Here is a 72,089-nt window from a genome sequence, read left to right on the forward strand (position 1 = left end):
GCTTCGTTTGCCAACAAAATAAAGCTAAAACAATTAAGACACTAGGTCTATTACAAACTTATCCATTCCAAGCCAATGTTGGGAGGAGGTTTCAATGAATTTATCATAGGTTTACCCAAGTCTGAGGGAAAGAGTGTCATCATGGTGGTAGTTGACAGACTTACCAAGTATGCACACTTCTGTGCATTATCACATCCATTTAAAGCCAATACAATTTCTACTGCATTTATGGAAACAATTCAAAAGCTACATGGAAATCCAAAGATTATTGTAAGTGATAGAGATCCCATTTTTCCTGGAAATTTTTGGACATAATTATTTTCTTGTCTTGGTGCTTAGTTAGCTCAGAGCTCATCTTATCATCCTCAATCTGATCGGCAAACTAAGATAGTAAACAAATGTTTGGAAGGATATATTCGTTGCGTTGTATCTGATAAATAGATGCAATGGGTCAAATGGTTACCTCTGGATAAATGGTGGTATAACACTTCCTTCCATACTACAAAAAAATGACCCCATTTATGGAACTTTATGGATATTAGCAACCATCCATCACATCATATTTAAGAGAAAATTCTAAGGTTCAAGCAGTGGCACATTACATCGAGCATCAACAACAAGTTCTCCAGCTCTTAAAGGATAACCTCATGTTGGCATAGAATAGAAAGAAACAACAAGTAGATCAACATCACAGTGAAAGAAGGTTTGATGTAGGTGACTGGGTATTCCTATGGCTACAACCATATAAACAAATGTCCCTCAAGCAAGCTAAGAAGGATAATAAATTATCACCAAAGTATTATGGTCCGTACAAGGTGTTGCAAAAGATTGGTACTATGGAATACAAATTGGAGCTTCCTGCAGCTTCTCAAGTGCACACAGTTTTCCATGTTTCAAGTTTAAAGAAGGTTATAGGCGACAAGCTCCCAGTTCAAACAATATTCCTAGAACTTGATGAGGAAGGAAAAATTATATTGGAACCGGAAACAGACATAGAAACAAGAACTCGACAGCTACGAAATCCATCCATTTCAGAGTATCTCATCAAGTTGAAGAACTTATCCGCTGAAGATTCCACATGAGAGGATGAGAATTTTATACAGAAGTATCTAAAACTACTCAAGCGTTGAGGACAACACTTTTTAGAAGGAGAGGGGCATGTTAGGTCCCTATAATACTAGTGATGCCCCCATTACTATTGTATTTTTATCCCTTATTAATATTTTTATGCCCCTATTGTCCCTATATTGTTATTACTGTGCCCCATAGAATCTCTCTATTGTTATTTTTGTGCCTTTATATTATTATTTTTAGGTCGGCTTGGTTATATTGTGACCCCTTAGACTCTTATATATAGAAAAGAGGTTTTATCATTTGAGTCATCCAAGAATTGTTCATTTGTGTAATGTAAAAGAGGTTTCCCCCTTGAAGAGGCTGAATTCTAGGACATTCAACTATCTTTTCTATCTTTTTGTGAGTTGGTTTCATAACATTAACATTAAAATCATAATCAAACTCATTAATATTAATATTATGATTAATTATAAAATTAACATTTATATTAATATTTATATTAATATAATATAAATATTCACACATTATTAAAATTAATATGGTAACATTAATATTAATGCAAAACTTGATATATTAATGCTAGCATTAATATGTCAGAATTAATATTAATATGTTAATATTAATCGCAATGTTAACATATTAATAATAACATATATCAACCCACTTCAACCCTTCATGTAATATCAACATTAGCACTATTGTTAATGTAATATCAACTATCACAAACTATTATAAACTAATGTAACAACAAGACTACTATTAATATTATGATTCATATTAACAATTAAGAAAATAATATTAATATTGATAATTAACATTAATATTAATAAATCACATACTAATGTTGTCTTAACATATTATTAGCATTAGTATCTTGAAATGTTAATGTTAACATATTCTTGAACATAACATATTAATATTAGTAATAATTATTAACATTAACATTGCTAATTCATATAGTAATGTTATTTATAACATATAACATATTAATATTAGTAATAATTATTAACATTAACATTGCTAATTCATATAGTAATGTTATTTATAACATATTGTTAGCATTAGTATGTTAATTTTAACATTATGATAATATGAATATTAGAATTAATTTTAGCATTAATATATTAATATTAATATTAACATTTATATTACGATCAAATTTACTATCATAAACTATAATCATCGAATTGACTCCACATATGTCGATCATTATGTTGAATAACCGCATTTATTAATATGGTTGATTTATGAATATTAGTGATATTATCACTTTTATATGCCAAACGGTGTATGAAAATGATGTTGATTGAAATATATCAATCACATTAGTAAATGCAATTGTGTTAATATATGGAATACCAAGACTTCAAAATATATTCTTCATTGATTTCAGACTTTTGTGGTTCATATTGTTATTCACAATGTATTTTGGATTAAACGTTTCGAACCATCTAATGTGGTTCATCCTCATGACAAAGATGAAAAGACAGATCTAGCATTAAGTATAAATAGCAGAGATGCATCAATTTCAAAATATAAATGTTAGAAAATAAGATTAATAAAATATATATTTTTTTAAGTTAAAAATTAACGTTAGGAAATAAAATGGTAAAAAAAATCCAATAATAATTTTAAAAACAAATCGTTAACTATGAAAAAATAAATTAAAAAAATTAAAAATAATTTGAAAAATATAATATTATAAAAGGCTAATATAAAGAAAACAAGCAAACCATTATGAAAAAAAAACCTAAAAAATAGATGACATATAAAAGGAATGAACATTATGTAATAAGTAAATATTATATATATATATATATATATATATATATATATATATATATAGATAGGTTCAATAATTTTAAAATCCTTATTATGCACATCTAAATATCTTAAACCTATAGTTAGGACAAAAAAAAATTGAAAAAGAGAGACTATTATGAAGATAGGAAAAGTAACCAACACTTAAGAAATGGCGACCCTACCTAATGGGAAGACACTTCAAGGTAAAAACGGATGATGATAGCCTTAAATACCTTTTAGAACAAAGGTTATCCTCTAAAGAACAACAAAAATGGGTCACAAAGATGTTGGGTTATGACTTTGAGATCATCTACGAAAAAGGGAAGCAAAATGTTATGGCAGATGCACTCTGAAGAAAGGATGACGATGTGAAAGCATTGTTGTGCACCATTTCTATTATCCAACTAGATTGGATAAACGAAGCAAGGGAAGAATGGAAGAATGACAAAGAAGTGTGGGAACTTATTCAAAAGTTACAATAATATTCCAGTACATCTGATACATTTAGCTAGAAAAATGATTCGTTATGGTACAAAGATTGCTTATACCTCTCTAGGAATTCCCAACTCAAACAAAAGATTCTTCTGGAATTGCACGCTTCTCTGTTAGGAGGGCACTCGGGATAGTTAAAAACATACCACAGGGTTAAGAAGGAATTTTTTTTTGGATGGCCTTAAATTAGATATTCAAAAGTTTGTGGTAGAATGTTTGGTTTGCCAGCAAAATAAACCTGAAACAATTAAGACACTAGGTCTATTACAACCTTTATCCATTCCAAGCCAACATTGGGAGGAGGTTTCAATGGATTTTATCACAGGTTTACCCAACTCTGAGGGAAAGAGTGTTATCATGGTGGTAGTTGATAGACTTACCAAGTATGCACACTTTTGTGCATTATCACATCCATTTAAAGCCAGTGCAGTTTCTACTGCATTTGTGGAAACAATTCAAAAGCTACATGGAAATCCAAAGATTATTGTAAGTGATAGAGATCCCATTTTTACTGGAAATTTTTGGACATAATTATTTTCTTATCTTGGTACTCAGTTAGCTCATAGCTCATCTTATCATCCTCAATCTGATGGAGAAACTGAGATAGTAAACAAATGTTTCGAAGGATATCTTCGTTGCTTTGTATCTGATAAACAGAAACAATGGGTCAAATGGTTACCTCTGGCTGAATGGTGGTATAACACTTCCTTCCATACTGCAACAAAAATGACCCCATTTATGGCACTTTATGGATATCATCCACCATCCATCACATCATATTTAAGAGAAAATTCTAAGGTTCAAGCAGTGGTACATCACATTGAGCATCAACAACAAGTTCTCCAACTCTTAAAGGATAACCTCATGTTGGCACATAATAGAATGAAACAACAAGCACATCAACATCACAGCGAAAGAAGGACAATAAATTATCACCAAAGTATTATGGTCCGTACAAGGTGTTGCAAAAGATTGGTACTATGGCATACAAATTGGAGCTTCCTGTAGCTTCTCGATTGCACCCAGTTTTCCATGTTTCATGTTTAAAGAAGGTTATAGGCAACAAGCTCCCGCTTCAAACAATATTGCGAGAACTTGACAAGGAAGGAAAAATTATATTAGAACCGGAAGCAGTCATAGAAACAAGAACTCGATAGCTACAAAATCGATCCATTTCGGAATATCTCAACAAGTGGAAGAACTTATCCGCTGAAGATTCCACATGGAACGATGAGAATTTTATACAGAAGTATCCAGAACTAGTCAAGCGTAGAGGACAACACTTTTTTGAAGGAGAGGGGCATGTTAGGTCCCTATAATACTAGTGATGCCCCCATTATTATTGTATTTGTATCCCTTATTAATATTGTTGTGCCCCTATTGTCCCCAGATTGTTATATTGTGCCCCATAGAATCCCTCTATTTTTATTTTTGTGCCTTTATATTATTATTTTTAGGTCGGCTTGGTTATATTGTGACCCCTTAGACTCCTATATATAGAAAGGAGGTTTTATCATTTGAATCATCCAAGAATTGTTCATTTGTGTAATGTAAAAGAGGTTTCCCCCTCAAAGAGGCTGAATTCTAAGGCGTTCAACTATCTTTTCTATTTTTTTTGAGTTGTTTCATAACATTAACATTAAAATCATAATCAAACTCATTAATATTAATATTATGATTAATTATAAAATTAACATTTATATTAATATTTGTATTAATATAATATAAATATTCACATATTATTAAAATTAATATGGTAACATTAATATTAATGCTAAACTTGATATAATAATGCTAACATTAATATGTCAACATTATATTAATATGTTAATATTAATTGCAATGTTAACATATTAATAATAACATATATCAAACCCACTTCAACCCTTCATGTAATATCAACATTAGCACTATTGCTAATGTAATATCAACTATCACAAATTATTATAAAGTCATGTAACAACGAGACTACTATTAATATTATGACTCATATTAACAATTAAAAAAATAATATTAATATTGATAATTAACATTAATATTAATAAATCACGTACTAATATTTATCTTAACATATTATTAACATTCGTATCTTGTAATATTAATGTTAACATATTCTTGAAGACAACATATTAATATTAGTAATAATTATTATTATTAACATTGCTAATTCATATATTAATGTTATTTATAACATATTGTTAGCATTAGTATGTTAATTTTAACATTATCATAATATGAATATTAAAATTAATTTTAGCATTAATATATTAATATTAATATTAACATTAATATTATGATCAAATTTACCATAGTAAACTATAGTCACCGAATTGACTCCATACATGTCGGTCGTCATGTTGAATAACCACATTTATTAATGTGGTTGATTTATGAATATTAGTGACATTATCACTTTTATATGCCAATTGGTGTATGAAAATGATGTCGATTGAAATATATCAATCACATTAGTAAATGCAATTGTGCTAATATATGGAATACCAAGACTTAAAAATATATTCTTCATTGATTTCAGACTTTTGTGATTCATATTGTTATTCACAATGTATTTTGGATTAATCACATCGACATTTATAGGTCAACATTTTGAACCATCTAATGTGGTTCGTCCTCATGACAAAGATGAAAAGACAGATCTAACATTAAGTTTAAATAGCATAAATGCATCAATTTCAGAATATAAATGTTAGAAAATAAGATTAATAAAATATATATATTTTTTAGGTTAAAGATGAACGTTAGGAAATAGAATGGTAAAAAAAATTCAATAATAATTTAAAAAAAAAATCGTTAGCTATAAAAAAATAGATCCAAAAATTTAAAAATAATTTGAAAAATATAATATTATAAAAGGCTAATATTAAGAAAACAAACAAACCATTATGAAGAAAACCTAAAAAATATATGACATATAAAATGAATGAACACTATATATATATATATATATGTTCAATAATTTTCAAATCCTTATTATGCACATCTAAATATCCTAAACATATAGTTAAGACAGAAAAAATTGAAAAAGAGAGACTATCATGAAGATAGGAAAAGAAGCTAGCACTTACTTATTTCCTACTATCATCGTTGTTAAGATTCTTCATCTTATTTTCAACTTCAATGGCTGCCCGTAACTTTCTATGGTAAAAGTGATCAATCCTTGTGATGACCTAAGAATTCTCAATGCAAACATGGTTCTTCTTATTCTTTGCATGGTCAGCTATAACTGAGGAGTAGGAACGCATGTGTTTAATGTTTGTTGCATGCTTTTAAATCTTCTAATTAATGGAGCGACCAATTTCCCCAATATAGAGAATCCCACAGAAGCAAGGGATTGAATAAACCCCTTTCATGTCTTTACGGTCAATAGTGTCCTTAACGGAACTAATACAACTTTTTATGATATTAAGGGGCTTGAAGGTAGCTAAGAATTTATGCCTTTTAAGAATATGAGCAATCTTAGCAGTGGCCCCATCAATGAAAGGAAGATGAACATTGATAAATGGATCATTGCAAGTTTCTTTAATCCTAGGTCCATTACTACCACTTTGATAAGCTCTAAGACCTTGATGTTTTTTATAGCCATTATTCTTAACTACCAAAAGATGGGTTTTTTCATCTTCAAGATGATTAACACCAGAAATTGTTATAACATGGGCAACTAGAGTGTTGACAAATCCATTTTTTTGCACCAGGAAATGGTGAGAAATGGCATGAAGAGAGTGTTCCATGTGAGATTTTTTTATGAAAAAATATCCTTTTTGTAAAAGAAGCTCACACAAAACAATATCTTCATGCAAATTCTCACCATCTCTCAGTACAAAAATTTGGAGTTCTTAACACTCAAGCCACCTGTGCTATAATAATTTCTTATGTTAATCACTTGGAAGATGAAAAATCTCATATTTTTGAAGTTTGTAAGAATAATGGCTATAGAAAACATCAAGGTATCCGAACTTTTTAAAGAGTGAGTAATGGACCTATGATTAAAAAAGGCTGCAATCATCTGGTTTCCAATGTTCATCTTCCTTTCATCCATGGGGCTACTGATAAGATTTCTCATATTCTTAAAAATATTAGAGTATTAGCTACCTCCAAGACCCTTAATACCATCAGAAGCTTCCTTAGTTCTTTGAAGGATACAGTTAACCCTAAAGACATGAAAGAGATTTTTTCAATCCCTTGCTCCTGTGGGAATCCCTACATTGCTGAAACTAGTCACTCCATTAATTAGAGGATTCAATAGCATGCATGGGAAATTTAACAAAGGTGTTCCTGCTCCTCAGCTATATCTTAACATCTAGATAATATGAAGCACCATGTTTGGATTGAGGATTCCAGGGTCATTTCTAGGATTGATCACTTTCGTCATAGAAAGTTAAGGGAGACCATTAAAATTGAAAAGTAGGAGAGGAATATTAACAGAGGTGATGGTTGAAAATTAAGAATTGGATCTCTTCCCTATCTTTATGATTGTCTTTATTTTTCTCTTTTTTTTTACCTAACTATATGTTTAAGATATTAAGATATGAATAATAAAGGTTTGAAAATTATTGACTCCTTTTTCTTTGTGATGGTCTCTCTTTTTCTCTCTTTCTTTACCTAACTATATGTTTAACATATTAGGATATACATAATAAAGATTTGAAAATTATTGACTCCTTTTTAATATATATGTTTTTTTTATATATTTATTTATTAAATAATGGTCATTCCTTTAATCTGTTTTATATTTTCTAGGTTCTTTTCATAATATTTTTCTCCCTAATATTAACCTTTTATAATGTTATATTTTACAAATTTATTTATTTATTCACTTTAAAAAAAATATATTTCTTCATAAAAAATTATTTGTTTTTAATATTATTATTGGATATTGTTTTACCATTCTCTTTCTTTAGGTTCATTTCTAAATTAAAAAATATATATTTTTTATTAATTTTATTTTCTAATATTTATATCTTAGAAAAACTTATGCATCTCTGCTATTTATACATAATAGTAATTTTGTTTTGAATATTTGTTTTTCATTTTTGTATTCGAAAATAGACATACAACTATCATATAATTAATTCCAAAAACATTGTCAATAATATATTCATCCAGACAAAAAAAAGTAAGATACTACACAAGTTAATAATGAAAATATATTCTTTAGCCGCATATCACATATAGGAGATGAAATTACAGCAAGAAAATTAATGGATATTTTTTTGGTTTTTTATTATCGTTTTCATTGTTCGTTTCATTATTCATTATCCACTGCAGTTGATTCATTATAAAAGCACGGAAGATTGGATGGACAGAGGATTGAATCAGGCAGCTACAAGGATCATTTTCTCTCATTCACTTCTCCATCTTTACAATTCGCAATATTAGCATATCTCCACTGCTTGGGTGGACATTTCGAATTTGCCCAAATGCAGGTGACTAGAAAAGTGTCCAGTCATATAGTGGGACAATGTCGTAGCTCTTATTTGTCAATGATGTGAAGACATTATGTGTAGAAAATAGCTACTTCGGAGTTCCCGCGCAAAACAAAACACAATTCAAATACATGTAATTTTCGGAATTCTTTTAATCTTCAGAGTATTTCTCTAATTTTAAATCCAATAATAGATCTTAGCGAGGTAAAAAAGAAAACCATGATAGACACATTACACGATAACACTAATGCTCTTCTGAAAACGACGTACTTTGTGTAGTCAATATGGTCTATAAAACATAATGAAAGACCTTTAAGAAAAAAATCAATGTCTAGAGTTTGAGAAACGAATTCACTCCAAACAATTATAAATTCTTTTAAATTTTAAATTCAAACTCTTCAATCCATTATCCTAATCATTCACTTGAAGTATGCTAATTTTAATGGGTTTAATGCTTAACAAGCCAAACAAAAGGAAAAAAATTCTAACTAAATCTAGGTCTTTAAAGTTTAACAGTGCTGTGTCACCAAAACAAGCATTTATAGGAAATTATAGGAAAGAATGTTTGATGGCCGGAAATGCTAACCATTGGATGTGCGACAAAAAAAATTAACAGAGTAAACTCAAAATGCATGTAAACCGATAAAAATAACCAATACAACACATGCATGGGTCCCTGGAATATGCTGTTAGAGAAGAATTCAGAAACTAAGAGAACTCATCACAACATATCATAGAAAATATATATATTCACACGGCTCAAAAACTTAATACAAAATAATAATCTTGTTCAAGAATAACAAGTGAAAATGTCTCACTAACTTCTTTTTTTTTCGTAATTCAACTTAAAAAACACTATTAAACTAAAACTAAGTTTGGCCAGGTTTAGTTTAAACTATTAAGCAAAATAGAATATCTAAGAAGGAAAGGTAGGGATCTATGTTGTCCTCCTTCATATCTAAGAAAGAAAGATAAAGATCTATGTTTTCCTCCTTAATCTCTTTTGATTTCATATACTAGAATATCTAAGAAGGAAAGATAGGGATCTATGTTGTCCTCTTTCATATCTAAGAAAGAAAGAAAGATAGGGATCTATGTTGTTTTCCTTAATCTCTTTTGATTTAATATACTGAGTTTTAGGTCCAGGTACAGATATTGACTTTTAGGCCTAGCTACTTGAATTCTAATTAATGGAGATAATTTTGTTGATTTCCTTAACTAACGGCAAGAATGTTTTAAAACAAATTTTAGTTGTTTTTAGTGCGATTGTTTGGAGTTTCTCATGGGGTACTCGAATAGGGGTGAAAATTTTGTGCAGAAATATTGATTTGTGTTATTTAAACTAGTCTTTTCACTGTATATATATGTATTCAGCACCCTCAAAAACCCCTAGGGCACTTCTATTGTGCAGGGGTTACCCATCAAACTTGTGATTTCAATGAATTCATGCCAGATTTTAGAGAAATTATACCTGAAAAATGAGCTAGAAAAATTTCCAAAACTTCCAAAAATCACAGTGAAAACAACTCTAAATCTTTATATTGACCCATTTTGCCATTAGGGTTGCCACCGACTACAAGAAGGCTAGAGAGGTATTTATGAATCTTATGAATATTCGAAGTACTCCAAGTGCCAAAGTTGGATTAACTTACGTGGAACCTTATATTATCCCTTGGAGGAATTGCAAGCAACTCCAAATCTTTATATTGACCCATTTTGACGTTAGGGTTGCCACCAACTACAGGGAGGCTAGAGAGGTATTTATGAATCTTATGAATATTCGAAGTACTCCAAGTGCCAAAGTTGGATTAACTTACGTGGAACCTTATATTATACCTTGGAGGAATTGCAAGAATTCTTCTGTGGCTAACATCCTTTGATCATAAGAAATTCTTGTACCTGCAAACCGGCCCCTCAATAAATGCTTCTAACGAATATTTATAAAGAGAAAATTTTTCCATAATTACGTTTATTATACTCATTTCAGGCTATTGTTATCATAAAAATCGTAAGAATTTTCGGTTCAAAACTGACGATAAAAATATTGAAGCAAAGTGGTTAAAGGTACCACACCCAACAAAATGAAGGCCTAAATTCACAACCTAGCAAGTGAAGAAAAAATAACCATTGCAGTGGGACATCTATAATGTTAGTCCAGGCAAAGACGAAGCTCCCGGCGCACATTGTCACGACGAATAAAGCGGCAAACGATGAGGCTTACGAGTGTGTCATGCTAAAAGAAGACACCGAGGGGTTTTTTGTCAAAAGCCTTCGCACGTCTCTTCTGTATAAAATAAGAAATTTAAAACGCTATATCCCCAACTTCAAACTGGCATTCAGACATTTCTTCATCCATTACAACGGGCGAATAGTTATCAACGGCGTCGAGAAGAGCCTGCAACTGAGAGATCATGATTTGGAACCATCTCGCCCGGTGCTCGATCGATTCTGAAACCCTTCAACTAGCGGGCTGTAGTACCGAGTGGGTTACTTGGAAGGAAAGAAACGCTTCCATGGTGGGAAATTTAGGAATGAGTTCAGGATTGAAGTGCAATGGTGCTGTGTGGAAGTAATGAATGAGTCGAAACCTTACAATTACATTCACAGGTATCCTTGCAATGCCCGTAATAGGTTCACTATCAACTACTATTGTCACTGTAGCTATTCAAATATTTGTCACTAATTTATTTCGTCACATATTTCGAACGTGTTGAAAACTTTCGTAAATATCGTTAGCTTGATGTAGATTATTACAACCCGCCAAATTTCAACAACGTAAAACAATGTCCAGCTTAGATAGCCATAAGACAACCTACATGGTTGTCATTTAGAATGAGATTTCTTCGCAAATTACATCGTTTCTTTATAAATAAAAGTGAAAAGAAAAGATATGGTTAAGAAAAGAAAATATATTGTTAAAGTATTTTTATGGTTAAGAAAAGAAGAGATATTGTTAAAGTATTTTTAAATATTAAGTTATCTTTTCAATTTCCCACCTTATTTACGAGCTATTTTTGAAATAACTATAATTCACCCGTGCCTAAAAAAAATTAAAAAATAAAAAATCCATATAAATAAATAAAAAAACTCTCGTTTCTCGGGAATGTAGTCAAAGAAAGTATCGCTCATAATGTATGAACCATGGTCATCATTCCTCGATGCGAAATATGATGGGTTCGTTGAAAGGCTAACGATGAAGTAGTTTTCTTCACTGATTTGCTCTTCTTTAGTGCAGTTTGTATTGGAAATATGGTTATAGTTGATATTAGATTCAAAGTCGCTCAGAAATGAGAAAGTGTAAATCGAGATGAACCAATTTTGAGAAAATTATTATAAATTTTATGTTTTTGAGATAGTTCAGTCCAAAATTCAAGATTGATGGTTACCATCATAGGTATTGTTATTATTATACATTTAATTATTCATAATTTATTTTTTATGTTTTTATTTAAATTAATATTTTTTAATCAATTTTTAATATATTTTTATTAAATTTATATTAGTAAATTATAAATTGTATTTTTTTTCATAAAAATATGTGATTTCTAACAAAAACATTCTCATATAAATAGGTAGTTGGATGAAGGAAATTATTGTAATTTAAAATCTTTCTTGTGTCTCTCAATACTTATATACTCTTAGATACCGCATAACTCTATAAATACAAAATATATTGATTTACATTTTACAATTTAAAAACCACCTTAATGAATAGACATGGTAAGATTTTGGTCAACAAGTTGAGGCTACCATGACTACAAGTCTTGCAATTTTCCACCAGCAAAGCCTAGTAGAATGAAATAATGAACACATGAGAAAATCTAAGAGAAATGGGCCAAAACAATGAAAGGGTGGAAGCATATCAATGAGGAATTAGACTGATGGAGTTTTGAAAATATGTTAAGGACAAATTTGATAATATCATTATAAAAGAGAGTAACAATATCATCAATCCTCACTATACATTTCTTGTTGTGATTTAGAAGAAGCTTGGGAAGATTTATACTTAGACAAATGTTAGTTTTAAGAAAATAGCTACTATTAGTTTCAATGTAATGTCTCTTCTCAACAATATGAATAGAATATTGTTAATGAAGGGAAAAAACTAGGTGGTGCTTTCCACTTTTCAATATGAATTTTTTTATAGTTATATGATTCCCCTTCAAATCAATTTTTTTATAGCTATATGGATTATTTGTTTCTTTCCATGGTTCTATTTATTTGGATCCACATGGATGTGGTGAGTAATTCGAGCACAATAGTCAATGATTAGACAATACCAGTTGTCATGAGTTAAAATGGAAATGAACACTTGGACATGGAATTTGAGTTTATGGATGAACTTTTTGGTTTGCTTTAACATTGAGGTCAACATTTCTACATAGGACTTTAATTTCTTGGACTACATTAATATTGTGGTCAACACTCATACATGACGTCATGATTTATATGCAAATCATTGCATATATTGTAAACATTGAGAAAAATACTTCTCAAAGAGAATTGAAATATTGATATCTCCAATAAATATAATAGTGTCCTATGTTCTTATTAGTAAAAATAAAAAAAAATATAATAGATATTTAATGCAATGTTTGAAAATATTAATTATTATTATTATTATATAAGATAACATTCATTATTAAATATGATATGGCCTTATTAAATAAGGATCACTATAATTCGCCAATTGGGGTCATGTCTCTGGGTCAATGTGTCGTGGGGACTATCGAGAATCTTTTTAATTGGCTTTTTGTTGTGGTGTTTTTTGTTCTCCGTGTCCCGGTACCTAATGCCAAATGCTTTTTCTATGTGCGTCGTAATAAACCCATCGAGCTCTACCTTACAAGATGAGCTATCGTGGTGGGGTCCTCCTAGCACCAATATAATTGGATGTTGCTTTTGCGCTGTTGCTTTTGCGCTGTGAGTGGTGACATGTCCCAACACTTTTCTTTCTCGCTCCTTCCTTAGATGCTCCTTTTATAAGTCATTGGGATGGGTTCTTAGGGATTATTTGTCTTGCAGGGTCTGCCCAACACCATTTTGATTAGCTACCTCTCTATCAACCTGCCAACGTGTCCCTACAAACTCCTCCCAACTCTTTCCCATTGCGCCTTTTGTTAACCATCAAGGTCATAGTTGTGACACATTTCAGGTGTCCAAAAACCTTGAATCTACCTACCACGTGTCCTTGCTGATGTCACCATTTGACAGTGTCTCAGGAAATTACAAGTTGCCACCTATATTTCCGGACGAGAGAGAAAAGGTCCTATGAGGCTTTTTTTCTGACCATTTCCTTTGTTAATTAATTAAATAATTTATTTATTTATTTATTTTTATTTTTCTTTTTCTGAAAACCTTCGTGCTCAAGCCTCTAGTCTCTGGCACCACTCCTGAGCAGATTTTGGTTTTTGGGGGGGTTCCCTCGGAGTAGATCTCCATCGTTAATATGTGTAATCAATTATGAAGGAAACCAATTATGTTACCACAAATCCCATTTAACAAACTATTTTCATTGCCCCCCACAAATTTGGCACGTAGCCCTGTGCATTCCTACGTTCCATTCCTTTGTGCCCTCTAAATAAACTTTTGGGATAACCGTCACTGGTTCATGCCATTAAAGTGGGGGCCTATGCTCATTTCCGACTCGTCCACATTATGCTACTATGTCCCGATGCCCTTCTCCCAGTTCAATCCTTTTGTGCGTAAAAAGGTTTGCTTCGGGGTGAACTTGTCGGTGTATGACCGTCAAGATGGTGTCATCCTGCTGCTTTGGCTGCAATGAAAATTCTTTCCGCTGCAAACATGTCTTCCATGTCTGCCTGGAGCTCTCGCTTAGAGGCTCTGACATCATTCTCACTACCCTTTGGCAACGTGACAAACTTGGCTACGCTCCAAAGCTCCTCCAAATTCCTTTTAACTTTGCTATTTGACTTTAGGGGGATAGAGCTTTGACTAGATCTATATTTAAATCCAAGAGTTGATTTTGGGACTTCTATATAGCATTGGAAATCTCTTTCAGAGCTCTATCCATCTAGTTGACTTGCACCTACGCCTGAGGAGATCTTTTGCTCCAAAATTGGCTCTAAAATCTCTACAAACTATGATTGTCTTTGTCTTTTCTTTTCCTATGCAGATCTTTGAGTACATTAAAGAGAATCTGTGAGTACGTTAAAGATATTCAAGCGTTGTTCGATTTATTAAAATATTTGTGGATATAAGATCCTACAATAGGGGTTTAGGTGAGGGAATTAGCGATCTAAACTAAATTAGTTCATAATCCCTTTTGTATTAAACTTGTGTGAGATCAATGAAACCGAGAAGAGAGTGTGCAGACGTGTGTGTGAGAAAGGAGAGGATCAAGAGGCTTGAGGAAGCAAAATATGGGTTCAATGCCAAGAAAGGGCCATGCAATGTAAATCTTGCTACAAGGGCCTATGTAAATTTGTTTTTTTCTTTTAATTAATAAGAGGAAGGAGGCTTTATGTTCAAGTGTCACAAGTGGATCTGTGTGCGAGAGGGGAGTAATATTTTCTTTTAATAATTCGTCTTTCTGCAATGTTTATGTCAAGAATACATACACTATAACACATGCAATCTATATATCTATATATATATATATATATATATTAGAAAATAATGGTTCCGAAATTATTTCTGGACAGGGCGAAGAGAAGCATATAATATATAACATGTATATATGAGACCTATTGCAGGATGGTTTCTTGAGAAGGAATAGTAGAGGCCTATAGGATTTCATAAGGCTGAATGTGTTGTAACACCCTCGTCCCACATATATTGAAGCAACTAGCTATTCAGTGTAAACATGTGACGAGAGGCCACTATGATATGATTCGACCTCCTAAGTCACATTAAAGAAGTGGAACCAACAGAAACACACCGTAATGATATTCAACATCAGCTACAAGACCCTGAGGAACCAATTCAGTACTTTAGAGATCTTCGCCTTGGTTCCCACTAAACTTTTGGGCAACTTATGCCTTAGTCACTCTCATGCTATAGGCATGACAGCATCCAAAACCAAAAGTCACTCTCATAGGCTTGTCTTCAAGTTACCAAAGACTAAATTTGTCAGTGCTATGCCAATGACCCCGGGATTTAAACCACTTTTTCATGCCCGAAGACCAATTCACTTCGCAGAATTTAACCATCTCTTGAGAATAGTACAATAAAATGGAATTTACAGTATTAAAGAAAATACTTGTTTAATACCTTGATTGGAACCCTACTAGTCATGATAGGCATTTCGTCACACATAACATGAATATGTAATCTACAGGTGTAAATAATAGTTATGGGCATAGCAGTCTCATACTTAGCTGAGAATCACAAAGAACCATTGATGCCTCAGTACATCAACTCCCATTACATCCATTAGGTCATAGATACATTGATCATTCAATTAAAAGTAAAATATTAATGAAATCCATGTAGGGTTATTGCCATAAAAAAATACATAACCAACATAATAGCAGCAGAAATACTCATGAAAGTATAGCCATATTGACCAAATATAATCCATCAAAATTCTCATTGAAATACAAGGAGAAATAACCTTTCATTAACGATGCAAAATCTAAACCTCGGATGTGAATTCCATATTCCACCTAACCGTATAATGGTTGATCCAAATCACTATTTACCCATTCACCCTCGTGCCCTATTCGAAGCATGAACGTGGAATATCATAGAACACATCACTCAAAACTCATAAAGGGCTTCAAGAGGCCTTCCACCTAAAACTATCAAATAGCGATTCCACCTCAAAGTAGGAAATCACAAAACCATCATCATATTGGTCTCCATCTAAGCCTTCCAGGCCTTCCAGAGCATTTGTTCCAACCAAGGCTTCTAGGATTAGTAACTCAACCCATAGTTGTTGCTGGGCTTCCAAAGTGTTTGTCCAACTAGGGCTTCCAGGACTAGTAACTCAACCCACCAAGGGCTTCTAGAATGTTTGTCCAACCAAGGCTTCCAGAACAAGTAACTCAACCCAAGTTGTTATGGGGCTTCCAAAGTGTTTTTCCAACTAGGGCTTCTAGGAACTAATAACTCAACCCAAGCTAAGGAACCATGAGAACCAACCAAAAATAAATAATGAGATTAAACCCACAATGACCATGGATATCTAGGAAATGACAATGTTAGGCAATCCATTGTCAATCCAGGCAATCGTCTGTGCTAATGATAGATCATGACCATGAATCCCCATGCATATGCCATGCATGCCAAAACTAGTTAAGAAAACATACATGCAACTCAATATCTACAAGCAAATATGATGTAGTTGCTGATCCTGATGCCATGTTGTGCCTTCCTACTCTTCCTTTATATTAATTTTAGGTATGTTCTATGCTTAGAGCAATTTATTTCAATTCTCACAATTAGCTCAATATCTTTTCCAGATTAGCAATCACATCAGTGTTAAAGTAAACCGCAAATAGAACATAAACATAAATCGTAGAAGACAAGCCAAGACAAGAGGACACAAGATGTGGCGCTAGCCAGGGACAAACCCCAATGTGGGGAAACCCTTAATCAATTCTTCTTATATGTTCTACAATAGTTCAGCAGAGAGAGAGAGAGAGAGAGAGAGAGTACAATTACAACAAAATTCAACACTTTGACTTATCTAGATAAGAGCATAGATCATCTCTAAGAGGATGATACATGAGATCAGTTGAAGACATGTTGCTTCAACTGATTCTCCAAGGTGACTCCTTCACTTATTGTTGTGTTGCATTTCATGATCATGCTGCACCTCACCGCGCTGCACCATGTTTCACCCATCATCATTATGTCACATCTCATCACACTTCATTAATCATGAATGTACCCATCACTGTACTGCATTATGTGCCATTATTGCACCATGTTTCCATAATGACCTATGTGCTGGCTGCACCTTGCTTGCTTATTATCCCTTGCTTGCTTGTTGTCCCTAGCATGCTTGTTGCCCTTAGTATGCTTTTTGTTGCATGCTAGTTGTCCTGCTAGTTGTAACATTGCATGCTTGGTGTATTTGCTGCTAAGTAGCATACAACTATCCCAATGTTAGTTAGTTGTCCCTTACATGTTGCTCTCCTTCGGAGATAGATGCTTCTACTGTTCCAACAGTTCCTAACAGTTTTAGTAGTTCCGGCTGCTCCTGGTAGTTCCAGCAGTTCCCTGTAGTTCCGGCAGTTCCGACAGTTTCAGTTGTTCCCAGCAGTTCTCAGTAATTATGGCAGTTCCAGCTATTCCCAACAGTTCTGGCAATTTTCGGCAGTTCCGGCAATTCTGGTTTGTTCTCAGTAGTTCTGAAAGTTTTGCCAGTTCTGGTAGTTCCCAACAGTTTCCAGCAGTTCCGGTTGTTCCCGACAGTCCCGACAGTTCTGGCAGTTCCGGAAATTCCTGGCTGTCCCGACTGTCCCGATTGCTCTGGCAATTTCGGCAATTTTGACTATTCCAACTATTCTAACTATTCTGGCTATCTTGGCTATTCCCGATTGTTCTAGCTGTTCCCGACTATTCCCGACAGTTCCAGTAGTTCCGGCAGTTCTCGGGAGTTATCGGTAGTCCTCGACAGTTCTGGTAGTTCTGACAATTCCCGGCTATTCCTGGTAGTTCTGGCATTTCCTGGTAGTTCGGGCTTCTGCCCTTTAGATTAGGGCAGTGTTATCCCTGGAGATATCTACTCCTACTAAAACCCAAAGACAAGTAGAGAGGAAGAGATCCCAAGTGTGTTGAAATGACTTGAAGGCCACTATTTATACTAAAACGTTGAGCACAAGTGGGGTTTATTTGGTTGCTGGCCGACCCTGACGAATTGTCCCATAACACAAATAAATTCATATCTCCATAAATACTTATCAGAATTGGATTATCTTTAGATCCATCCTATACCTCTCGATGAGAGGGATCGAATAAAAATATCAGCTTCCATTAATAAGATGACCCACATGGAGTTTGGCCCTAGTTTCCAATTTTAACACTTTACCTTCTTGCTCCAAGAATCCAAATATGCCATACCCACCAAGAGTGCTCCAAGGAAAATCTAAATCTCCAAGAGGATAAGAGAGAGAGAATAAGGAGAGAGCTCCAAAACTAAACTCACAAAAGATCACCAACTAATCCTCATAAGCCTTTTTATGAATGAGGCCTCTATTTTCTTCATTTCCATTATTTTCCTTCAATTTCCTCCTCACATGCAACATTTTACCTTTCACCTCTCTTTTCCCCTAATTTCCCTTATTTTCATAAATAAATGTGCCAAAAATGCCATTTTTCCTTTCCACAGCCTTAGCCATGTCCTTTTCTAATTTCCTTAGCCATAACCAATCACAAGTGATCCCCATCACTAGGATTTTTTTCCCAACATTCATCTTGGACTAAGTGTCACATCAACTGCGGTTATTATTTTGCATTTATTTACTTTTATTACATTGATTTTTTCCCAACGTTGTTACATAACCCTCCTCCTTGGGGGGACACCATCCTTGGTGTTTAAAAACACTTATAACCACAAAAATGTTGTAAGAAAAATATACTTTCGATGGAGGTTTATAACCTAGCTCAATGCAGTATTTACAATGATCAACCTGCTGAGAAGAAAACCATCGTGAAATATAACAACATAACATCATCATGAGATTACACCCATACCACTCATTGGAGCTTTATAACATATCTCATAATAGTATTTACATCCATATACATGTACATAAACCATCATCATAAAAACTATACCAAAACATATACCACAAACCACACCAAAACACCAAGCCAAAAATGCTTTTCCTCAACTAGAAAACAAGGAACGATACATGGCCTGCATCTGGTTCGCCATCTCCCATGTAGCTTCATTAGACCCAAAGTGCTTCCACTGCACCTTAACTTTCTCGATTGTTCAGTTCCGAAGCATGAGAACCTTTTTTTGCAATATACACTGAGGCTCTGACTGGACTTCTCCATCTCGTTCCACTTGCAATACAGAATAGTCAATCACATGTTCAACATATTTAACATACTTCTTAAGCAATGACACATGGAAAACATCATGGAATTTCACTGTTGGAGGCAATGTAAGTCAATAGGCTACTAGCCCAATTGTCTCAACAATACTGAAGGGTCAACAAACCATGGTGCCAGCTTGGTACATGATCCAATCCACAAGGAGCTCTTCCTCGGTTTGATGCACGAGTACACATTTTTCCCAACATGTAACTCCTTGAATACCATGTTTCGATCTGCATAGATTTTCTACCTATCCTGCGATGCCTTTAGATTCTTTTTTATAACCTGCATTTCCTATTCCATGTATGCTAACATGTTTGGTCCAATAAACACCCTATTAACTAGATCAATCCAACTGATGCGATTGTTACAACTCCGTTCATACAATGACTCAAAAGAACTCATTATGAAAGGTTCATGATACCGATTTTTGTATGCGAACTCTACCAATGGAAGGTACTCTTACCACATTCATTGTTGATGCATCACATACATACTTAACATGTCCTCCAATATTCTATTTACCCTCTCTATTTTTTCATCTATCTATGGATGATAAGTGGTACTTAAGGCCAACTCCATGCCCAAGCCTACAAATAACTCATTCCAACACTTGTAAGTGAATTTCGCATCCCTGTCTGACATAATCTTCTTCAGAACAACATGCAATCTGACCACATTTTAGATGAATAGTTGTGCTGCATTGCTAGCTGAAAATGTAGATTTCACCCGAATGAAATGCGAAACCTTTGTCAATCTGTCCACAATAACCATTATGGAATCATGTTGTCTCACTGTCTTTGGAAAACTTGTAATGAATTCCATGGAAATGACTTCCCATTTCCACTCTGGGATTGCGATCGACTATAGTAGTCCACGTGGATGATTACATTATGATTTCACACACAGAAAATCAAAACACCTAACTACAAAGTTTGCCACATCCCTCTTTAAATTCAGCCAATGGTAAAATCTCTTCACTGTTGTGAGTGTCTTATGATAACCTGGGTAACCTGAGTATGATTCCACATGAAAATTTCTCAAGATCACCTTCATCATCTTATTGCTATCTGACAGATATATACTGTCTGTGAATTTGACCAATCCATATGCTGTAAGACAAAAATACGTATCCTATGAACCTGCAGATATAGCACTACCTGTACTTGTATCTGTACCTGTACCACTACCTGTACCTGTACCATCACTTGTACCTATACCATCAATTGTACATGTACCTATACCTATACCTGTACCATCACTTGTACCTGTACCTATACTTGTACCACTACCTATTCCTGTGCCAGTACTCTGCTATAATCTATGCATAATATCCACATATCTGACATCCTACTAACCTGATCGCAAGATCCTATCCTGTAGATCTGTCCCATAGGAGTTCATAGCTTCTAAGTGATTTACCTGTATCTGTCTACTAAGAGTAGTTGCCACTTAGTTCTGTTTACCTTTAATATACTTAATCTCAAAATAAAACTCATTGATCATATCCAACCACCGAGCCAGCCTACCATTCAAATTCGGTTGGTCAAGTAGATATGGTAAACCACTATGATCACTCATTAAGGTGAACCTCTTTCCCACAAGATAGTGTCTCCACATATTCAATGCATGTATAATTGTTACCAACTCAATATCATGTGTGGCATATTTCTACTCATGCTCATCTAACATCTGCAACTCGTAGCATACCATTTGTCCATCCTACATAAGGACTCCACCAAGTCCTCTCTTGCAATAATTTGTGCATACTACAAACTCTTTGTCTCAGTCTACAATCTTTAGCATTGGTGCATGTGTCAACAACTACTTGAGCTAGTCAAAGCTACCCTCACACTCTTCTGTCCATCCAAACTTCCTACCTTTCCTCAACAATGATGTGATAGGATAAGAAATATGTGAGAATTTCCTAATGAACCTCCTATAGTAGCCTCCCAAACCCATGAAGGATCTCACGTCATCCACATTCTTAGGAGCTACCCACTCCATGATGGATCTTATCTTTTATAGATCAACTCCAATTCCTTCCTTGGAGATAACATGCCCCAAGTAATGTATCTCAATCTGAAGGAAACTGCACTTGTTGAGATTAGCATACAACTGATGCTCTCTCAACAACATCAACACATTTCTAAATATTTGGCATGCTCTTCCTCATTTTTACAATATATCAACATATCATTAATGAACACAATAATAAACTTATCCAAATATGGACGCAACACACTATTCATCAAGCACATAAATATAGTTGGAGAATTAGTTAAGCCAAATGGAACGAAAACCAACCCATAATGCTCATACCTGGCCCTGAATGTGGTCTTGTAAATATCCTCCTCTTTGATGCATACCTAATAATATCAAGATCTCATGTCGATCTTAGAGAACACCACTGCTCCCTTCAGCTGATTGAACAAGTCATGAATCCTTGACAATGGGTACCTGTTCTTCATGGTTACTTTGTTCAACTGCCGGTAGTCAATGCATAATCTGAGAGTACCATCTTTCTTCTTTGCAAACATAACTAGTGCACCCCAAGGTGATGCACTTTGCCAAATGTACCCCTTGTCCAACATTTCCTTCAACTGCAAATTTAACTCAACCAACTTAGGTTTTCTCATCCTGTAAAGTTTTCTTGATTCTGGAGCTACCTCTGGCACTAACTCAATAGAAAAATGTACCTCCTTGTGAGGTGGAAACTCTGTAATTTCCTCAGGAAATAGATCCTTGAATTGTAGCAAAACTGGACACCTGCTCAACACATATGCATCTTCAACTTCCTTACCCTTATCACTACAAATTTGCACTGAAAATAACTTACACTCCTTCATGAGACTATGCTTTGATTGAAAAGATCTCACCATCCTAACTGATCTAGCTTTCTTTTTACCCTATAAGTATCTTGGTTCTCCATTCTTATCAACACACTCAATGATTTTGTCATAATAGTCTACCTTCATTCTATGAAGATACAACCAATCCATGCCAAACAAGATATTGTATGATCCCAATGGAAATACATTCAAATGTGTTGCGGTAGGCATACCATTCAAATCAAATGCACAAGCTCTTACACAATGATGAACTCGCTTCTTTGTACCTGTAGTGAAATTCACTAACCAAGACTCTACATGCAATTCCTTACTCAAACCACACTTATCCACCATGTTAGGACTAACATAGCTATAATTAGATCCAGGGTCAATCAAAATATAAATAACTTGATCACAAAGCTTATCGTCCATTTCAATGATAGATGTGTGATGATCATCCTATTTGTTATCCAATGCTGCAAAGATACGTGGAATATTTTGAGCAACATCCCCAAGAGTCTATGCCTCCTATGCACTTTATATCTAAGGTCTATGAACCTGATTCTGTAGACAATCTCTTGCGTAATGATCCTTGCCATAAATCCAACTCTCTATAGGCTTCTAGCCTGTTTCCTTATTTTGTTCTTCCAATCGGAATATTTTTCCTCTATCCGATGCATTTAACTTCTTAAGTGGTGCAACTTTCTCTTTTTTACCTTTATCTCGTGGCCTTGCTCACTTCTTGTCCCATTTTACTTTGTTCTTTGCATTACGTCTCTAGTCTAGCTTAATCTCAGTTCTGCGCTTCGATTGTTCATAGAAATTCCTTAGCTTATGAATAGCCTCCTCCAATGATCTAGGCTCATCGAACTCAATCATGTATTTAAATGCAATCGATGACCCATTAATGAACCTCTAAATCTTGGCCTTTTCCTCTGTGAGATAAGAAACATACCTCAACAACTCCAAGAATATTCTAGTGTAATCACCATGTGTCATGGAACCAATCTTTATCTCATAAAATTCTTTCACCCTGTCATCAAAGTATCTTTTTTACAAATAATTCTTCTTGAATAGCCGCTCATACTCACTCCAACTCAAATCCTCCTCATTAATGCATATGATATTGTTCATATCTTCCCACCAAATGCCTTCTTTACCTTTCAGACTGAATGTAGCCACTCTAGCTTTCATGTTCTCTGAATAGTCATGTAATATGAATAATTTCCTCATGCCAAGCCACCATGCCTCTGCATCATGTGGTTTCTTCATCTCTCCATCAAATGTTGGTGGCTTTTCTTTCTTAAATGCATCTGGAAAATATCCCCTATCACTCTTGTAAGGATGATAACGATGATGATCATGATGCCTATCTGAATTAGAACTAGAATAATATATGTGTCTATCCCCCCTCCTATCCGGAGTTTCCAACTATTTGTTGTCCCTAATTGTGTCATCTCTATCTGACCTGTGACTACCATGCGACCGACTACTATATGCCCCATTAGTTCTACCCTCTTACTCATAGCGGATCCAACATTATCCCTATTGTGGAAAATCTGACAAACTCTAAAGCATCACTGTATTTACCTCTGCTTGTTTCTCATGTGCCTGCATGATTATGTCATTATCTACCTTACAACTACTTATTTCTTCCTTTAAGTTTCTATGTGTCACTACCAAATTGGAAGAGTTCCCAACACCATACTACTCTTCGGATTCATAGGGAGATTCTTTGTAGTCAACCATCCTGCTAGCCATTTGATATTTCTTCATGCAAGGTATATCATGTCACCTAAGCCAAATCACAATAAAATGACGTACCTTAGCATAGCTTGAGGAGGATACCTTGTCTGCAAGATCAACAAATCAGCGAGATACATGTATAAAATAATCACTACAGTATAGGGAAACATAATACATAAGCACATTACCATGAAATCGTCATTCTAGCTAGGGTCCAGTCATCAATGGATGACCTTAACAAAAACACACACCACAACCTCATGCACAACAACAACCACTGCATTACTGTACTCTTGACCACATGCAAACATGAACATGCATAAGCAATACGTAACCAACTACACATATGCATAAGTACATATGATCAAATGTGAGTGAATGATACTTGAAATCAAACCTGCAATAATGATACATGCAACCAAGCATACAAGAATGTAACCAAACATGCAAGAACGTAACTAATAATACTACGATGATACATGTAAGAGACATAAATTGACATGTAACCAGTCATACACTCACATTGATGCATTCCACAATAAAAACCTCAAATTTAAGATGATGACATCACTACAACCATGATCAACATTATGCAAATGCAACAATGACATGGAATGCAAGGGTGAGTGACAGAAATGCAATTAACATGCATGCATGAACAACACATAACCCACTCAGTTCGTGGGGTGAACCATGCACTAATAGCACTCTGTAACACCCTCCTCCCACATCTACCCAAGCTACCGACCAGCAGGGGTAAACATGCCACTTTATGCCACTATGATATGATTCGACCTCGTAAGTCACATTAAGGAAGTGGAAGTGATGGAAACACACCATACAAACATTCAACATTAGCTATAGGACACTCAAGAACCAATCCAATACTTTAGATATCTTCCCTTTCATACCACTGAACTTTTGTACAACTTAAGCCTCAGTCGCTCTCATGCTATAGGCATGAAAAAGTTCAAAAACCCAAACTCATTCTCATAGGCTTGCCTGCCAGTGACCAAAGACTAAATTTTTCAGTTTTATGCCAGTGACCCTCAGATTTAATGCACTTTTTCAGGCGCAGAGCCCAGGTCGCTGCCCATAATTTAACCATCTCTCCCGAATATTAAAATAACATGTAATTAACATTATTAAAGAAAATACTTGTTTAAGACCTTGACTGGACCCCTACTAGCCATGACAGGTATTTCGTCAAACATATTGTGAATATGTAATCTACAGGTGTAAATAAAAGTTCTGAGTAGAGGGGTATCATACTTAGTTGAGAATCACTAAGAACCATTGATGCCTCAATACATCAACTACCATTCCATCCATTAGGTCATATATACATTGATCATTTAATTACATTTAAAAACATGATGGAAGCCATACATGGCTACTATCATAAAACACATACATAACCAACTTAATAGGGGAAGAAATAATCATGAAGTACAACTATATAGACCACATACAATCCATCAAAATTCTCATATAAATACAAGGAGAAATAACCTTTCATTAATGATGAAAAATCCAAACCCAAGATGGGATTTCCATGTTCCACCCAACTGTAGAATGGCTGAGCCAAATATCTCTTTAGCCATTCACCCATGTGCCATATTCCAAGCAGGAATGTGGGAACTCATAGAACACATTAATCAAAAATCATTCAGGGCTTCCAGAGGTCATCCACATCAACCCATCAAACATTGATTCCACCTCATGGTCGAACATCATAAAACCATTAGCAGATTGGTCTCTATCCAAGCCTTCCATTTCTTCCATAACATTTATTCCAACTAAGGCTTCCATGACTAGTAACCCAACCCACAACTATCGTCGAGCTTCCAGAGCATTTTTCCAACCAAGGCTTCTAGGACTAGCAACTCAACAACCTAAGGGCTTCCAGAGCGTTTGTCTAACCAAGGCTTCCAAGACTAGTAACTCAACCCAACCTGTTACAGGGCTTCCAGAGCATTTGTTCAACGAAGGCTTCCAAGAACTAATAACTCAACCCATGCTAAGGAAACATGAGAGCCAAACAAAAGCAAGTAATGAAAGTAAACCCAAGATTGCCATGGCTATCGAGGAAATGACAAGGCTAGGAAATCCACTGTCAATCGAGACAATCCTTGATTCCAATGACAGATCATGACCAAGAATCCACATACATATGCCATGTATGCCAAAACTAGTGAATAAAAAATACATACAACTCGATACCTGCAAGAAAATCTAATGTAGTTTATGATCTTGATGCCCTCTCGCACTTTCTTTGTCTTCCTTTTCCTCCTTGCTCCAAGAATCCAAGTATGCCACAACCACCAAGATTTCTCCAAGAAAATTGTAAGTGTCTATAAGTATTAGACAGAGAGAGAATAAGGAGTGAGCTCCAAAACTGAACTGACGAAAGGTTACCAACTAATCCCGAGAAACCTTTTTATGAATGAGGCTTCTATTTTATTCATTTTCAATTATTTTCCTTCGATTTCCTCCTCACATGAAACCTATGACCTTTCACCTCCCTTTTCTCCTAATTTCAATTATTTTCATAAATAAATGTGTCAAAACATCCATTTTTCCTTTCCAACTCCTTATCAATTTCCTTTGTAAATTTCCTTAACCATAACCAATCACAAGTGTTCTCCATCACTATGATTTTTCCCAGCATTGAGCTTGTAATAAGTGTCCCATCAACCATGGTTATTCTTTTGCCTTTATTTAATTTTATTACATGTAATTTTGGCTAGGGCCATTACATACATACAAAGAGATGGTGTTTCAAAACTTAACCAAATTTTGGTTATTTCACAATCCTCATCAATTGACAACATCAGGAGGTAGAATCTGACAAAGCCCGGAGATGTAATTGATAGTTTTATGCTAGAGATATTACACTAGAAGGACAAATAAAGTGCTTAGAAAGAAGACTGGGTTGTCATGGAATTATTGTCCTACCTGAAGGTTCTATGATGGTTGTTTCAGTAAAAGTATTTCTTATCAAGTCAGGATAAAAATAGTGGTCAGAGTCATAAAGAAAAAGAGTAAGTGGAACCTACCATTAAGTTTTATGTTGTGAATTATTTTAATTGATTAGTTGGCTTATGTCGAACCAAAGTGGGCCAACCCAAAGGTCTCATAACTTGGAGTTTTTTATTAACTCTCCTTTGCAATGTGCTAGATCATTATGAGTGGGTAGACATGGCATGTGAAGAAGCATAACAATAAGGGAAAGACAAGTGGTTTATGGGAACACATCCCTTTATGCCATCTTGGAAGTGAAGTGCTAGAGGGAGCTATGAGCATGTCGAAAGAAAGGGATATAATGACATAGATTTGGTCTCACGTGGAAAGGCAGAGAACGAGCGCTAATAAGAAACATGGGAGTGGGGCTATTTGACGTCTCCATTGTCTCGGAAGATATCAGTTGTGCTCAAGTTACAAAAGAGTTGAGATCTAGGTTATCTAGAAATGTTGTATGAAAGACCTTTCCTTTTGTAGCGTTACCAAAACTTTTGACTCTAGTGGCTAATACAAAGGCTCAGTCATGGTGGTTCTGCTTATAGTTTGGGTCGCGCATATTCACGTATATTTAGAGATATTTTGGATATGTTATAGCCAAGATCTTAAATCTGGTGGTTTTTTTGGAATTTATACACCCCTTGTGACTCCAACTTATATTTAAACAAAAATTGAAAAGGGATTTTATCTCCCTAAACCTAGGATTAAAAGAATCTTCTTCTGAGTAGAAATTAGGCGCTATGGGTTTATGGAAATAGGGCTTCTAAGAGGCTCAAAATTTGGCCTACATCATAAAACATAAATACAACACATACAAAAATCAAAATCATTGAAATGAAATTCCCCATTTTTTTAAAACTTTGCCTGTAACACACCGTGATACAAAAAGAAGGCCTAATTTGTTGTTCTAGACAAGAACGATACTCAAGACTATAGATATATAAATTAAAATAATTGAAATTGTATTCCCTAATCTGTTTTTGAAAATTTCCATATAGGACTCTCTCATTAAAAAAACAATTTCATAAGTTGGTGTTCTCAAAGGGAAGGCTTACCTTTACCAATAGCAACCACATGTGACATTGACATAATACCATTTGAAAAAACCATGGGTTGTGAAAATAGTGAGTCAAACTATTCCTTATGGATAAATTAACTATTTTATTTCAATAATTTTTTATTTTTTTATGTTAGTTTACTTTATATTATTATTTCCTGTTTTATTATTTTACTTTTATGTAATTGAGCTTAGAGGCGCTCTACACCCCAATATAGAGTAGATGTGTAGGTGTAACATAACTACGTAAACAATTCTAAATGTCAGCTTAATTAAAAAAAATATGTGTTAAAAGTGATCGGCTATGACTGCAAACATCAAAATGTTGGCTAAATTAATAATAAAAAGTTAAAGTAATACAAATAATAGAATTCAATTTATTATATACAGCATGCCCAAAAATCAAAACTTATTTCACAACCAAATTATTTTATAACAATATGACAAGATTCCTAAGCATGCTTATTCACCCCCACTTTACCGTGGATATTATTAACATGTAAAAATTAGGCTTTATTACAATACCATGGGCCAATACCATGACTTATCAATTCCACATGCCCAAAAAATATATCTTACTTCACAATGAAAATGTTTTATAACAATACAAAATATTCTTATCCATGGATATTCATCCCCACTTTACCATGAATATTATTATTTTGTAAATAGGCTTTGTTACAATATCATGGGTCAATACCATGGCTTATCAATACTACATGCCCAAAAGACATAACTTATTTCATAATAAAAAAAATTATAACAATATGAGAAGATTCTTAATCATGGATATTCACCTCCACTTTTCCATTGATACTATGAACTTGTGAATAGGTTTTGTTACAATACCATGGGCTAATACCATGGCTTATCAATGGCACATGCAAAAAAATCATAAGTTATTTCACAATCAATTTTTTTTATAACAATATGACAATATTTTTAACCATTGTTACTCACCCCCACGTTACCATGGATATTATTAACTTGTTAATAGGCCTTGTTACAATACCATGGGCCAATACCATGACTTATCAATACCACATGCCCAAAAACCATAAGTTATCCTACAAGAAAAATATTTTAATTTGATTTAATTTATAACATTTTTTTAATCGAAGCTAATAGGAAAAATGTTATAATTAGTTTTGATATATATCTAAACCCTCTATACTCATGACTACTAAAAATATTTCGATAGAATTATATTAAGGTTTTAATAAAATTGAAAATGAGGATACTTTTATAGTTAAAGATGTGAAATCTATATAATACAAATAGTATTAGTAAGAACCAACATAGATCCATCTTAACTAAGAATCCAAAGCATGACAAGAAGTAAAGTGAAGGGAAGAGAGTGGGAGAGGTATAGAGGGAGGAGGAGAGAAAGCGGGAGATAGTGACAAAGTTGGAGGGTGCCTAGAGAGAGAGAAAGAGAAATAGAGAGTGATGGGGGAGATAGGGGGAGGGACGTGGGAGAGAGAGAGGAGGGGACAGAGAGAAGGAGAGAGGGAGAGTGAGAAAGAGAAAAAGAGAGTAAGGGGGAGGAAATAACAAAGACATGAAGATATATAGGTGGAGAGAGAGTGGGAGTGACAAGGGAGAGATGGAGAGAGAGTGAAGGAGAGAGGAGAGGAGGAAAGAGAGAGAAGAGGAGGGGAGAGAGATAGGGGGAGAAGGGAAAGAGAGAGAGGGAGGCATAAGGATGGACGGGAGAAAGAGAAGGGGAGAGGGAGGGCGACAATGATAGAGTTGGAGAGAGAGAGAGAGAGAGAGAGAGAGAGAGAGAGATGGGGGGGAGAAAGAGGGAGGTGGGAGAGAAAGGGAGAGAGGACGCAAGAGATAGGGGAGAGAGATGGAGTTAGAGGGGGAGAGAGGGAAGGAAGAAGAAACACACAAAAGGAGAAAGGTAGAGAGAGAGAGAGAGAGAGAGAGACAAGGGAGCGATGGAGAGAGAGTGAGGGAGAGAGGAGAGCAGGAGGGAAGAGAGAGAGGCGAATATGAAGAGGGATGGAGATAGACAGAGATAGATATGGAGAGAGTGTGTGTATGTTTTGGGGATGAGATAGAGACAGAGAATAAAAAAGAGACACATAGATACAAATATAGATATTGTATAGTATTATATAGCCATCCTAGATCCATCTTAACCCTGATCATCCAGAGGGATCCAATCTCTCGAGATGCAAACCTTTCCTAAAGTTTTGCACTCAAAAAGGAGGTTTGCACCTTGAGAGATTGGATCCCTCTTGGCGCTTGATAGATCCAAGTCAAGATGGATCTAGGCTGGTTATAGCCAATCAACATGTTTTATTAATAATTATAATTATTATCTTTTTTTAATTTAATTTATTAGATTTAAATTTGATATTGGTTTTATCTAATTTTGGCCCAATCCAAATGTTAAAATTTACAACATCTTTCCCATACTAAGCTAGAAAGTTTTAATTTTATTTTTATTTTTAATTTTGTTTAATTTCAATCAATCAAAATATTTAGCATTTGTTCCCAACTAAATTGGAGACCATCTCTAATTAAAAAAATTTATATAAATATATCTAAGTATTTAATTTCTTTTCCTATCTCAATTCACCTTAAAATTTATATATCCAAGAAAAATAAAAATATCACCATATTAGATCTTAAAAAAATTCTCATTCAAATTAACTCACGGAAAAAATCTACTTCAACAAATAAATTCACATTAATAATTTATTTATTCATGAGAACTAGAAATATCTCTATAGAAACACTCTGAAAAACTGCATTTAAAAACCCCAAAGATATTTTCTTCTATCTTCTTCAATTCCCTTCAAATAACATTTTATATGATTTTATACGAAATTTAAATAAAATTTAAAATGTATTATTATCTTAATGTTATTTAAAATAATTTTCATATTTTTTTTAACCCCGAACCCTAATTTTACAAATAAACAAAACTTATAGCCATGGGGACATTCATATACGCTACTATCCATGTTCCCAATAGTCCTGGATTCCAAAATTTCCTGTTGTGAACATACCGACTCTCATATGAAAAACACATTCTCTATGTCAATAAGCTAAACGTTCTAAGTCAACAGTAGGCAATCCCGTATTATTGACGCGAGACGCCCATCCCATCAAAATGCCAGCGACAGTTGCACAGCATCCGTTTGATGATGTTATAAAACGAGCCTGGTCTTATTGTATAATGCTGAATATATTTTATTGTTAATAAATTCTGTGAAGACAACGATCGCCATGTCTGCATAGGGACATCGTGGTTCCCTCACTTCCTAAAAGGATATTCTTTTTGTTTGACTTTACTGCAATACCTGAATATATCGAATCATGGATATTAGAACTATTTTCTTATAACTAGGAACATATATCCTTTTTGGGTAGGAATCTGTCTTCGCTTAACGCACGCAGGAAGCAACTGAGCGCAGTAACTCAATTTAAGCAACGTGGGGGTGTCACAAGTTCTATGACAAAGCAAAGCATCTGATTTTCACGGCTTCGGCTTTTCTGATTCGTTTGCCGGCGTTTCAAAATGTTTCTTTATCTTCTCAATCTTCCGCTGATGTAACCTCGTTGAAAACTGATCTGCTGCTAACTGTACACTTACCTAATTAATTACGCGAGCTGTGGCGTTGCAAGCATGGGAAAAACCAATAAGCATCGACTAAGTCAATCCCCGAATGTGCGGCTTTTGAGTTCTAAGTGAATTTCTGCAAGTGCGGCATTTGAGTTCTAATATTTTGACCTTTCCATTGTATATTAATTAGATACTCCATAGAGCGCACTGCTGAAAGCTCTATTTTATTTTACTTCAAAACAAGAAGTATCATGAGAAAGGCCAGGCATTTCGCAATATCTTTAAAATTGGTTTTTTAATGTCAGCGAGTTAGAAATAATAAATTCCATTTTCACTCTCTGGATATTGCTGCTTCATTCGCATTTCATAGTTTTATTCAACATCATATGGTTTTATTTCTATATATTTAAAATTGATTAATTACTAAATAGATTAATTTTAGTAACTAATTTGTTAAGGGTCTATAGATATTGAATGTATGAAAATGGGAAAAAAAATTACACCATTTAATTCCATTACATTTTTTTTTATAGATCCATGATTAAAACTTGAAATGAATCTTATACAGGTTATATATATATATATATATATACTCCATTTTTATTATTTATAATGTTGTAATTTAACGAGACTGTTTTTTACCCTGAAAATTATGAGAATTCCTATTATATTTTGAAAAAATCCCACAAAGATTTTTGTAAATCCAAGTAAAAGTTGTTAGATTTCATAATTTTAGGTGCCTTAGAAGTTTTTCATGGTGCTGAATCCATTTCCACCATCAAAAACATTATTTAAACAATGCGTCTACAAGATTTTTTGAATTTTTCTTTTCATTCTGACTACTTTTGGTCGTCCCGACAATTCCTCCCCCTCGCAGATGACTCCATTTTTAATTGTATAAATAGTTTCAACTTGTAAATTACACTTTTGACACAAATGGATTATCTGTCGTGAAGTTACCTTGGAGACACTTGTATTATGTAGACTACATAGCGTAAACATGCAATTCCACCAAATCTTAGTTAGATTTTAGAAAAATGATTTGAAAATATACATGACAAGAAATCAAAATGTAAAATAGTGAGACTACTTATGTTTTCACCATAAAATTATTTTCTTTCAATTGCTTTATGTAATATATACATTTTTTTTAGCCGCATACAATACACACATAGTTAACACTCAAATATTTTATTTATGTTGCACATTATAGCACTAAAATATTTTTTTGTTATTACACGACAATATATTTCCATTGAGTTGCACATTCTCTACTCCAGTATGAGGGAGATGTGTAATTCCTTGCATGTTAAATATTTTTTTGTTATTATATGACAATATATATCCATTGAGTTGCACGTTCTCCAACCTAGTATGAGGGAGATGTGTAATTCCTTGCATGCTTAGTCTTGAGCAGACACGTGTCATAAAATATTCTCTAAATAAAAGAAAAAAGTTTGGCTACAATAAAAAACAAAAGTGAATATACATATTTGGATGGTGTTCATTAAAAGCATCATAAAAGATGAATAGTTTCACTCTCATTTTGTTCACTTAGTTAATTGTATGCACATGTTGTGAAAATATATCCTCCTTATTCTTAGCCATTAATAAAATATTTGAATTTCTATGATACGTAGGATAACTTTATATCTCTCTAATGGGGGTTGGTGTCCACACTCAATGAACTATGAAGCCAAAGGTGGAAGGAAGATGGTGCAAGCACCATCATCCCACACAGTGGAAAGAGAGGAAGTGGTAGTTCCATTCTCCAAATCGCAAGAGGCATAAATGGAATTCTCATCACATGCACAACAACAATGTTGCCTCCAAAGCATTGGGTGGTCGAGATTTTGAGGCCTCTCAAAGGGAGAAAAATTTACATATAAGCCAAGATGCATTCTAATTTTGCTTCTAAGATATCATACTATGTTCTGGTGTTCATTTCTAAAGTTATTTTCTATTTCTGAAGGTCTACCACACTTGCTCTACTGTCTCCTATCTCCTAGACGGGTAGGTACAGTTCCTCTCACCCCCTCCCTTGGTACAGTGCCTCTCACCCCCTCCCTCATTTCAATGACTAATAGGATTCTTCTTTCTGCCTCTAATTACATTCAAGGTTTCTTAAACAAGTTATAGGCTCCCTTTCAAGTGGTGTCCTTAACAATAGAAAATTACCACATACGTATTTGATATCTCAAGGAGACAAATAAAGGAGTAGGCTGTCTCGAACGGTAGATATTCCATGCAGCAGGTTTGGTATATTGTTCGAGTATTAATTGCACAATGGTTTTTTGTTACCCAGTGCATGGCCTCGGGTATCCTTCTCTACAACTTCATTTTAATCTAAGTATTTCCTCTCTCTAGTTATTTATCATGCCTACTAGGAGACTTTTTGTCTGCTCTTAGAGGCTTTATGTTTCTAGACCTATTTTCTTGTCATTATGGCTCACTCTTTTTTGAGTCTCTACCTCCACCTTAGTTGTTTTTTATTTACACTCTTTCAGACATGTTAGTTGTCACTTTAACATGTTCCCGCAATACTTTTCTTTGTCAATTGGTTGATTTGGTTCTCATTCTTTTATGGTTGTGGCATGTGTTTTATTATAGTGCATCCCTTTCTCTGCTAGAATTATTCATTCCTCAATAATACACACTGGGAAAGAGGGGGTCCCCTAATCACATTGACGGTAGTGTGTGTGAGAGATTACCATGTAGTTGTCCAGTGCTACCATGCACAAACTCCTAACAACATATAAGTGGAACTTGACCATGTTGCTACTAGGGCCATGACTAGTCTAGTTGACCTCATTGATTCAAACATTCTTTCCTAGATTGTGTAGTGGTTACCCAATCCTTGACACACTTGGGGACGACAAAGTGAATATGTGTTTATAGTTGAATTTTATCAACATATAATGACACTCTTAGGGAACTTCTTGTTGGAAAGGAACGAAGACAAGTGTGAAATGTCTCTTCAATCAGATGAAATTCAAACTAAACATCGGGGAATGTCTTTCAAGCATGGTTACATAGCCCTTTTTCTAGCTAGAATTGAGGTTGTGCTTCTGAAAGGAAAAGAACCTACCTAACTTGACACCCTAGGAACCCCTATCAACCTCTCCACTCCAACTTGAGTACCCTAATGATTCCTGGATTTAGCAACAACATATATTCTCTTAGTATTCATATATTATCTATTTACAATGTCTACATACAAGTTTTATAAAAAATTTTAAATCCAGACATTACTTATGGTCCACTAATGTTAGCATTATGCTTAGAATATGGTATATATTGGGTTGTTCATAAAATATTTTTTGGACTAAATCACATATTTTCTATCAATGGTTTAGCTTCCGTAGTGGTAGATGATGATGGATAAAGAGGCTAATATGGACATAAAATATATTTATTTCTTTCTAACTAATCAATCCAAATTTTAGTAATAATAATAACAACTCTATATCAATTTTGGAGAGAAATAAAACAATTAAAGTAGAAATCATATGAAGATTTATAGTTCTTATATCTTTTTAAAATATTTTAATGTTAGACCCAAAAAAGAATTGAGCGTGCACGTAAAGAGAAGAAGTAATTGAAATTACAAAAGAATGAATTACTTCATAATGAGAGTGAGATGGCTAATTCACTCAATTCATAATATAAAATTGATATGTGGCATTTAGAAAATAATATTAATAATAAAAATGTAGCACAATTTGACACATAAATGAAATATTTGAAATATGAAAGTTAAGGAACAGTGAAGTGTATTTAAATATGTATTAATGTACAAGAAAACATTTTGATGTGGACAATGTGGTTTATAAATAAAACATTTAAATGTCCATGTTAATTAAAATATTTGAATGCCATCTCTCTCTCTCTCTCTCTCTCTCTCTCTCTCTCTCTCTCTCTCTCTCTATATATATATATATATATATATATAGTCTCATTATCCTTTAGTTTGGTCCTTTCTAAATTATATTTTTATAATATTTTTTTTTAAATTCAACAAAAAATTGTTTGAAGTACAAGTTTAAGTTGTATAGTCTACAAAATTTGAGTGTCTAAGGGGATATTGAAGGCACTCAATGCATTTATGCTTTCAAGTATGTAATTTAAACAACGAAAAAATATACATAATACATACATACATATATCTCTAAAGGTGAAAATATTTTTTCATGTTTTGCACAGATTTCAACATCAAGAGATTTGATTCGTCTTGGCACTTTATAGATCTATTGTTAAAATGGATCTTTTCTATTTAAGCACAATGATATTAGTGTAATAGAAATGTTGCAAATGATTTTGTATATTTTATTATTTTATGTCTACCTATAAATATCTAAGTTGGGGACATTCATTGTGGGTCCAAGACTAAATTTGATGCACATATGTAAATAATTGTGTATGATATTAAATAAATATTTTTTTGTTAGAAATAAAGTGGGAAACAACATGTGAGTATTTTGTGCTTCTTTGTTGTAAATAAAACTATTAAAGTGGTTGAGTCCCAAGTAGTTGACAAAAAATAAGAAAATGATAGCATTCATAGTTGTAACCTTCAACTCCCTAGGATTCCAAGGCGAATAACTACCACAGAGAGACAACATAATTGGGAAAAGATGTTATGGTAGGTGAGGAGATAAAGATATGATGGAAACATAACTAAATTAGGGGGGGGAGGGTTGTGGTGAATCAGTTTAATACATTCATGAACATTAATTTTGATTATGTTTTAATGCTTAAGTGTAATATTTAATGAACAACTCAATACATTATGAACAACATATTTAGTATGTAAAAAAAAAGTAATATGTAACTCAAAACATCACATTATTACATAACATCAACACATACATAAACCAGATATAAATGGAAACCAATATAGGGAGAATTCCATGAATTTGTTACTATTTTGATGCAAAGGCAAGCTCCTACTCACATATTACATTGGATTTTTTGTAGGCTCCAATCTATGGGAGGCTACTACCTCAATTCTAAAGTATTCAACTTGCAAGGAAGCTTCAACTCCTTTCAATTGTATGTAGGCTATAACCCACAGGAGGCTCCAATCTATTATTTATCAATCTACAACTTGAAAGGAGACTACAATCCCCTAATACATGAAGAAAACAATGTGTTGGTTACCCAGTCTATAAATATGCATACCTCCAACTCTATCTCTACTTCTTCTTCTCCTTTAATCCATTTCACATCTACTCTATATGTCCCAGGTAATAAACAACTTGAATAATCTCTTACATTCTAAAACACTCTAACCATTTTAGCCATTGAACCTCATACATTTTATGCACAAGATTGAATGTTTATTGGTATTCCACACACATGAATTTGAAGTGGCAAAACTTCTCTCTTTGCATTGCAAGGGTGTGTCTTGAATTTCAAAACTGTTTCAACTCTTGAATATTAAAATACATAAAATGAATTTCACCATATCCAAATGATATGAATTCATATTCTTCATGTCAATAAAATAAATTTCAACACATTCAGATATCATGCATTAATATATTCAAAATTTAAAGATTACAACAACCAAAGTCCTAATCAACTTTTAATGAGATATATACATAAAACATATGCAAGATAACATCTTCATAACTTTTTTTTGCACACATTTTCCTTTTCCTTAGCCTTGCATCACAATATTATTTCTTCCTTTTCCTTTGCATTTTTCTTTGTCTTTGGCTTGCATGATCTCTTTTCCAGGCATCACGACAATCTTTGCAACATACTGCGTCTCAAAAATTCATAATGAGTCAACCCATACTAAGCACCAACATTATACATCAATCCAGTCCTTCATCAGTAACATCTACAATGCACAATCAGACTTGCAACACCATACACATTAGCCTTCAAATAAGTCTCACGCATCAAACATATGAAAGCCTTAAACATAAAACATTTACTCTCTAATGTGATCTCCTTGTTCTCGGAAACATGCGAGCTAAACAACACGGCCCTCTACAACATATCTTGTGACATATCACACACTTTGTCATAGTATCTCTACAACATTGATCTTTACAATGCTTCTCATTGAACCATTAAATGAGTACAACCATATCTATGATCAAAAACATCACAACAATGATCAACAATAAGAAAAAATCACAATATGTGCATATGAAAGTAGTTCAACATGTTGTGTTGTGTTATATTATTTGCATAACCTACCTATGGTTTTGTGCATGGTTTTCACACATGGTTTTGGGCGCAATGGTTTTCGGTCAATGGTATTGGATGCTTCAGCATGTATACATATGTATTATAACATTGAAAGGAACATAATGAAAAATCAAGTGGGTAGTCCCGTTTTTGGGATCAAGGGGAAAATCTCTGTGTATATGTGTTTTATGTGTTATGTTCTCACATCATTTATTTTCTGTTCTTAGAATTTGTATGTAGGTAATTTCTGTACGGGGTTAAATCTTGCATTTGGTATTAGAGTTATTTTGGGTTTAAGGGGATGCCTTTGTTGCTGAGGGGGTTCGCTCGGGCCTATAGTAGATCTTGTTCAGTGGGGGATCTGCGGGATCGATTCTAGTGGTGTAAGAAGATGGCGAGTAGTGGAAATATAAAGATCGAGAAATTTAATGGTCAGAGTTTTGAGTTATGGAAACTCAAGATGAAGGATATGTTGGTAGATAAAGATTAGTGGATCATGGTGGATCTTGGTACCAAACCAATGAGAGTGTCTGATGAAGAATGGAAGAAGTTGGATCAGAAGGCAAAGAGCACAATACGATTGTGTGTCTCAAATTCAGTATTGTTGAATGTATTAGGGGAAGCTACGGCAAAGGCTTTGTGGGACAAGTTAGGGACTTTGTATGAATCTAAGTCTCTCGTGAATAAACTATTCCTGTGGGAAAAGCTGTATAACCTAAGGATGAAATATGGAGACTTGGTGACAGAGCATCTGAATGCATTTAATACTATGGTAAGTCAGTTATTATCTATTGATATTAAAATTTCAGATGAAGTTCAGTGTATTAGTTTGTTGTGTTTTCTACTAGATTCATGGGATAGTCTAGTTATTCCAATAGGTAGCAATGCAACTGCCTTGTAGTTTGATGATATAGTCTCATCCTTGCTGACATAGGAGATGAGATGGAAAAATATGGCAAGCCAGAATGGTGATGGCTTGTCTGTACGAGGACGGTCCCATAACAAAAACAAAAATAAGTCATTGAGTGGGAGATCTAAATCTAGAGGGAGAGCTAAATCTCCAAGAAAACCTATAAAGGTGTGCTAGAAATGCGGAAAGGAAAGGCACTACAAAAGGGATTGTAAATCTAAAGCTCATGACAAAGGAAAGGGATCTGATGATGGTCCTTCTATAGAAGCAAAAACCACCTCAGATGAAGGTTGAGTTGTGTACATGGCTTCTTAAGTACACATGTAGATCTTGAGGCATGGTTGATTGACTCAGGTGCATCCTTTGAGTTCACTCCCCATAGAGAGTGGTTCTGTGAGTATGAGAAATATGATAGTGGTGATGTCTTCTTGGGGGATGACAGGAAGGCTAGAATAGTTGGTTGTAGAAAAGTAAAATTGAAGGTGCAAGGTGGAAGGATTAGAACACTGCTGGGTGTTCTGTATATTCCTGCATTGGCCAGAAATCTAATTTATCTAAGCGAGCTGGATGATGCAAGTGTAAACATAGTGTTTGAGAAAGATACCTACAAGATGGTTTAAGGAGCATTAGTATTGATGTGGGGAGTTCAGTTTGGAACTTTGTACAAGCTGCAAGGTAGCACTATTGTTGATGGGTGCAACAGTGTTTTTGTTCCTGAAAGTGGAGAAGAAAATTTAGTGGTCTATGGATCAAAGACCATGCTATGGCATCAAAGGCTTGGACATATTGGAGAGAAGGGCCTTCAAATACTTCATGGTAAAGGTATGGTAGAAGGTATGAATCATAGCTCTCTGGATTTTGATTTCTGTGAAAGTTGTGTATATGGGAAGCAGAATCGAGTGAGTTTCCCCTCTGGTCGTAAGAGGGCGAAACAGATATTAGAGCTTGTGACCTATGTATCATTTATAGATGACTTCTCAAGGAATACATGGATATATTTCCTTAAAAATAAATCTAAAGTCTTTGATAGGTTTAAAGAATTTAAGGCTTTGGTGGAAAACCAAGCAGAGAATAAGATAAAGGTGCCAAGGATAGATAATGGTAGAGATTTTTGCAAGAAGGAATTTGAAGAATTCGACAAGAAGTGTGGTATAGCATGACAGAAGACTACTCCATACACACTTGAGAAAAATGGAGTTGCAGAAAGAATGAACAAGACATTGATGGAAAGGGAAACAATCAAGCTTAGTGATGTCGGGTTAGGACAAGAATTTTGGGCAGAGGTGGTGGAGACTACATGTTACCTGGTCAACAGATCACCTTCATCAACGTTGGAGGATAAGACTCCACAAGAGGCATGGACTTGTAAGAAACCCTCTCTTTCACATCTAAGGGTATTTGGATGTGATGCATATGTACATGTTCCGAAGGAGAAAAGAACAAAGTTGGATAGTAAATTTGAAAAGTGCATCTTTATTGGATATAAGGATGGTTTAAAGGGTTATAAAATTTAGAGCCCAGTAACAAGGAAGGTTGTGTACATCTGAGATGTGGTGTTTAGAGAGGTGAAAGAATTTATTAAACATGAAGTCCAAGCAAAGGAACCTGAAAACATATAGTTTGAGCTAAAGGAGGAAGAATTAGATTCTACAGCAGAAGAGAAATTAGAAGATGAACATCCAGAAACATTGGTTGTGAGAAGATCAATTCGAGAAAGAAGGCAGCCAGAATGGTATAGTTCATTTGCTTTCTATTCAAATTTTTCTTTATCTATTACTGATGATGATCCTAAAACTATGAAGGAAGCAATAGAATCATAGGATGGCAAACTTTGGAAAGGGGCCATGGTTGATGAAATGACATCTTTGTACAAAAATGAAACTTGGGATCTAGTGGAGTTGGCAGCTGGAAGGAAACCCATTGGAAGCAAATGGGTGTTCAAGAAGAAAACAAATGCAAAAGGAAAGGTGGAGAAATACAAAGGTCGGTTGGTAGCAAAAGTTATTCTCAGGTTTCAGGAATTGATTTTGGTGATATTTTTTCTCCTGTTGCCAAGGTATCTTCTATTAGACTACCTTTATCTATTGCTGCTGCTTTTGATTTTGAGGTAGAACAGATGGATGTGAAGACAACATTTCTTCAAGGGGACCTGGAAGAAGAGATCTGCATGAAGCAACCTGAATGATTTGTGGTGAAGGGTAGGAAAGAACTGGTATGAAAGTTAAGAAAGTCTCTGTATGGGTTAAAATAGTCACCAAGGATGTGGTATCAGAAGTTTGATACATTTATACGGGGACTTGGCTTCACCAGAAGCAAAGCAGATCAGTGTGTGTATTTTAAATTAATTGGTGAGTGTGTTATCTATCTAGTCTTGTATTTGGATGATATGTTGTTGATTGGAAATGACAATGATATTATCCAGGATTTGAAGACCCAATTGTCCTTCAAATTTGACATGAAAGATCTTGGTGCTGCAAACTATATTTTGGGCATGGAAATTAAAAGAGATCGGGCAAAGAGGAAGCTTTGGTTAAACCAGAGGAAGTATGTTGAGAAAATACTGTAGAGGTTTAATATGCAAGATAGTAAGCCAGTGAAGGTTCCTATTCCTCTAGGTGTAATGTTATCTATTGAACAGTGTCCCAAGACACAAGAAGAGGAAGAGGACATGTCCCGTGTTCCATATGTAAGTGCAGTTAGTAGCCTGATGTATGTGATGGTTTGCACTAAACCAGACATTGTACATGCAATGGGAGTATTGAGTAGTTTTATGTCAAAACCAAGGAAGGAGCATTGGACAACAGTGAAATGGGTTTTCATGTATTTGCATAGCACTAGTGATTATGGTTTGTGCTACCAAGAAGACTAAGATTGGACAAAGTTTTGGATATTTGTGGCTTTGTTGATGCAGACTAGGCAGGAGATCTAGATCATAGAAGATCTACAAGTGGGTATGTGTTTAACCTATTTGGAGGTGTAGTCAGTTGGATAAGTGAGAAACAATCTGTAGTGGCACTATCAACTACAGAGACAGAATACATGACAACTACTCATGCAAGAAAGGAAGCAGTTTGGTTGCAGAGATTTTGTTCAAGTATGGGGTTAGTACAGGGAGCTATAAGGATAGACTATGATAGCCAAAGTGCAATTTTCTTGGCAAAGAACCCTACTTACCATTCAAATACAAAGCACTTTTATGTTCAGTATCACTTTGTGAGGGATAAGATAGAAGACAAAAAGGTGTTGCTGGTAAAGGTGGACACCTTGAAGAATACTACAGATGCATTGACAAAATCTGTGAGCTCTGAGAAGTTCTCTTGTTGTAGAAAAACATTGGGTGTTGGAGGGCTAGATAAATCACTAAGCTCTCCTATGGACCCCTATGGGAATAAAACAACAAGTGGGAGAATATTGGGTTGTGTTATATTCTTTCCACGACTAGGTGGGTGGACCTACCTATGGTTTTGTGCATGTTTTTCACACATGGTTTTGGGCACGATGGTTTTCGGTCCATGGTATTGGATGATTCAACATGTATATATATGTACTGTAACATTGAAAGAAATATAATGAAAAAACAGGTTGGTAGTCTCGATTTTTGGATCCAAGGTAAAATCTATGTGTATGTATTTTATGTGTTATGCTCTTGCATTGTTTATTTTATGTTCTTAGAATTTGTATGCAGGTAATTTCTGTACGGGGTTAAAACCTACACAACATATATATATTTCTATAGAATCTTAATAGCCTTTGGATGAAAGCTAACAAACAACATAGAAATATATGCAATAAATGATGATAACACAATTAAGTAATCTTTAACAAGAAGTTCCTTCATGCCTTGCCTCCAAAAAAATATCTCCGCAAAAATTCCCCAATAATATATGAAACAATACATTGGACATAAGTATACCTCAATGCATCAACATCTCAATAATCTATTCTTTGACAAGTAACCTACACAATTCCTCCTTTCTTCCTCCTTTTCCTTTGCTCCTCTTTTGCCATCAATGAAAACAATACCATCAGTCTCCCCCTTTGGCATTGATAGAAATCACTATGATCCTCCCTGAGTGTAAATTCCCTAAATTACTAGATTCTCTACTGCTTGGATATAAGGAGAATTCTCTTCAACAACATTTTCTTCAAGTTTGGTCGGATCTTTAGACTATGTAAATGTCTTAAATCAATATGCACTAAACACGAATAATTCATTAATCCTCCCCCTTTGTTTGTATTATAATCTTGTGATTTCGTTGTTTCAAAACTAAGAAATAAATGGCCATGAGATGATTGTGGTGGTGCATCTCTTTACTTTGTTGTGTGTTTGAATTAAAGCTCAACATCATACCTTTGTCTTCAAGGAATATTTATTATTTATAAAATACCATAAAAATCATCCTCCAAATATCATCAAACTAATCTTGATGTGAGCCTATTTAAAAACAACTGACATTAGGCATATTGTTGTGTAGACATTGTAGCTTCAACGAGATATATAATATAAGGATTATGCATGGAAATTTCTACCACATGTTTGGAGTTTATTATTCTTTGCATTTTGGTAATAGTTCTTTGTTTCCATGTAAAAACTTATCTTAGTGACCACTGCCAATAATTAGATTTCCTCGAAACTCGATGCCGAATTTATATCCTTCGGTTGGAATAATCACCAATACCTTTGATATTTTTTTTGATAGTCAATTCCTTATTATCCACGAGACTAATTTAAGGAAAGCATGGTGATATTGTTCACGTCATCGGTCTTGAAAAAGAAAATCCTGGGTAAAAGATGCCCAAAAGCTTGTATTGTTGTCGAGGAGCTCCCTATTGTTCTTTAACAAATTTTTATCAACAATTCCAGTTTTATAGAAGGAAATCTAATTTTCTTTCTCTATCAGTTCATTCATATATATATATATATATATATATACAGTTTGAGTAGTCCTAATTGTTAGGATCATATATACAATTTGAGTAGTCCTAATGGTTAAGAGCATGTATTTCTTCTTAAAAGAGCACAGGTTCAAAATCAGAAGGTAAAGTATGTATTCCTTCATAGACTTAACAATCAAAATCACTTCAAACAAAATGTTTCACCTTTAGTACTTCCTAGGTGACGGATTGACTTTAATTTGGTAACACTGGGTAAAAGGACTTGTCATGTGGGTGTTAAGGCATTAAAACTGATGTGACCCTTTGGCCTTCTTGGGTCCATTAGTAACGTTCTCATTTGACTGCCTGGAGTGCATTATTCTCCAAAATTAAAAAAAAAACAAAACTTTCCTACAACGTGTTGAGATATTAATCTCACTGTCAATTAGTTGTTGCTTAGGTGTCATCTTAATTGATTTCTTCTCTGATAGGTGTCATAAGCAATTTAGTATTACTTGAGTTCTACTCCATAGGTGTCGAGTTTTACTTCAGTTATTTATTATTGATGTTTACAATGTAACCTATTTAGTCTTTCAGAATATTGAGAAGAGCAATCTCTGCTCCACTTTTCAGTTTCATTCTTTGTCATGGTATCAGAGCTTAGCTTGTGTAAGACTCTTTGAGAGCAACAGAGAGAGACGATTTTGCATAAGACTCCTCGAAACATCGACAATGTGAGTGAAGACAAAGCCTAAGCCTCTTTGAGAGAGAAGTAGAATATTGAAGAACCCTGAGAAGGAGTAGCAAGAGAAACAAGAAGCCAGCTACTACAAGGTGAAGGAGAAACTGATTAAACAATTCAATTCGAAATCTAAATGTTTTTTTCGGATATTCTTTGTGTATTAATGCACCCTACATCATTGAAGAGAGCGTACTAATGCAGCCCAGAAATTCATAGAATGCATTAGCGTTACTAACGCTCAACACCACAACAAGAAAACATGTTAGCTTCAAGAAAATTACAATATTTTCACTCACATGTAGGCAGAGAGCCTCGGGAAGGGCGTTAGCCAAAATTTGTTGCAGAAAGTTAATGTCAAACAAGATTCAAATATTTTTTACGAGGTCACGAGGTATTTTGTTTTATGCGCTTCATTTCAAAAAGTTCGCATAGTTAATGAAATAAACCTTATGATATTGATATGTCCTCGTCAGAATACGAGGTATTCATGAAAAAGAGCTTATTTTGAAAGAGGAAAGGGTTTGTTATTTTTTTTTTCAAGTTTTTTTAAATTCAAAACTTGGAAAGAAAGAGGCGTAGTTGATTTGTATTTTTTTAATTTTTTATTTTCTTAAACTTCGATATTTGTTTAAATTTCTTTTTTAAACATTGAAAGTAACTGTAAGAATTTTTTAAAGTTTTTTTTTTTAAAGTGGGAAAGGAAAAGGATTTTTGAAAATAGATTTAAAGAAAAGGTGGATATTTTTCATTGAAAGAAATGGCATCCTCCAGTGCTTTGCCACAGACCCCGACTTTGTTTGGCAAAAATTATGAGTTTTGTTTTTTGAGAATGACGACATTCCTGCAAGCCCAAGAGTGTTGGGATACACTTCAGACTACATATGTAGAGCTGACTCAAGAAGCATGGGTAGCCATGACTAATAATCAGAGGAATGCGGCGAATGAACACAAAAGGAAAGAAAACAGAGCCAAACCTTGGATTCAAAACTCAGCAAATGACTCTATTTTCGACAAGATAACAGGCGCATCTACAACACATGAAGCTTGGTAAATCTTGAAAGCTGCATATCAAGGTAATGATACAGTGAAGACAGTGAAATTATAGACATTGAGATCACAGTTTGAAACCCTAAAGATGACTGACACAAAAAATGTGGATCAATTCATGAAAAGAGTTGTGGGAATAGTAAATCAGATCAAACTCATCAATGAAACCATTTCAGATGAGAAAATTGTTCAGAAAGTCCTTCGAAGTCTGCCCAAGAAACATGACATGATTGTAATAGCCATTATGGAATCCAAAGATCTTACAACTTTCTCAGTAGAACAGTTGATTAGATTGCTTCTAGCACACGAAACAAGACTCCACTTGACAGAAGATTCCATGGAACAAGCTTACAAAGCAGAACTCTCCTTTGGCAGAGGCAGAAGCAGAGGATATAGAGGTAGGAACAAGAGAGGAAGAGGCAAAAGCAGACGCAGATCATAACATCATCATGCAGTAGAGCAATGGAGACCTCCACAAAATAAAACTCAAAGAAGCAGACCTTGGAGCAAATATGATGTCCAGTGTTATTAGTGCAAGAAATTTGGGTATTATGAAAATGAATGCAAAAAGAAATAGTCAGATCAACATATAGGCAATTTCCATCTCTCCAACGATAAAGGAGAATCCTCTGAAACAATGTTTATTTCATGCAATCTTTCTGAAGCCACTCACAACAAGGATCTTTGGTTGCTGGACAGTGGCTGCAGAAATCATATGACATGTAACAAAAATCTATTTTCTTATCTTGATGCTTCCATAACATCAGAAATTGGTTTTAGAGATCATTCTTGCATTAAAGCTGAAGGAAAAGGTATTGTTCCTATTCTTACTAAACAAAATTAACAGAAATACATTCCTGATGTTTGTTATGTTCCAAATTTGAAGCATAAAATCATTAATGTAGGACCACTGATGGAACATGGTTATGATGTAATATTTTAAGGGAACACATGTTACATCTATAACAAACCGCCGAATAGAAGACTGATAGCTAAGGTTGAAAAAACGAAGAATGGGATGTTTCCTTTTACTCTTAGAAGTCAAAATCGTTCACAGTCTTTTGTACACAATGTGTCAAGAATAAATGAGTCTCAGCTATGGAATTCTAGATATTGTCACATACCATTCAAAAGTCTAAGTCAGATTAAAAAATAGTCAATAGTCATTGGTCTCCCTACTATGGATGAGAAATACTGTAATTGTGAAATTTGTGTTCTATCCAAGCATAAAAGAGACAACTTTCCCACATCTTCATCTAGAGAAAAAGAGCCTTCAGTGCTTTTCCATACAGATATACGTGGTCCAATGAAGACACAGTCTATTAGAAGTAGTATTTATTTTCTAACATTCATTGATGATTATAGCAGGAAGACATGGGTGTATTTTCTAAAAAAAAATCACATACATTCTCAAGGTTTGAAAAATTCAAAGCAGAAGTAGAAAAGCAGAATTGAAAGTCTTTGAAAGAACTCAGATCCCACAGAGGAGGAGAGTACAAATCTAATCACTTCAAAGCATTTTGTCAACAACAAGGAATAATAATGCAAAACAAAACAAGATATACTCCACATCATAATGGAGTAGCAGAAAGCAAAAATCAGTCAATCATGAACATGGCCATATGTATGCTTCGTGAGAAGAAGTTATCAAACAATTATTGGGCTGAAGTAGTTTCGACAACAGTGTATGTTCTCAACTGATCTCCAACAACCACTCTCCAAGATATAGTACCTAAAGAAGAATGGGATGGTAGAGAGGTAAATGTATCTCACTTTAGAATTTTTGGATCAGTAGCTTTTTCACATGTTCCTGAGAAGCTAAGAAAGAAGCTTGATGATAGTAGTAAAAGATGTATTTTCGTAGGCTATAGTGAGTAGTCAAAGGCCTACAGACTTTATAATCCAGTTACAAAGAAGTTTGTTTTAAGCAGAGATGTAAAAATATTTGAAAATAAATCTTGGTCTGATGAAGTTGATGAAGCATCAAGTAAGTATTTTTATCCATCACAACCACCAAGATTGCACGTTGAAGAAGAGCCATAGCATTTTGAAAATGGTACATCTTGAAGTAGTGAATCCACCATTCATTCAACATCTTCCTAGGAAAATCGTAAAACGAGAAGCATCAGAGAAATATATGACCAGGAGCATGAATTTGACCAACATAATATGTTTGAATTTATTTCTTCTCAACCAACTCATTTTGAAGGAGGAGTTAAAGAAAAGCATTGGGTAGAAGCAATGAATCAAAAAATTGTTGTAATAGAGAAGAATCAAACTTGGGAATTAGATGATCTTCCAAGAGACAAAACCAAAATTGGTGTAAAATGGGTATATAAGACCAAGATGAATGAAAAAGGAGAAATTGAGAAACATAAGGCAAGGTTGGTTGTCAAATAATTCTCACAACAGTTTGGTGTTGACTATGGTGAAACCTTTGCTCCAGTAGCAAGGTTAGACATTATCAGAACCATTTTTTCCACAGCATCTCAACACAAATGGAAAGTCTATCAACTTGATGTAAAATTTGCTTTCCTAAATGGTATATTGTAGGAAGAAGTTTATGTAGAGCAACCTCTTGGTTTTGATGTGCCAAGGCAATAGCATAAGGTATACAGATTGAAGAAATCCTTGTATGGTTTGAAACAAGCTCCAAGAGCTTGGTACAATCACATTGACACCTATCTCATCAAAAGTGGTTTTTTTCACAAGCAATCATGAGCCAACTTTGTATACCAAAATGCATGAAGGTAAAATTATGAGTGTATGCCTTTATGTACATGATCTTCTTTATACAGGAAATATGATTTGAGAATATTTCAAAGCAGCAAATGCAAAAAGGGTTTGATACGACAGATCTAGGGGTCATAAATACTTTTTAGGCATTGAAATTCACCAATCCGCTAATGGAAATTTTGTCGGTCAGCAAAATATGCCAGTGAAATCATCAAAAAGTTCCAAATGACCAATTGAAAACCTGTAGATACACCAATTTCTCAAGGAACAAAACTGAGAAAATAAGATGTAGCACCACTAGTTGATTCCACACTGTATAAAAGTCTAGTTGGTAGCTTGTTATATCTCACTTCAACTAGACCTGATATTATGTTTGTAGCAAGTTTTGTCTCCAAGTTTATGCAATCACCTAAGATTTCTCATTGGAAGGTTGCAAAAAGGATCTTAAGGTATATTGCCAGGACAATAGATTATGGTTTGTTTTATACACATTCTGAAAATTGTTCACTTTCAGGTTATACTGATAGTGATTATGAAAGGAGTTTAGATGATTACAAAAGCACCTCAGGGTATGATTTTCATCTTGTAACTAATATGATTTCATGGGCATCCAAGAAACAGTCAATCGTTTCAATATCTTCTGCAGAGGCATAATATGTAGCAACAAATTCAACAACTTGTCAAGCTTTCTAGTTAAGAATATTATTGAAAGATATTTCAATCATTCAGAAGTAGCAAACTCCAATCTATTGTGATAACAGTTCAACTATTTCCTTATCAAAAAATCATGTATTCCACAAAAAGAGTAAGCACATTGACACTCGTTTTCATTTCATCCGAGAGCTTGTCAATAATGGGGACATAGTACTTTGTTTCTATACTTAGAAAGATCAAATAGCACACATTTTCAAAAAGCCATTGGGCAATAATGTATTTGAATTTCAAAGAAAATAACTTGGAATTGTAAGTGTCACTACATGCAACAATTGATATTAGGAGGGGATGTTGATATATTAATCTCACTGTTAGTTAGTTGTTGGTTAGGTGTCATCTTAACTGATTTCTTGTCTACTAGGTGTCATAAGCAGTTTAGTCTTACTTGAGTTCTACTCCATAGGTGTCGAGTTTTACTTCAGTTATTTATTATTGATGTTTACAATGTAACCTATTTAGTCTTTCAGAATATTGAGAAGAGCAATCTTTGCTCCACTTTTCAGTTTCATTCTTTGTCACAATTGACACTCCCTGGAGTGTGTTATTCTCCCAGATTTAAAAAAAATGCATACTTTCCTAAAATGGAGACTTCTGACTTCTTCTTTCCCTTCATTGACTTCGCAACAACAGTCTTCCTTGTAGTAGGAATGGTGACTACTTTCCTACAATTGACACTTCCGACTTCTTCCTACCCTTCATTGACTTAGTCGCAATAGTCTTCCTTGCAGTAGGAATGGTGACTTCTTCAAATGATGGAGGCATCTAACGGCTATCACAAATTTGCTACGTTATCTGCTCCCTTTTTTTTTGTGCATACACACATATATGTAGTGTTCCTCTCAAAGAGTCTTATGCAACCTTGCATTGCCTCTTCTCTTCTCTTTGTTGCTCTCTCAAGGAGTCAATCTCTGACACCATCTTAAGGGAAGTGCTCTTCTCAATATTATGAATCAGCTAAATAAGATTATGTTGGAGACATGAGTAATAAATGACTGCAAGTGAGACTGAACTGAACTCAACAAAACTTTACCTCACCTCAACAAAACTAGACTAAAAAAGACAAACACACAATGACACTTAAATAGACAATTGTGACACTGGGATAGACAATTATGACACCTAATAAATAGTAGGAATTATATTCTCCAACAAAGAAGACCCTTTGTTATTGCCAATAAATCTTGAAGAAAAAGGGAGGGATGCATTTGCCAAACTCACAAAGAGTGGCATACTAACAGGCTAAAAAATCCAGAAGAACTCCAACCAAATAGACTAAAGTTGAGGGTTCAATGATGGAAAGGGAGGATGTCTCCGTTTGTGTAACGAGAGGAGCAGTGGCGATCTAGGGACAAGCCTTAACCGCCATAGCGACTGAGCTCTACGATTGCTCCATTGTAAATATAAATATATTTAATATTAATAAGAATTAATATATATTTATTAAATTTTAAATTTATGAAAGATTAAGAAGAATTATTTTTTAAATATGTAAAAATAATTTAAATTTTGTATTAATAAAAGATTTATATTTGGTGAAATTTAACTTTTAATTAGTGATAAATGTCAAATCAAGATGGAAATAATTCTATCATGTTTATAACCACAAAGACATAGATATAGAATTAACATGGAGATAGATCAATCATGATTTCGAATAAAAATCATAAAAAAACAAAAAAAAAATAGTTAATGTAAAAAAAAAAAAAAAAAAAAAAAAATTTAATAATAACAAAAAGATAAAACAAAATAGTGAAATTTTTTCATGACGAATGAAAGCTTTATTAAAATAATGAGAATGGTCAACTCTCTTTGTAGGACTTTTCTCTAAAAGTGTCGCTAATGTTGGGAACACTGACAAACACCATGCTTGCCCAGTCAACAACTGCACAGTTGCGATTTTGTTTGCAGGTGAAAGGACTGAAGTCAGAGCACAAGTACAACACGGACCATTCTGCAACACATCAAAGAAGTTAAGGCATTTAATGAAGTTTAGCAAGTAAGTATGGTCAAGCATACACTCATTGAACGTTGCCCACACTCCACAACACCTGCGAGTCCAAGAAAACCAATTACTAAGTAAGCAAGTAAGTATGGTCAAGCATACACTCATTGAACGTTGCCCACACTCCACAACACCTGCGAGTCCGAGAAAACCAATTACTAAGTAAAATCCTCCACAACACTTGCGAGTCCAAGAAAACCAATTACTAAGTAAAATCGCGCATTAAGTAAAATCGCGCATGCAGCTTATTAATTATTTGCTCTGCCATGTATTAATTTAAAATTTGTATGTTTAGATAAATATCGATGTAAAAGTCATTTTGTATGTTGGGAAATTTAGAGAGAGAGTCTCCAGGTAGTGAGGAGAAAATCGTGGAGAAAATATTGGTGGGCCACGTGAAAACTAGTTTTACGGAGTTTTACAGAAGTTTACTCCACAACACTAGTGATGCCTAAATAGAAGTAAGTTTGTTGTGTTCAAAGAATTTAAGGCATTTAATGAAGTTTAGCAAGTAAGTATGGTCAAGCATACACTCATCGAATGTTGCCCACACTCCACAACACCTGCAAGTCCAAGAAAACAGTCCAAGAAAACCAATTACTAAGTAAAATCGCCCATGTCGCTTATTAATTATTTGCTCTATCATGTATTAATGTAAAATTTGTATGTTAAGATAAATATCGATGTAAAAGTCATTTTGTATGTTGGGAAAGTTAGAGAGAGAGTCTAGAGGTAGTGAGGAGAAACTCGTGGAGAAAATATTGGTGGGCCACGTGAAAACTAGTTTTACGGAGTTTTACAGAAGTTTACTCCACAACATTAGTGATGCCTAAATAGAAGTAAGTTTGTTGTGTTCAAAGAAGTTAAGGCATTTAATGAAGTTTAGCAAGTATGGTCAAGCATACACTCATCAAATGTTGCCCACACTCCACAACACCTCCAAGTCCAAGAAAACCAATTACTAAGTAGTTTTACAGAAGTTTACTCCACAACATTAGTGATGCCTAAATAGAAGTAAGTTTGTTGTGTTCAAAGAAGTTAAGGCATTTAATGAAGTTTAGCAAGTATGGTCAAGCATATACTCATCAAATGTTGCCCACACTCCACAACACCTGTAAGTCCAAGAAAACCAATTACTAAGTAAAATCGCGCATGCCGCTTATTAATTATTTGCTCTATCATGTATTAATGTCAAATTTGTATGTTGAGATAAATATAGATGTAAAAGTCATTTTGTATGTTGGGAAAGTTAGAGAGAGAGTCTAGTGAGGAGAAAATCGTGGAGAAAATATTGGTGGGCCACGTGAAAACTAGTTTTACGGAGTTTTACAGAAGTTTACTCCACAACACTAGTGATGCCTAAATCGAAGTAAGTTTGTTGTGTTTTTCACTTGGAGCTATAGCCTCCACTTATCACGTGAATCCATTTATCACGTGAATGTATTTCCTTATGTTTTGACATATAATAGAAAGTGTGACTTGTTACCTTATGGTATTAATCTTACACAAGTAAATTTACCGCAACCCTCTTTTGTTTTACTCTGTTTTGTTGTGCATAAAATTTCTATTTTAATTAAGTCCCTACGTGGTTACGATATCCTAGTCGCAACCTATTTTTGAGCTAGTTGACTTTGCCGAAACCAAATTTCTGATTGAGACTCCTCTCCTCTACCCAGTAAATGGTACTAGAGTGGGTTAAATATTATTAGTGTAAAAACAAGTGTTTTTACTAGGAGTTAAAATTTATTTTGAGGAAAGAATTTTTGAAGGATATTTGCGAGCAGGTAGAATTTGTTTCTTTCACTCAGAAATGGAAACATCATGCACAAGCTTGACTAAGTCTCAGATAGCTCAGTTTAATGGAAAAAATTATGATTATTGGGCTATTACAATGAAGGCCCTGTTTTCGTCTCAAGACATTTGGGATTTGTTGGAGAATGGTTTTCCAGAATGATCAGATGCAACAGCATACAATTCATTGTCTCAAGCAAAATGGGATTTGCTAAGGGACAATAGGAAGAATGACTCGAAAGCCTTGTTCTATATTTTCCAATCAGTTCATGAAAGTATTTTCCTAAGGGTTGCAGTAGCAACGAAGTCAAAGCAATCATGGGACACCCTCCAGAGAACCTACCAAGGCATGAAAAAAGTCAAGACAACAAAACAAAAAATGCTAAGGAGAGATTTTGAAACACTTTGTATGAAAAAGTTTGAGAATGTAGGCTCGTTTTTTACACATGTAATTAGGTTGGTTACCCAAATCAAGTCTCATGGTGAGACACTTTAAGAAAGGACAATACTTGAGAAAGTTTTGAGAAGTCTGTGAGCAAGGTTTGATGCCATTGTTGTGGCCATAAAAGAGACAAAGGATCTCTCATAGTTCTCAGTGGATGAGCTTCATGCACCACTGATTTCTCATGAACATAGACTGAATAGAGCAACAAGATCCTCATTGGAGCATGCTTTCAACACACAAGTTTCATTTGGTCAAGGTTGAGGCAGAGGAAGTTCATATGCTAGAGGAAGAAGAAGAAGCCCACACAGAGGTGGAAAAAGCACCCCTTGAAGCTCAAGTGGTAGGGTCAGCAATCAAAATCAAAATCAAGGCTGAAACCAAAATCAAGCACAAGGTCAGAGGTATGATAAATCTCAAGTCCAGTGTCATTACTGTAAGAAGCATGGTCATTATGCAAATGAATGTTTTAAGAAGCAATATGGCATTAGTAAAAAACCAACTGTAAATTTCACAAAGGAAAATCAGAACCATGATAGCATGTTTTTAGGTTGTAATGTAGCACAAGAAAATCAAAGTGATATATGGTATCTAGATTCAGGGAGTAACCACCACATGTCAGGGAACATAGAAATGTTTTCCAATCTACATGAAAGTGTGAAATTTGAAGTGAAATTAGGGATTGATAGAAATGTCTCTGTCATGGGGAAAGGAAGAGTTAATATCCTAAAAAAGAAGGGGGAGAAGAAGTACATCTCGGATGTTTACTTTGTCCCTGGTCTGAAGCATAACCTTATAAGCATTTCACAACTCATGCGAAAGGGCTACAATGTCTTCTTCAAAAATGATGTGTTCACAATTTTGGATAGGCCTCCAAGAAGAAAGTTGATTGCAAAGGTTCAGATGACAAACAACAAAATGTTTTCCGTAAAGATAAGATCAAATTTGAAGGAAGAAGGATCAAAAACACAACTATCAATGAACTCACAAGAGCATGGAAGAAAAGATGTAGCTGTCACAAAAGTGAACTATCAAGAAGAGGTCAAAGATGAAAATTGGTTGTGGAATTTGAGATTTGGACATCTCAACTTTAGAGGTTTGAATTTGGTGCATAGGGAAGGCATGGTGAAGGGTTTTCCACTGATAGAAAACCGAACAGCCTATGTGAAGGATGCATCTTGGGCAAGAACCATAGAGGGACATTTCTAGACGGAAAGTCAAAAAGGGAAAAGGCACCTTTGGAGATTGTCTACTCAGATTTATGTCGACCAATGAAGACACCATCAATTGGTCGTACCCATTATTTATTGACCTTCATAGATGACTACATAACAAAGACATGGGTCTATCTCCTCAAACAGAAAAGTGAAATGTTTGAGCGCTTTCACCAATACAAAGTTCGTGTTGAGAAGCAAAGTGGACACTACATCGAAGTCCTTATGACTGACAGAGGTCGCGAACACATCTCAAATGAATTCCTTTGATTTTGTAGGGAGCATGGAATTCACAAGCAATTTAGAACAAGATATACACCTCGGCAAAATGGTGTGGTGGAAAGGAAGAATAGGACCATTATGGAAATGGCAAGGAGTATGTTGAAGGTAAAGCATTTGCCAAATGATTATTGGGCTGAAGCTGTCGCTTGTGTAGCATATATCTTGAATAGATGTCTAACCAAAAGCATCCAGAACGTAGTTCCTGAAGAGGCATGGAGTGGAAGAAAAAATAGTGTCACTTCCATGAGAGTCTTTGGATGTGTGGCATATGCACATGTCCCAGATGAGTTGAGGAAGAAATTGGACTGCAAGGGGGAGAAATGTGTATTTGTTGGATACAATGATGAATCCAAAGCATGCAAACTCTACAATCTATTAACTAAGAAGGTCATAATCAACAGAGATGTGCAGTTCATAGAAGAAGAAGCATGGGATGGAAGTTTAGAGAAGATAGTCAATGTGAAAGCATGTATACCACATGAGGACACAAAGAAACTAACAACAACAAGTAATTCCTCAACATTGACTCCCTCTACTCCTATTCAAGTGAAACAAAGCAGGAAGCAAGGAACACCATCAACAAATAATAGGATAGTGTCACGCAGTCAAGCAAGTGCTTGTCCAAGAACGCCGCAAAGTGCAACACCAAGTGACATGTCAAGCCCATCTTCAGCAAGCAAAAGAAGACCAAAATTCAGAAATTTAAATGAAATTTATGAGCAAGATGAAGTAGATAGAAGCACTGCTCTGAATTCATCATTTTCTTTCTTTGGTCATGTAGATGACCCAATCTACTTTGAAGATGCAGTCAAAGAAGAAAAATGGGTTGCGACAATGGAGGAAAAAATAGAAGCAATAGAAAAGAATGACACATGGGAGTTAGTGAACCTTACGTGAGGAAAAGAAGTCATTGGAGTCAGGTGGGTCTATAAGACCAAGAGAAATGTCGATGGGAAGATTGAAAGGCACAAAGCAAGGCCAGTTGTCAAAGGATACAAGTAGCAACATGGAATAGATTATGCAGAGATGTTCGCACCTGTCGCTAGGATGGAGACAGTACGTACAGTTGTGGTGATTGCCCCACAACATAAATGGAAAGTGTATCCAATGGACGTAAGATCAATGTTCTTGAATGGAGTGTTGAAAGAGGAAGTGTATGTTGCGCAACTGCCTGGTTATGAGATTGAAGGCCAAGAAGACAAAGTGTATCGATTAAGGAAAACTCTTTATGGGCTAAAGTAAGCACCACATGCATTGTACAACAGGATAGATGCCTACTTGTTGGACAATGGTTTCGACAAATGTGACGTTGAACCTACTCTCTACATCAAAGAGAGCGATGGTAAGATTATTATTGTCGTCTTATATGTAGATGATTTAATTTTTACAGACAGTGATGATTTCCTCATCACTTATTTCAAAGAAGTCATGAAGAATGAATTTGAAATGACTGACTTGGGGTTGCTAAGATATTTTTTGGGCATAGAGGTGAAGCAAGCAGAAAATGGCAATTTTATTTCTCAAGCAAAGTATGTAGCAGAAATTTTGGAGAGGTTTAAGATGCAGAACATAAAGCCCACACCAACTCCAACTAGCATGGGGTTGAAGTTAAGCAAAGAAGACTGCAGTAGCAATGTCAATCCGACATTATACAGAAGTATGATAGGAAGCTTGATGTATTTGGCCGCCACTAGGCCGGATATAATGTATGCAATGATTTTGGTGTCGAGGTTCATGGAGACACCCAAGGAGACACATTGGCAAGCAGCAAGAATGATTCTAAGGTATGTCAATAGAACAAAAGAGTATGGCGTTTTGTACACCGCAAGAGATGATTTCAGGTTGGTTGGTTACACCAATAGTGATTTGGTAGGAACTGTCAATGAAAGAAAGAGCGTGTCAGGATATGTTTTTCATTTGAGTTTTGGAGCCATTTCAAGGACTTCCAAGAGGTAGCCTATAGTTTCATTGTCAACGGCAAAAAACTGAATATGTCGCCGCAACAACAACAACGTGTTTGGTAGTTTGGATGAGAAGGATGTTGAGGGATCTTCACCACGACCAAGAGGGAACGACAAATATTTTCTGCAACAACACATCTGCAATTGCATTGTCAAAGAATTCAGTCTCTCACAAGATGACCAAGCATATTGATGCTAAATATCACTTTATCAGAGAATTGATTAACAATGATGAAATTGTGTTGTAACACTGCAGGTCACAAGAACATTTTGTTTATATTTTCACAAATCCATTGGCACGTGAAAGTTTTGTTTATCTGAGAAACAATATGTGAATTGTCAATGGCGGCAATTGTGATTAAGGGGGAGTGTTGGAAATATTAATCCCAATCATTGCTTTAAACGCACTGACCCATCAACCAGTGCACTGTTGCAATTTTGTTTGCAGACGAAAGGACTAAAGTGAGAGCAGAAATAAACAACAGGTGCAAGTTCAAGAAAAACAATTACTAAGTAAAATCGCCCATGCCCCATATTAATTATTTGCTCTGTCATGTATTAATGTCAAATTTGTATCTTGAGATAAATATGGATGTAAAAGTCATTTTGAATGTTGGGCAAGTTAGAAAGCCTTTGAGGTAGTGAGGAGAAAATTGTGAAGGAAATATTGGTGGGCACGTGAAAACTAGTTTTACTGAATTTACTCAGCAACCCCAGTGATGGGTAATCATAGCAATTTTGTTGTGTTTTTCACTTAAAACTGCACGTGAATGTATTTCCTTATATTTTGACATATAATAGAAAGTGTGCCTGGTTGTTTTATGGTATTAATCTTACACAAGTAAATTTACCGCAACCCTCTCATGTTAAAATTCATGTTTTAATTAAATTCTCTGGCGGTTGCGATGGGGTTCCGATATCCTCCCGGCAACCTATTACTAAGCAAGTTGACTTTGCCGCAACCGAATTTCTGAGTGAGGCTCTGTCAAATTTTTCAAAGCAGTTTTACTAAGCGATTGATCACTTATTGATAAGTTGGTAGATTAGCGTGTCAAAAAATTTCAAGGTGTGATATCATATAGAGCAGGGGTATCCTCATATTTTCTAATCAATATGCGGTTACATTGGTGAGAACTCTGTAAGAATCCAAAAGAATTAACATACAACTGGAGTACTACATTAGAAGAAAACCCATGTTTTTTTAATTAATACGCAGTTACTTTGGTGACAACTCTGTAATCAAGCGATCTATAAGTAGCCGGATACTTCTCAATGCTGGAACTCGTTCGTATATGCCGGTAGATGAAGCAGGAGGAATCTGTATGGTATGTGCTATCAAATTGTTTGGTCGTTGTCTGAGATCTGCTAGGGATTTTATAGCTTCATAGGACTCTGTTTCTGATACTTCAGATATCTAGACAAGTGAGGGAGGAGTACACTCTATTGCCTGTTTGGGACCGACGCAGTCATATAGATACATTGTAGTTTGCAAATTTTTCAATTATAAATGAAAAATTCATTTTTATCCTTAACATTTAACCATTGGACTGCAATTAATTACGTAAAAATAACCCAGTAATTTATGATATCAAATTTCACATTTCTAATGTATCTGCTCACATTATATGATAGAGTGGGTAAGCATTATGAAAGACCGCCAGGTACATACTACAAATGTAGTATAAAAGGACGACAATTTGAAGAGGTTAAAATCGAAGAAACTGACTGATATTTTTTCAGATATAGAATCGGAATACATAGAATATATACTGTACTGGTTGAAAGCGAAAAGATTTGAAGACAAGGGAGGGTAGTACTGTTCGTAATACCCAAAAACGGTACCTATATGGTATTAATCGTATTAATGGTCAGCATAACTCCATGAATTTCAGCACTCTTCGTCCGTGCCAAAAAAAAAAAAATATTAATTATCAGTGTCCACTTGCTACCGATTTTGTTGGATTAGAAGGCTCAAAAAATACGGTTTCGATTAATTGGGGTATCGGCTCAGAATACGGCCAAAATACATTTTGGATTAATTGGGCTTTCAGCCGTTGGCAGACATCTATTTTCAGCCAGAGTCTCTTGCTATTGCAGGTAGAATCAGCTTCAACTCTTCCTAGACAATGCATGGTTGAGCTAACGATATGTTCATCTCTATATGGTCGAATTGAGGCCCAAAGCTGCCTGGACATCCATGCCTGCATTGAACGCAATGGGCGTGTACATCCAATGCTCGTCGGAGCTAAGAAGCTACGCCAAAAAACATTACTCATCAGTAACAGCTCGTCAAAAACTTGTAGTACAGAAACGGACATTATCAAGATTAGGTTTAAATCTGTCTCTATACCTTAAAATTTAATGGATCTGGAACTCCAGAACTTTACACTCACCTTGATTTGGAGCTGCATGAACTTCACATAATCAATTGCCTGCTCTAGCATTGTACTGATATCAACCTGATCACAAACCGGAGGCATGTTCGTTTCTCAGATAAAGGCAATTGAACTCAGAGCTAGCGAAACCTAAGTGCTTGACCTTAAACGCAGTTCATACCTTGGTACCATTTGGAATAAGACACTGTAATATTTTCAACCTTCCATTGATTTTTTCCCGTCGATTCTGTAAAATGAAATAAAAAAGGTTAGAAAATGATCTCAAGCATCTTATATTGATAAATATTCAACACGTATGACTGCATTGTGGGACTTCAGAGCAGGTTATTAATTTAATTACCCGCGCATAAAGGCTTTGCGGATTGCTTGCAGAGCACCTTCTAGCGCGTGGTGCGATTGAAGTGATACCCGCTAGTTGTGACTTACTAGACATGCCAATACCACGATCTGAAGAGCCCCCAATCGGCTCAGACCTATTGTCACTGGTACCGGCTATTTGCCCACCATTGCATGTCTGAGACAACAATCCCACTGATTGTTCCCCTGTACACAATCTTTTTCCATGAGAAATCTCGTGATCTGATATATCCAGATCAACCATCTTTCGCTTTTGGTCCATAGCATTACAGGTTGTACTCATCTCACATGATTGCTGGTCAGAGTTCAAAGATTCTATCGAAATGACATCATTGTCCTCGTTCAATGCCAAACCAAGATCATGAAGCGCGAAAGATTCCAAGCCATGACATTGTATCGCCATAGATGTATTTTCTGATAACAAATTGGTGCTCAGCAGCAATGGCATTGAACCATTTGCCCAATAATTTTCATGGACAAGGTAATTCGGAGATTCATTATCACATGAACACGAGGACGAATATCCAAGCTCGGCCCAACAGTTGAAGTTGTGTTGGGGCTCCTCAGGATAGAACATGCTAGCTTCACAGGCAGCATGTGTATCGTATTCGAGATTAGCGTCTAGCAATGTGGAATCAGGCGAATCCACTGCCAGCCAATTTAGAGAATTGTTGCATTCATTTCTGGCCATGTCAAAAGGATCCCCCAGTGTGAAATTGTTGCTGCAGACTAAATTTGTAAGCAGGGCCGGCGCTTCCTGAAATTCTTTCAAGCTTCCAATGTCTAGTACTAATGACGCCTCGTCAAATCGACCAGGAGATGAGCTGGAGGACAAAATATCAGACATTACGCCTGGCATGTAATCAAAGAATCTTGCAGATTCCATGTGGAAGAACTGATGTTACAAGAGACAGATATACCGAGTCTTAATTCCAATGATAGAATATCACAATGACAATGTCGGAGAAGCAGGTGACTACTTATCCAATAGAAGAGAGAGTGACGCGGAAGGTAAGCGTGTTGAGACAACCCATCGTGGGACCGCTAATATTACATGACAGCTTCCTTGACAATCACATCCCCAATTTGAATATGAAAAGAATGAATTGTAGTGCAATAATATGTGCACGTTAAGGCGACTAGTCGTCGCAGTATCAATCCGAGCGTCGCTACAGTCTTGTAATGACCCCAGATTTATGTAAATTTGAAAGTTACTGTGGTAAAAGACTAATACAGTTGTTGTTATGTTTTAAACAAAACTGTGGCAAACTAATTCTGATTGAATAATTTAAATTTAAATATTTTCTTGGAATTGCTGGCAGCCTCTAAGAGGTGAATCTTAAAGAAAATGATCAGTTGTGATAACTGATGGAACTACCCTCCAAAAGAGGGAAAAACCCTGACTGAGGGATTCTGTGCTGTTGGGGACAGACAGAGGAAAAACAAATCTTGCTCCAAGAGTAAAGGAGAGAGAGAGAGGTTAAGTCTGGTGAGGACCAGATAACCTGGCACAAGAAGTGCACTGTTCCTGTTGAGCGCTGGGGGCCTGCAGGATTGCTCGGGGGGAGAACACCGTCTGAAGGATGGATTCTCATGGCTGGGAGGAGAGCAGAATTTAAGTTCAGGTGACTTTTGTTTGAACAAAACCATTCATGTCAGAGGTGATCAGGTACGGTTCCCAAACCAGTAGTCCCTGTTATAAAAAGCATTGTGTATGGAATTTACAGTAATTTATTTATGAAAGACTCTGTGTGATTCCTAAATACTGATGGGAAAATAGCATTCTGTGCATCTGTAAAGGTTAAATAAAAACTGTCCGTTAATGGACCAAATGAGTTAGCACTCAGTCAGAATTAATAAGGCGGAAGAGTAAAGTCAAGAAGGGCATGGGTGTACAGAACCCTACTCAAGGTTCGGCTACGAGGTAGCAGCCTTGATCCAAAAAGTATTAATAAAGCAGTATTAATCAATTTGTTTAACAATGAACAGGTTAAAAAGAAAGGTGCCTTACAACCTGTGGACTGATGAGTGTCGTAGAACAGTGCATGAAAGAGGGTTTATGCCTTTATAGAGAAAGAAAAGGTATCGACTGCAACAGCAGAAATCTTGTGACAGCGAATAGAACGCTGGTAGATACACTAGGTTTTCCAAACCACGTGCGTTCAACAGAAAAGCTCTGCGCAGAGAGCGTTGGATGACGGGTCACCTTATAGTATTAAAGGGTGCCATAGAACCTCCTGGCTTAAGGTAGAAAACCCAAGATGAATTTATAATAAAGAATGTACAGAACGAGAACATTTCCGTATGCTGTGAAGTACAGAGACGGAAGCATTAACTGAAGTGAAGAATAAGGCTCTGAGTATTAGAGCTAAACCTGATAACTATGAAAGTATATATTCATTTTAATGCATGCAAATAAAGAAAAACATTTATCTGTAAACCTGAGACGAGAATTTGTATCTGGCAATAACAGATAACCTTGTTCAATCTAAGCAAAGAACTGAGCATGTGAGTAAAGAAGGGTGACTCCGTTAAACAGTAAATATATGTAAGCAAACCATAACTTTTCGGGCCTATGCATGCAAGCAAAGGGAAAGTAACCTTGTGAAACCGCAAGCCTGTGCATAAAGAACCTAACCACAGACACATATTTAATAGCCGCGGAACTGTATAATGAAATAGAAATCATGCAAGCAACTAATCCTTTCACGGAATGAGGGATAGTTAACCAAACATTATTTACGCGCTAAGCTATGATAAATCAACTGGTAAACGTAACATTTCTTTTACAGAATCTATAGCATGACTATCATCATAATATGGTAAATGTCAAGACAGTGATGTCCAAAAGAAAAGACCAAAAACCCATATAGCAAATTAACACGGTGACTCTATTTCTGAGAAAGAATATACAAAATGAAATGTTCAATATATAAGTGAAATGTCTGTGGGCTAAGCAGAGTATTACAGCATTAAAAGGCAAACTTATACTCTGAGCAAATTAATACATATGCGAACAGAATCAGTTCCATTAAATACATTTATAACCCCATCTGCGCGTGGAGGCCAGATGTGAACATTCTTAAACATAGCTATGATCTAAGTCTGCCGCCAGTGGCTCGGCAATACAAAAAAATAAGACCTCGATGGTTACCACAGAACCCCGAATTTCTGAAAGAGCAACTTGTAACCATTAACACAGACAATCTTAGTTAAGCAACAAGCCGGATGTAAGGTTCTTCACCGAGAGCAACTCGGAGGGAACGAGACTACCAAATGGGGAAACTGAGACCTGCATAGACCATTTAAGGTATGCATGATGGTAAACCCTGAAATGTATTCGGATAAACCGACCCTTAGGGCATGTATGACTGTAAACCCTGAAATATTTTCGAATAAACCAACTTTCAAATGCTGAGAAGCTTACCTGGGTTTGATAGAAGTCATTGCAGAGTAATCCCGTGGGAGTTGACCAAATGTAACCAGGGCCGCTGCACCAGGATTTGTCAAGGGAAAACCAAACTGCAATAAGTAATAAACCATGCGATTCCAGCCATTAAAAAAAAACAAAATAATGAACAAAAACACCTTCTTAGTACCTGTAAGGTTTAAAGCGAACAGGGTCCAGCTCCGGCATGACAGAACGGCGGTATAGTGCTGTTGATAGCGAACTCGAGGAGGAGTGAGGAACCATTCCGCAAAGACCACAGACAACAAAGGAAACAATAGTGTGAATGGTCGATTAAATATCCACGCAAAACCCTGAACAATTTCCAGCCCTCCGATCTCAGGAAGAGATCTGGACTGTCGGAGTATGGCGGGAGTAGCTGGCGGAGGAATCAACGTTGGCAATACCGAGAAGTCACATGGCTGGGAGAACCAGGCCATGCCACCTGCCCAAGAAGGACGGGCGGACATAAAAGCTTCGGTGATCTGTCAATGAAGGGTACTGCGGTGCGATCCGAAAAGCCCACGCCATTAATACCAAGAGTTAAAATATCTGCAGTGACTGCGGAAGTTTAAACATTACATAACCTACCACCTGTACTGGAGATGTTGCCGCATGGAGACGTAACCGAGACCTTATCATAGGTGTCAATCAAATGAAATACATTGGGTAGCAATTGTATAATGTTAATATTGTATGCCGGCCGTGTCGTGGGCCATATGTTTTCCATTCCATGCAAACTGTAACCTATACGTTTATCTTTGTAAAGTATAATGTGCAAATAAGGCTGGTGATCACATAATGAGCTGCAAGTAAAGGATTATCGTGTGTGTAATTTATATATCCAAAAGATTTTTTTTTTTTATGTTAAAGTAGGTGTGACAAATTGGTATCAGAGCCCAGTTTCAACACTGTGGCCTCAAGTAAAGCATATACAGTATGCAGAAGGGTACACCAAGTAAAACTAATGGAAACCAACAAACGTACTTAACTGTGTTTTGTTATCTGGAATGAAATACAGAATTGCAATAGCTGGCAGTTAATCAAAGTGGAGACAAAATGCAAGGACCCAGCAGTAACCCTCAAGAGAATGCAGGACTGTGGGTGCAACTGGATGCAGAATCACGGAGTACTAATTTTGCAATCCTGGAAACTGTCCAGGAATTGAAAAATGAAATGGCACGGTTGCGAGAGGACAATGCACGTCTAACGACTGAACAGGAAAAGATTTTGAAGAGCCTGTCAGACAGGCAAAACCCACCCCTGTCCAACCCCAGTGCAGAACAGCAAAGGGCAACAGAAGATCAAGATTATCAAATGGAACCTGAACATTTTGAAGATAAGGAGGATCACTCTGATAATGCACCCCAACAACAAACATCAAAACGTCAGAAAGTGGAATTGCAGGGAGAATTTCGAAAGATTAAACCTCCACATTTTGATGGTGAGCAGAAGGAAGCTGCTGAAGCCTGGTTGATCAATATGAACAAGTATTTTCAGTTGTATGAGTACGACCACAACCTGAAAGCAAGATTGGCAATCTTCCAGTTACAGAGCAAGGCAACCTTGTGGTGGGAGGAAATCAAGATTGTCAAGGGGGTCAGCGAACGAACTATTACATGGGAAAAGTTCCAGAAGTATTTCAAGGAGAGGTACCTGACAGAGCGCTTCTATGATGAGAAGGCCAGAGAATTCCACGACTTAAGACTGGGACAGCAAACCATGGACGAGTTCATTAACCGGTTTACCTCACTGCTACGTTATGTACCTTACATTAAGGAGGAGAAGGCCAAGGTTCAGAGGTTTGTGAGCAGCCTACCGTCATACATAAGGGAAAGGATTGAATTCGATAACCCTAGAACCATGGATGAAGCCATCCGTAAGGCGAGAATCTGTTACCAGCAGAGTAAACAGAAGGGGGACACTTCAAGTAAGAGATGGAATGAGAAAAGAAGTGGTCGGGTGGTTGGAAGCAGCAAAGGAGGTCGCGGCAGTGGGAATAAGGGTGCTGGTAAAGGACTAAGTAGTAGACCTGTTGCAAGGAACGTGCCCCGGTCCAGACCAATGAGCGAATCTAAGGCAAATGAGCAGTCTGTTAGACCAGATGGTGAGGGGATGACCAGACCACCAGTGCAATGCTGGGGTTGTGGAGGACCCCACTATGTTAAAAATTGTCCACAGAGGAAAGGAACAGACCAGATATCTCAGATACATGAGGCATCAACGGTTGGGGACGTGGCACGTAGCGTACCCAGAATCAATGCAGCGCTGGAGGACCGTCAAGCGGAGTACCAGCCATCTATGATTGAGTTCGAAGGTAAAATCGCAAACCTATCCATAGCTGTTCTTATAGACCCAGGGGCTACCTTAAGTTATATTAGTCCAAAAATTGTAGAACAGTGTAAACTGCAAGCTGAAAAATTCAAGAATCCGTGGCTGGTCCAACTAGCTACAGGAGCCAAGAGACGAGTCTTGGCCAAGGTAAATAATTGTGCCTTAGCCTTAGCAGGGCAGCCAGTAGTGGCAGATTTGAATGTGTTACCGTTGGGCTCCTACGATATTTTGATTGGGATGGACTGGCTGGAGAAACACTGGTCCTTGGTGAACTGCAAGACCAAGACCATATATTATAAAGATGATCAGGGGGATCAGCAAGAATTACAAGGAATTAGACACCCTGTACAGATCCGACCCATTACAGCTACCCAGCTAGCTAAGTGCATCAAGAAGAAATGTCAAATCTACGCTATCCAGGTGGGGTATGCAAATCAAAAGGACAAAACTGCCATGTTGGGTAACATTCCGATAGTGCAAGAGTTTGCAGATGTTTTTCCCGAGGAAGTGCTGGGATTACCACCAAAACGAGATGTGGATTTCACTATTGAGCTAATTCCAAGAGCAGAACCTGTATCACAGGCACCCTATCGTATGAGTGTGCCAGAACTAACAGAATTAAAGATGCAGCTACAAGAACTGTTAGATAAAAACTATATCAGACCCAGCGTGTCGCCTTGGGGAGCCCCAGTGCTGTTCGTCAAAAAGAAAGATGGAACCTTTCGGATGTGCATTGATTATCGCCAGTTAAATAAGCTTACAATCAAAAACAAATATCCTTTGCCTAGAATCGACGAGCTCTTTGATCAGGTGAAGGGAGCCACGGTATTTTCAAAAATTGATCTGCGATCTGGTTACCATCAGATCAGAATAAAAGAGGAAGATATTGCTAAGACCGCCTTTAGAACGCGGTATGGGCATTATGAGTTCATGGTGTTACCCTTTGGGCTGACAAATGCACCTGCCACTTTCATGTGCTTGATGAACAGTGTGTTTCATCGATTTTTAGATAAATTTGTGCCGATATTCATAGATGACATCCTGATTTACAGCAAATCAAGAAAGGAACATGAGGAGCACCTTAGATTGGTGTTGCAAACTTTGCGGGAACATCAATTATATGCAAAGTTCAGTAAATGCGACTTTTACAAGGAGGAGATACAATATTTGGGCCACGTGATCACTAAAGAAGGCATTGCAGTGGACCCTGAAAAGATTAGAACTATAATGGAGTGGCCTATACCAAAGGACGTGGCAGATATTAGGTCCTTTATGGGGTTAGCAGGGTATTATAGAAGATTTATCGAAGGCTTTTCGAGAGTAGCATACCCAATCACCTCTTTGCAAAAGAAAGGAAAAGTATTTAAGTGGACCTCAGAGTGCCAGAAGAGCTTTGAACAGCTCAAGCACTTACTCACTACTGCACCTATATTAAGTATAGTTGATCCTAACAAGGATTACGTGGTCTGCACGGACGCAAGTAAAGAAGGTGTGGGAGGAGTGCTGATGCAGGAAGGAAGAGTCATTGCTTATGAGTCCAGAAAGCTGAAAGAGCATGAGCAGAAGTATTCTGCTTATGACATGGAGTTGGCTGCTGTCATTCATGCCCTGAAAATGTGGCGACATTACCTTTTGGGCAAAAAATTTCTGTTATTAACAGACCACCACAGTTTAACGAACTACTTCAGTCAACCCACCTTAAATACGAGACAAGCTCACTGGGCTGACTTCCTAAGTGGGTTCGACTTTGAAATTAAGCATCTAAAGGGTAAGGAGAACCGAGTAGCGGATGCATTAAGTCGGAAGGTGCAATGCATGTGCAAAATTTCAGTTAGTAAGTGGCAAAGTACCTTAGTGGAAAAGATAAAAATAGCGGTTGAACAAGATGCTGTTTATCAGCACATCAAACAACAATTACAGCAGCAATCTGATAAGGAATTACAGCAAGGGTACAAACTAGATAATGTTGATATGTTGTGCTTTAATAATAAGCTGTATGTGCCCAATGAAGACAACATTAAGAAGCTGATTTTGGATGAATTTCATACCAGCCATTATACGGGACATCCGGGCTACCAGAAAATGGTTACCGCACTCCGCAAAGAGTACTACTGGCCAAAAATGAAGAAAGAGATAGCTGAGTATTTAGCACGCTGTCTAGAATGTCAGCAAATTAAGGCGGAACACATGCACCCAGCAGGGCTGTTACAACCTCTACCCATTCCGGAATGGAAGTGGGAGACTATCTCCATGGATTTTATAACGGGACTGCCCAAAACCAAGAAGAATAATGATTCCATTATGGTGGTAGTGGATAAGCTGAGCAAGGCAGCACACTTCATACCTGTGCAGTCGACATACAGGGCTGTACAAATTGCCCATATTTTCATGCAGCATGTGTTCAAATTGCATGGACTGCCGAAAGTGATTATCTCCGATCGGGATGTCAAGTTTACATCAACCTTTTGGAGGACCTTGTTTGCTGAACTGGGAACACAGCTGAACTTTAGTACAGCTTATCATCCCCAAACAGATGGTCAAACAGAACGAGTAAATCAAGTTGTGGAGGACATGCTGAGAGCATGCGTTATGATGAAGCCGACTCAATGGGAGGACTATCTCCACTTAGTCGAATTCGCATACAACAATGGATACCATTCCTCAACTCAGATGAGTCCTTTTGAGGTTATGTATGGGCGGAAGTGCCGCACACCCGCAAGCTGGGGTGGACCGGAGGACAGGTTGCGAATTGGTCTTGATATGTTACAGGAAATGGAGAACACAGTGAAAAGGGTGCGTAATAACTTGAAAGCCGTTCAAGACAGGCAGAAAAGTTTCGCTGATCGAAAGAGAAGATTTAAGGAATTCCAGGTTGGGGATCATGTGTTTGTGAGGATCCAACCAAGGAGTACCTTGCAGTGGAGCGGATGTGCCAAACTAGCACCTCGTTACTTTGGACCTTTCCAGGTCTTGGCCAAAGTAGGACCGGTCGCTTACCAACTTGCCCTACCAAGCCATATTAGGATCCACAATGTGTTTCACGTATCCGTATTAAAGCAATACGTTTACGATCCTAAACATGTGATTCAATGGCAGAATGTGCGGGTAAGAAGTAATCTGGTTATTATGGATAAGCATTGGTTATAAACTGAAAAATAACTAAATCCGTTGCTGTTTGCAGGTCGAGCCGGAAGGCGAGGTTCTGGTCGAACCACTGACCATTCTCGACCGGAGAGAAGTGCAGCTGCGGAAACGAGTTATTTCCGCAGCTAAAGTGCAGTGCCAACACTATGGACCAGAGGAGGCCACTTGGGAAGATGAGGAACTCCTTAAAGAGGCTTATCCAAATCTGTTTACAGGAGATAGACATCGGGACGATGTCCAATCTCAGGAGGGGGAGATGTAATGACCCCAGATTTATGTAAATTTGAAAGTTACTGTGGTAAAAGACTAATACAGTTGTTGTTATGTTTTAAACAAAACTGTGGCAAACTAATTCTGATTGAATAATTTAAATTTAAATATTTTCTTGCAATTGCTGGCAGCCTCTAAGAGGTGAATCTTAAAGAAAATGATCAGTTGTGATAACTGATGGAACTACCCTCCAAAAGAGGGAAAAACCCTGACTGAGGGATTCTGTGTTGTTGGGGACAGACAGAGGAAAAACAAATCTTGCTCCAAGAGTAAAGGAGAGAGAGAGGTTAAGTCTGGTGAGGACCAGATAACCTGGCACAAGAAGTGCACTGTTCCTGTTGAGGGCTGGGGGCCTGCAGGATTGCTCGGGGGGAGAACATCGTCTGAAGGATGGATTCTCATGGCTGGGAGGAGAGCAGAATTTAAGTTCAGGTGACTTTTGTTTGAACAAAACCATTCCTGTCAGAGGTGATCAGGTACGGTTCCCAAACCAGTAGTCCCTGTTATAAAAAGCATTGTGTATGGAATTTACAGTAATTTATTTATGAAAGACTCTGTGTGATTCCTAAATACTGATGGGAAAATAGCATTCTGTGCATCTGTAAAGGTTAAATAAAAACTGTCCGTTAATGGACCAAATGAGTTAGCACTCAGTCAGAATTAATAAGGCGGAAGAGTAAAGTCAAGAAGGGCATGGGTGTACAGAACCCTACTCAAGGTTCGGCTACGAGGTAGCAGCCTTGATCCAAAAAGTATTAATAAAGCAGTATTAATCAATTTGTTTAACAATGAACAGGTTAAAAAGAAAGGTGCCTTACAACCTGTGGACTGATGAGTGTCGTAGAACAGTGCATGAAAGAGGGTTTATGCCTTTATAGAGAAAGAAAAGGTATCGACTGCAACAGCAGAAATCTTGTGACAGCGAATAGAACGCTGGTAGATACACTAGGTTTTCCAAACCACGTGTGTTCAACAGAAAAGCTCTGCGCAGAGAGCGTTGGATGACGGGTCACCTTATAGTATTAAAGGGTGCCATAGAAACTCCTGGCTTAAGGTAGAAAACCCAAGATGAATTTATAATAAAGAATGTACAGAACGAGAACATTTCCGTATGCTGTGAAGTACAGAGACGGAAGCATTAACTGAAGTGAAGAATAAGGCTCTGAGTATTAGAGCTAAACCTGATAACTATGAAAGTATATATTCATTTTAATGCATGCAAATAAAGAAAAACATTTATCTGTAAACCTGAGACGAGAATTTGTATCTGGCAATAACAGATAACCTTGTTCAATCTGAGCAAAGAACTGAGCATGTGAGTAAAGAAGGGTGACTCCGTTAAACAGTAAATATATGTAAGCAAACCATAACTTTTCGGGCCTATGCATGCAAGCAAAGGGAAAGTAACCTTGTGAAACCGCAAGCCTGTGCATAAAGAACCTAACCACAGACACATATTTAATAGCCGCGAAACTGTATAATGAAATAGAAATCATGCAAGCAACTAATCCTTTCACGGAATGAGGGATTGTTAACCAAACATTATTTACGCGCTAAGCTATGATAAATCAACTGGTAAACATAACATTTCTTTTACAGAATCTATAGCATGACTATCATCATAATATGGTAAATGTCAAGACAGTGATGTCCAAAAGAAAAGACCAAAAACCCATATAGAAAATTAACGCGGTGACTCTATTTCTGAGAAAGAATATACAAAATGAAATGTTCAATATATAAGTGAAATGTTTGTGGGCTAAGCAGAGTATTACAGCATTAAAAGGCAAACTTATACTCTGAGCAAATTAATACATATGCGAACAGAATCAGTTCCATTAAATACATTTATAACCCCATCTGCGCGTGGAGGCCAGATGTGAACATTCTTAAACATAGCTATGATCTAAGTCTGCTGCCAGTGGCTCGGCAATACAAAAAAATAAGACCTCGATGGTTACCACAGAACCCCGAATTTCTGAAAGAGCAACTTGTAACCATTAACACAGACAATCTTAGTTAAGCAACAAGCCGGATGTAAGGTTCTTCACCGAGAGCAACTCGGAGGGAACGAGACTACCAAATGGGGAAACTGAGACCTGCATAGACCATTTAAGGTATGCATGATGGTAAACCCTGAAATGTATTCGGATAAACCGACCCTTAGGGCATGTATGACTGTAAACCCTGAAATATTTTCGAATAAACCAACTTTCAAATGCTGAGAAGCTTACCTGGGTTTGATAGAAGTCGTTGCAGAGTAATCCCGTGGGAGTTGACCAAATGTAACCAGGGCTGCTGCACCAGGATTTGTCAAGGGAAAACCAAACTGCAATAAGTAATAAACCATGCGATTCCAGCCATTAAAAAAAAACAAAATAATGAACAAGAACACCTTCTTAGTACCTGTAAGGTTTAAAGCGAACAGGGTCCAGCTCCGGCATGACAGAACGGCGGTATAGTGCTGTTGATAGCGAACTCGAGGAGGAGTGAGGAACCATTCCGCAAAGACCGCAGACAACAAAGGAAACAATAGTGTGAATGGTCGATTAAATATCCACGCAAAACCCTGAACAATTTCCAGCCCTCCGATCTCAGGAAGAGATCTGGACCGTCGGAGTATGGCGGGAGTAGCTGGCGGAGGAATCAACGTTGGCAATACCGAGAAGTCACATGGCTGGGAGAACCAGGCCATGCCACCTGCCCAAGAAGGACGGGCGGACATAAAAGCTTCGGTGATCTGTCAATGAAGGGTACTGCGGTGGGATCCGAAAAGCCCACGCCATTAATACCAAGAGTTAAAATATCTGCAGTGACTGCGGAAGTTTAAACATTACATAACCTACCACCTGTACTGGAGATGTTGCCGCATGGAGACGTAACCGAGACCTTATCATAGGTGTCAATCAAATGAAATACATTGGGTAGCAATTGTATAATGTTAATATTGTATGCCAACCGTGTCGTGGGCCATATGTTTTCCATTCCATGCAAACTGTAACCTATACGTTTATCTTTGTAAAGTATAATGTGCAAATAAGGCTGGTGATCACATAATGAGCTGCAAGTAAAGGATTATCGTGTGTGTAATTTATATATCCAAAAGATTTTTTTTTTTTTATGTTAAAGTAGGTGTGAAAAATTGGTATCAGA

Source organism: Pinus tabuliformis, chromosome 5_1 (genome assembly GCF_031772625.1).
Source record: "Pinus tabuliformis cultivar Carrire ecotype Pingquan chromosome 5_1, CPIR1, whole genome shotgun sequence".
Lineage (NCBI taxonomy): Eukaryota > Viridiplantae > Streptophyta > Pinopsida > Pinales > Pinaceae > Pinus > Pinus tabuliformis.